The sequence below is a fragment of the Larus michahellis genome, chromosome 1 (assembly GCF_964199755.1).
Source record: "Larus michahellis chromosome 1, bLarMic1.1, whole genome shotgun sequence".
Lineage (NCBI taxonomy): Eukaryota > Metazoa > Chordata > Aves > Charadriiformes > Laridae > Larus > Larus michahellis.
The window spans coordinates 65,236,698-65,308,786 of NC_133896.1; the positions used below are offsets into that span (position 1 = coordinate 65,236,698).

The 72,089-nt window shown below is 39.9% G+C and overlaps 1 protein-coding gene across 1 annotated transcript; it reads left to right on the plus strand.

The window, feature by feature from the left end:
• The first annotated feature begins 6,328 nt into the window (after positions 1 to 6,328).
• Positions 6,329 to 45,489, plus strand: SYT10 (synaptotagmin 10). The gene is made up of 7 exons (XM_074582888.1): positions 6,329 to 6,763; positions 18,991 to 19,348; positions 27,398 to 27,962; positions 40,044 to 40,164; positions 40,514 to 40,685; positions 42,169 to 42,298; positions 43,402 to 45,489. Exons 1-7 carry the CDS (start codon positions 6,613 to 6,615, stop codon positions 43,471 to 43,473), a joined length of 1,569 nt encoding a protein of 522 aa, XP_074438989.1. The 5' UTR covers positions 6,329 to 6,612; the 3' UTR covers positions 43,474 to 45,489.
• Positions 45,490 to 72,089: the final 26,600 nt, after the last annotated feature.

Genomic DNA, 72,089 nt, shown 5'->3' on the forward strand with positions numbered 1-72,089 from the left:
ACTAGCCCTTCAACTGAGAAATGGCAGATATAAAAGGCTTATTAGCTTCAAAAATACTTTATCCGGTTAAAAAAAAAAAATCAGAGGAGGAAACTGGCTCCAGACTGCTCTTCTCACCTTTTCCAACATGTAATTAGCCATCATACAACAGGAGTTACTGCTACCTTGCTCCACTGCCCGTCGCCAGCCTGGAGCCACCTCCTCACAGAGTACCACGTCTTCAAGCACTTTTGCACCCCATTTAGGACTGAAGATGAGCCAAATGAGGTTTTCTAAGCACCCCTTACTTCCATCTAACAATAATTATGTATCAACAGCCAGGGCTTTGTTGGGCACTGCTAGGCCAGACAAACCCTGCCCATGCTCTGGAGCTCCCCTCACCCTGCCCATGGCCTAGGACTCCATTTCAGCCCCTGGGGCCACCAGCTTCTGCACCAGGGGCATTGCAGCAGAGCTGGCCTCCAGCTTCCCACAGCCCTGCCCTGCCCGGCCATGGGCCCCACCAAGCCAGGCCCGCGTCCTGGCCCAGCCTCAGCCCATCCCTCTCCACGAGGAGGTGCCATATGCATGGGGCTGGGGCTGCCTCCAAGTGCCCCCCTGGCTGCCCTGCTCCTGAGCCACCACCGCTCCCTGCTCCACGGCCCTCCGCGACCTGCCAGCCTTTCCTGCACCCTGGCAGCAACATACTTATTCATTTTGCGGTCATTAATCAATGAACGTTCACAGCTCCTTTGCATAGAACTGGTTAGGTAGGCCTTAAAATCTTCATAGGGGGCAAATGGTGTGCCACACAGCCATTCCCCCAGACAGCCAGGATGAGCTCTCAGGATCTAATGGCTTCCCAATCGATTGCTTCGCTACTCCCTCTGCTCAAATAGCCACAGAAAAGACCACATCACGTGTTTATAACTATGCAGTGAAAAAAAAAAACACCACCACCACTAAGTATTTAATTTAAGTACTAGCTAGTGGCTGAAAAGCAAACAATTCACTGTGGATTCAGGATTCTGAGACACTAAAAACTTCCCCATCCCATGTATCACTTACAAAGCACAATTTGAAATAAAATAGAATAGTAATCACTTTGCCCTCTGTCCCTAACCAATTATTCTCGAAGAATTATAACATCGTAAATCTCCATAAATTATTCCATGCCATACATCTTTTAAAAAACATTTATTTGCTAATTTGCTGCTGACTCTCAGAAGTTGCTTTAGCTCTCTGTGCAGGTCCTGTAGGACTCTCTTTGCTCAGACTTAGTCTTCAGTATCAACTACACCCAATTAAACAGAAAAAATAAACTAATGGTTGCTCAGCATTTCTGAAAATTGAGGAAGCGTCTATTTGGACCAAATGTGGGGGGCTGCCTTTATGATTATGGCTTTTATTCATAGTGAATTAGAAGCTGGAAAAAGCAACCCAGGTGAGGGCTGCATTGTACCAGGTACTATGAAAGTGTGGAAGTGAGAAGAGCAAATTCAGAAGAATGGTAGAAAAAAAGGAAATTTAAACTCTTTTGTATTACTGCTAAAGCTAAAATAGTGTTCCTGTTCCTAAGTGTTCAAACCTTATGTTGGCAAGAAAAATAAAGGATACTAGAAAGAGTTACTTTCCTCAAGTTATGGTTTGTAACTCAGAGAAATTAAGGGTCCCTCTCAAAGACACAGGGACATCCTGAAGACTGTTAGAAAACAGGAACGCCCATCACTGCTGTAGCCACGAGGCTTCAGTCCTCTTCCAAGGAGGCAGTTCTGAATACTCAAAAAGCTGGAAGCTCTCTCCCAACCCATTCAATATTTGCTCTGATGACAAAACAATGCCAAGCAGTTAACTTTTCGTGTCGCAAGGAGGAAGGGTGTAATTTCATGCGTTGGATTCCTCTGCTAGTATTTCACCTCATGAGCAGAGACCCAATTCTGACCAAAATGATCTCATCTTCATTCAATTAGAATGCAAAGAATGGCAGCATTCCCATATCCAGCTGACATAATGTTTCAGTCTGTTATTATGGGCACCTTTACATAGCTTATGGCACCCGTCCTCTCTAATTTGCAGGTTAGGAATGTTCCGCTTTGACTGTCTCCTGGATTGCTGTATAACTGTAATAATGCCTGTCAGATAGCTCTCTTTTTCTTTCTTTTTTTTTTTACATTAGGAGTGAAAGACACTTCTTACTGAAAATTAGAGGGTTAAAAATATGTAGCTAGAGTAAAACAATCTTTAATGTTTCAGGGTTTATTTTGCTGTTTAAAAGGGATTTAAAAGTTAAGGAGATACTATCACGAAAAAACTGTATCTGTAATTTTGTTACAAACAAAAACTGTATTTGTAACCTGTGTTTTCACTTTCTTCTTCTACTGATAGCTTCTTAAAAGATGAATGCTGAAGTGTTTCTTTTCCCCCAATTCTATTGCTTTTTTGGTATCCTAATTTATTTCTAAAACAAGAGACCACAGCCAAACTTTGAAAGATGTAGAAATACTTGAAGGTTCCAGCTGAGACCTGTGTGCCATCTTGTTAAGAATATTAGTTTTTAGGTAAGAAAGTAAGCAGGCACGATAGACAAGAAGCACAGAGGCGACCTGTTGAAGACTGGACAAGTCAAGGGCAAATCATGGTTCTCCCTGGGTATATCTACACAGCCTCCACTTGGCCGTGCGCAGTGGTACCCTCAGAGCCAGCCTCTCCTTGCAAGCACGGCTACAAATGCAGTTGGAGACTACTTTCTGTTGCAGATGTCTTTGGCATTGTACACTGCCACTCTGGCTGAATTTCAGACAGAAATTCACTTCAGAAAGTGGTCAAAAGCTATGAACTGTGGAGTATACCATTACTATGGCTATTCTTAAACCTGCTTATCATCACCTGCAGCAGAAAGAATACTTTTGACCCCATACTCACTAGACCAGACCATTCTTCCTTTGCAAATTACTAGGCCTTCACTCATTTACACCAGATAATTTGTGGCCTTACACTTAGTAATGCAGCTTAACTCTGAAAGACATCTTAAACCTATCTCCCTTTAGGCTACCCATATTGACTAAACTTCAAAAATCCTAACGCAGTGTTTGTTAAAGGATACATCTTACAAAACTGGGTATTTATCCCATGTTTTTCTAGTCTGAAGTCTAGTACCCTAGCCACTGCTTGGATATTGCATAGACAATATAAGGATGTGAATACATTCAATTAATGTGAAAAAAACCTGAAATTTTCTCCCTTAGTCAACATCAATCAACAGAAAGCAATCAAGCCAGTATGAACTTGGTAATGACCAGCAGTCAGGATAGCAGGAGTGGATAAGCTCTGGTGTGATCTCAGCAGCTGGAACCCATGCGGCATGAGTCCACTGTGTCCTAAAAAATCACATGTTGTGAGACAGCCTGAGACCACTTCCAAAAGGGAAATAAAATAAGTGATCTTTGTGGCAACAAAGGCACACCATGCAACTGCATATTCATTTAAAAACCACCGAGCCATGGAAAATCCAAGCAGTTGGAGCTGAAGCTAGAAAGAAAGCTTTTCTATCCTTTCATATGCAGAAAAAGTAGTTTTCCACTAGAAGAACACACTGGAGAAAAATGCCATGATTCCTAATCTCGATCCACACTTTGGACTAAAGTCCTCAATACAGAAGTGAAGAATTTCCTTCATCAATAACTTGACCCCAACAAAAAATGGTATGTCTGTATCTGGTTTAGGACAAGTGTCGTGGTTTGGGCCGAACTGAACACTGAAGCAAGCGACAGATGCTCTCCTCCACGACCCTGAGATAGAAAGTCTCATGCTCTACCAACTGAGCTAGCTAGGCAGGAGACTCTTAATTCGTATCTCACCAGCAGAATCATTTTATTTCCTAGTGAACCTCATCTCATAGTACTTAAGCTGAGAAAAACTATTTTGTTGATAAATTAAAGTTTACATCCATGCTACTTACTGAAGAACAGGATTTAGATGGTGATGCATTTGATAAAGATACAGTGATACTACTTACAGTGGCTGGTAGTTTCTGCATACCTAAAAGCATTTTAAAAGTACTTAGGACAGCTAAGAGAGGTACCAGTTGGGTACCTGTCTCCAGACATCTACCTGAAAATCTCAGTCTTCAATTTTTTTTTTCTTAATTGGTAATGTAGAATATACCTGTTTGTGCTTTTCTATATCTATGTACTTATCAATATTACCAATAGTAATGGCAAAAAGATAGTATGATCTTCACTGAAATTATGTTCTTGTGTGCAAAAGCGAACAATATAAGAATGTACCAAAGTCTCACTAAGTAAGTAAACACGCAGGGTGGCAAACCGATCTATGTGTGAAACTTTGACTCCATTATAATCAATGGCAAAACTGCCAGTAACTTCAGAGACAAAAAATTTCACTCACGGACTGCGTGATACGTCCATGGGCACAAAGACAGTCTGTAGAAAGGCTCAGGAATAGAACAAGTTGGGTCTCTGCCTTTTAATGCAATCCTTACTATCCTTAAATCCAGTTTCTGCTTAAGACCCTTCCTTCATCAGTCTGTATATGTATCTCCTGTTAGCTTCTGCTGGAGTTCTGAATATGTCTCAAAGATAAACAGACTGCTTCATTATTAGTTGGTGGTACGTGACAGAATTTTGGGAACAGGGCTGTAAATGTCACATGAACAGTAAATACGTTCATATTTTGAAGTTTGGAATTAGGGATCAGTTGCCTCCACTGCAATGAAAATATGTACATACCTTTTTATTGCTGGCAAGCCTATTTTAATGAGATAATTATACAGACTTAGATCCCTACGAGGGTTAAATGAGTCTTCAAATAATACTACACAGCTCTGTGCCCTGGACTAGTTATAGTCTAAAACATTCTAGGATTTGTCAGAACATTTTGCAGAAACAACACAAGAGTTTTGACAATGCTAGTCTCAGGAAATGCATTGAACAGGGAATGATTTCTTTAGTAGCATCTGATATTTCTGAAATACCTGATAAAACTGTGAAAAAGCTTTATGGAATAGACTTTCTGAGGGTATTACAGTTTGTATACAACAAAGTCTATTACTTTTCTAAGATTTTGAAAAATACATGTTCATGAATTCATATGCATAAGTGCATGAGGTTTCAAAACGCTAAGTGGCTGATTTTTGAAGTTTTTCACAAGTATCTTGTGTTTTTCACAAGTATCTATTATGTAAAGTATAGAATTTCAGAATTACAACTGGAATACCCATTTCTTTAATATTTCATAAATTACAGTTATTGATTGATGGTTATAAAGTTTTCAAATGTTAAACTTTGTTAGAAAGAAAGTTAGTTAGTTAGAAAGAGTTATTAATTTTCAGGTAACAGACAAAAAATTCAAAATCTGGAGGAAAAAAAGCAGAGCAGTACACAAGTTAACTTCTCATGCTTATGAAACCAAGACACCCTAGCAGCAGACTGCAGGCAGTGCTGTTAAGCAAACTGCAAGCAGACTTCCTTTCAACTATGCCTAATTAGAATTAAGTATTGAAAGACGTACATATGCCACCGAAGTAGAAGCATGTTTCTCCGCAAACATAAAAATGTATCAGAATTTCAGTATGTATACGCACAAATTAACAGCTTAAGTCTTGTTCAGCTATGCAGCCGATAACTGAAACAACCACTAGCAGTATACGCTGTACTGATTTTTAGAAGTATTTTCAAGCACATGCAGTGCCTGGAACTCCTAAATCTATAAAAAACACCCCAACCAACTACACAGAACTTGTTGAGGAAACAGACCGTGAATCATAACGTTACTCTAACTCCTTTACAAGTTAAAGAAATAGCCAAAGTCAACTGTTCGGTAACTCCGCTGCTGAAGAGTGTAGTGGAGATGGTGATTTGGTTAATGAAGTTATCTGACGTTGCTCGGTAAAACCGTATTGAAGATTAACTGCCCGGGTCACCTAAGAAATAACGTTTCGGGAAAAACGACAGGAACGGTGGGGAATAAGCTCTGCTTCATCCTGCCGGCGCGACGAGCCACCGCGGAGCTCCGCACCCCGGGTGCCTCTGCCGTCGGGGCTCCGCGGGGCTCGGGGGTCCCGCCGTGGGGAGTGGGGCACGACTCCACCCGCCGGCACCAGCGCAACCCCCGCACCGCTCCGCACGGCTCCGCTCCTCCCCGCGCAGCCCCTGACCGAGGCCGCCGCCCGCCCCGCCGCGCTCCCAGCGTGGCCGTCACCCCGGGAGCCGTCCCGGCCGCGGGGCGGGGGAAGGAAAAGTTTCCCCGGGGGGAGGCGAGGAGCCCCCCCCGCCGCCTGCGCCCCCCCGAGCCAGGCTGCCATTGGCCGAGCCGCCTACCGAAGCCCGCTAGGCACAAAAGGCGTTGCTAAGTGGATGCTTATTTTTTCCCCCTCTTTTTATTTTTTTTACCTCTCCCCCCCCCCCTTTTTTTTTTGTCTCTCCCTCCCCCCCTCCCTCCCTCTTCCCCCTTCACTACTTCTTCGGATGAGAGCGCGGGTTCACTCGCTCCGCGCCCGCCGCTCCGCTCCCGCCGCCGCCGCTGCTCCGCTCCCCGCGGGAGGTTGCGCGGGTCGGGCGCGGAGCCGTCCCGCGCCGGCCATGGCCTAGCGGGCGGCCGGGGCCGGGGCAGAAGATGAGTTTCCCCGCGGAGGACGGCGTGGGCAGCCTCTGCCACAAGGCGCTGCAGATCATCTCGGAGCTGTGCCTGGGCGGGCAGGTGGAGCGGGAGAAGTGCGCCGGCATCTTCCCCTTGGAGACCGCCCGTCAGGGCATCGGCGGCACAGGTACCGCTACCAGACCCGCCGCCCCGCCGCTGCGCCGACCCCCGTTCTGCCGCCGCCGCGGGGCGGGCAGCGCCGGCGTGGGCGGCCGGAGAGCGCAACTTTTTCCTTTGCCTTCTCTGCGTGTGGAGGGGGCGGAAGGGGGGGGGGCAGTCACACAGCCCGCTTTAAAATCGTCTCCCTCTCGCAGCCCGCGGAGGCTCCCGCGCCCGGGAAGCAGCGAGGGAAGCGCCGGGACTGCCGAGCCATCGCCGCGGGGTGACCACCACCACCACCACCACCCACCCCACCCCGCGCTTGGGGTGGGGGCCAGCGCCCCGAGAGAAACGCGGGGAGGGCGGGTGCAGGCGTGGGGACGGGGAGCGAGGAGAGGCGCCGAGGGGAGAGAAATCGCCGCCGACGTGCGAGCCCGGCCGTCGGCTGGAGCCGCGCCGGCGGAAACGGCCCCTGTCCCCGGCAGCTCGCTCGTTTGCCCCCCGCCGCTCCGCTTCGGCAAGGTTTTCCCCGCGGGTGGGAGTTTCTCTTTGTGGAAAGCCCGGAGCCGGGCTCTTGGTTGCGTCTGTGGGGCCGTGCGTGCCGGCAGCCGGGGAGAGGGCAGTGTTTGATGCTCTTGTCACGGGTGGGCAGCGGTTGCTGTGGTTTTCGCCCCGTCGCCCCTTCTCTCCACCCCAGCCGTCCTTCGGTGTTTGGCGGGCGGTGCCGCGGCCGCAGGTTGCGCGGGAGGGGGCGGCGGGGGTGGGGGGGAGGCGGTCGGGGCCGTGTGGCTCGGCGCTGGGCGGCGGGGCGGGAGATCGGGCAGCCGCCGGGCTCGGGGCACAGCTCGCCAAGCCGCGGCTCAGAGTAGCCCTGCGATGAAATTTGACGGAGCCCGCTGCGCTTTCTGAGCGGGGTTTGAGATGTTTGACATCCCCGCCGTTGGTCGCTGAGGGCGGCAGTGGAGCTCTCTGACAGCTAGTGGGAACCTGTAGAGTCAGGGCTGCCCTCCGGTGCGGTCCGGTGCAGGACTCGTCCGGGAAAATTTGGGGTGGGGTGGGAGGGGGCGGTGGGAATTCGGGCTAATTTAAATATTCCAAAGCCAGAAAAATCGTCAGGGCCGAAACCAAGATTTTGACTTCTAACGGTGGTGTCGTTTGGTCACTGATGTCTGGATTGTCTGGGTCTTTCGGAACCGGCTCTGCGCTTTTGCGTTATTCTGCACAGTACACTCTGGACCCCTTGCTTTCCATGGCACTTATTTTTGGGACGGGGCTTGAAAATTAGTCCAAGGTCTGCGCTTAATTCCTGCCAGAAGGGCATTCCATATGTGCAAATGGACAGCTTGCATTGTGGCCAACAAACAACAAGCGTACAGTGCAAATTAAATAAATTAACACCAAGTCATGAAAAGCAGCAGGTCCTCAGCATGTGCCCCAGCTGCGCTGTAGCTACAGCCGCAGCTGTTACTTTTTTATTATTTTTTTTTCTTTTCTTCTAATGCCCACAGATTTTACCGCGAATTCCGGGTTATTTGTAGTATCTAAGAACATAAAACCTGTTGTCTGAAAGAGAAGCGATTCTTCTTTCGGGCCCCGGTACCTGTAGCGCGCTTCTCCCAGGGCTTTGCGCTCAGTTTCCAGCCGGTGAAGGCGGGCGCGTCCCGCAGCTGCAGCGCAGGCGGCGGGGGGGGGAGGCGGGACGACCCTGTCCGGCTCGACCCGGCCGTCCCGGGGCTTATTCGATCCGCCGCGGGCGTTGCGGGGGTCGTAGCGTGTCCGTCGATTTGTTGTGCTTTAGTAAATGCTAACTACCGGGTGTGTTCCCGTCGCGCACCGTGTTTAGTTGTCTTGGCCCGAATCGTAGAAGGTTGCATGAAAATACGGAGCTTGGAAAATTGGGCTCTGAAAAGATTAGTTTCTCTGTCTGATTTTTAGAGAGTACTGCAGAGGGAGTCAGGTGTCATATAAAAGCAAAGTTGATGTGTAAACAGGTGGGCTGTGAAGGGTACAGAAATGTCCCAGGAGGTAAGCCAAGGTTTGCTGTGTAGAAAATTTGACTCTTCAACACTTGCCTTGGTATTGCCTTCTGTACAGTAACAGGAGCTTCTTTTAGGCGTTTCTTCAAAGTCAACCATCTTCCTTTTTTTTTTTTCATTTGTAAACCCTAACTTGCAACTGTTGGATTAAAAAAAAACCACTGATATTTAACAGATCAGAGGCTTAAAGCACTGGTTCACACATCTCAGCTAAGTTCCTAAATCTCACTTTTTCCTCCTTGAAAGAAAACCATTATTAGATGATGCGTGTCAACTTTATTGGCACAAATATTAAATTAAACATTAATAACACTGACAGTGAGCATATATTAATACTTTCTGGCTCCAGAGGAGGAACAGACACACTGTCGTTGTTGATAATTGACAATATTTTAATATGCAAACACTTGGATAGACAAGGCATAAATATCACTCACATTAATTTTATGAACTGCAAGATTTTAAATACAGTGTCTAGGCTGAGAGAAATGTGGTCATTGAAAAGCGAATCATGTAATCTGTCCTGCTTTTCAAATGTACATAGAGTTCCTTATCATCTCTATGGATAAAGTTAATGTTGTCCACAGTGCTGAATATCTGTAGTTCCTGTTCATTAAAGGTAGAAACGTTAAGTGTTCTCCATCATCATTCTGTGAATGAAGCCATAAATGTTTGTGTTTTCCTGAAATACCTGTGTCACATACATAGGGTGGTAGCATTTGACATGAGATTCCATCTCATGTAGCCATATCCTTCTGTGGCTGAGTAAATTCTGCACAGTTCTAGTGTCATGCAGCTGTAGCTGTATGGTAGAGGGGAGGAATGGCTAATTTAGCCCTCTCAGTTTTGCTGTATCTCCCAAATGATGATGCAGGAAGCACTTTCCCAATGTATGCCCACGCCAGGTGATACACATCATGGAACCAGTTCAGTTGTTTGCAGGCTGGGGCTCCAGCTATAGCAGTGTGATGGGAATTAGCTCCTGCAACAAGCACTGAAGTGTGTGGAGAAGAACCTACCATAGTAAGAGTAAGAAGATACATGAGTTGTGAGGAGGACTTCTGGAAGATGTGGAGGAGATAAAAGACTGTGAGAGGGTTCTTACAGAATAGTGGTTTATTATTGTATGTTGTTATGTTATAGAATAACAGTTAAGCTTTCAATGAAAATCCGAAAAGAAAATAGTCCAGGAGAAGATATGAAGAGGAGAGAAAGGAAAATAATAGTGGTCTATGTAGGGATAGTATGTTTTCTCTTTAAATGGTGGGTTCATTCATTTTTCCTAGTCTCAAAAAGAATACACCTTAAAGTGTAACAAAGATAGCATAAGTAAAAATCACTAATGAGATTTAATTGAAGGAAAGAAGGCTAAAAGATGAGGAGACCCATATTTGGAAAGGAAAGAATAGTGCAAGAAACATTTCAGAAAGTAGAAGAGTAGATGGAAAAAAGGAAAGCAGACCGTTTCTGTTTCGTACAAGAATAACATGCTCTGGAAGTCGAAAACGTTGAAAAAGGCAACTAGAATTGCTGTGATACAGTTACGTTGGCAGGTGTGATGGTTGCTTTCTGTTCAGCTAGACCGTGAAAAGCAGCCAAGCTTCTCAGAGGAATCAGCTACTTGAGACAGAAGATGTACCACCCAATCACAGCAAAATATGAGGCAATATTCACCTCGTGACCCAAGAAGTTTCACTGGCAAGCAGAGAGGGTGGGTACTGATTTTTTTGGTAGTGTAGGCGTTAGGTATGGGAAAGAAGCATAACGAGGATGACAGAATCAAACATGAAGAAGAGGGAGCCAGAGACACAGTCAGAACAAAAAATGGAGAGTATGGCTTTGGGAAGGCAAAGGACAATAAAATGAAGCAACAAAGCAGCAGGGAGAGTTATTCATGTTTGCTGCTAGCAAAAAAAAAATAACCTCCATATGTTTGTCTCTTCTTATTCTCGGAGAAATAAGAGTTTGGGTGTTCTTTGTAGGCAAACAGAAATGGCTGATTCTTGAATAGCTTTTTCCTCTCACTGACACCACCACCACCTTAGGACCCTCAATTACTGCTCACTGCTTGGGTCAAGAAGGGGCAATCATATTTAGTGTAACAGATAATTAATCTATGGAACTCATAGCAAGAATCTTAGTGAGATAAATAATTTTGTAAATTTCTAAGAGCTTTAGACAATTAGTGAAGATACGACATCTGCTGTTATATTTTCTGCCCTTGTAATTACAAGGACTATTAATTCTCTCATCTCAGGGGAATGCTCGAGTGAAAAGATTAGGAAGCTGTTTACATTTATGGTACCTTTATATAGTTGACTGTGTGAGCTTTCTTCTTAAGGGTATAACATTTTTGGCAAAATGATTAATTAGATGTGTGATTTTTCTGTTTGGTTTTTTTTACACCTCCTTTATTTCCAGTAGATTTGGGCAAAATGATTAAGATGTTTGTCAACTAATAGGAAGAGTTCATGTGGAAAATAAATGGGAGCTGGATGTGCGGGATTGCACCTAACAAAATTTATCTCTAGTCCAAATAAAGTATTTCCTAGAAGTATCCAAAATTCATATGTGCAGCTTGGTTACACCTGTATTTTTACTCAGGTTATCTGATTAATAAAGGGCTCTAATTCATTTTTGCCAGTTAAGCATCCCTCCTCATTTTCAAAGGAACCAAGCACATCAAAGTCCCAGTTGGGAGCATTTCTGAAGGTTAAGCCAATTGCTTTGGCATCCAGCTCTAGGGACACATGTTTAAAATTCATTGCATGTCCTCTGCAAATGGTGGGCACTTTTTGCTGTCTTTGCTTTTTTTTTAGGCCTGCTGGTCCTGCAGAACTTCACTATCTCATTATCAGTTCTCATGGGGAACTGATGTTTATAACAGAGCTGTGAACCCTGTTGCTTCCCTGCCAGGAGGGCATATTTTAGCCATGTAGAGAGTTCTAGAGAGTGGTATTCTCTCTTGCTCTTTTGCTTGTCAGACACTGAATTTTTGTAATTTGACCATGCAAAGAGCCTCAGCTTTGACAGGATTGGTTTTTATTCATCTAAATATTCTACTCACAATTATTCCATTACCTATCAAGTTTGTAACCCTACGCTTGATCAACAATTTACCGGAGAAGTATAGAGGGAGTAAGAAAACACTGGAGCATCCTGCACGCGGCCGTTCTGTAATATAGTCCCGCTCTTCCCTGAAGAGCAATGTCATGGGTCCTGCTACTGTAGTTGTCATGAGTCTCCCATTGGTGTGCACACACACACACACACTTAGAGGGGAGAAAGAACAGATTTACCCCATAGTGTGCTTGCAAGTTCTTCTCAACCATGCCAGAGAAAGAACCAAGGGGACCAAAATTGGCTTGAATTAATGTGAAGACTACTGTCATCAGTGTGGGACTGTCATACAAGAAAGGAACATTTTTCTTCATGAGAATCTAACTGTTGTGTGAAACAATTGAGCATTCTGTGACAGAGAAATGTGATAAAACTAAATAATAAACATTTGAACAGTTAACAGACCGATCAAATTATTTACAATACAGCTCGTCGCCTGGTCAGAACAAAGTTATTACCAGAGGGAAATAAGGGTTTGGGGGAAAAATGTGCAGGGTTACTGAAAAATATGCTTTCCAAAATAAGCGTTAACAAGTGGTGAAAACCAGAAATGCATCTAATTCAGCAGCATAAAGGTAGAACAGAGGGTAACCATACCACAGAGACCAGATTTATTTACAGTAAATGTGAAGGCAGTCACAACAATGCAGAAGTACTCAACATGCAGACAGCAGCGATACACAGCAAAAGCAAGAGTTTTACGAAATAATCATCCGCCATACATGTTTTGCAAAGAAATAAAGATGAAAAATACAGAAATGGTTGTAAACAGCCGGAGGACAAATCTGTAATGATGAAGATAAAGAGACACAGTGTTTTGCTGGGTCTCATCATCTGTGTGAGATGTTTGTTATATAATGCTGGGTAAGAATAAATATAACCATGACAATTCAAAAATTACACTTGAGCTGTGCAAACCTTGTTACAGCTATGGTATGCTTATGATTAATGGCAGTCCAGTGGGCTTAGGTTGTGTTTTCATTTCATTTTCTTGTCTGAAAGAGGATAATGAGGTGTTCTTGCAGATGCTTACAGAGACATCCTCACAAGTGTGAGAGCAGCATGAGACCAAGCCCAAAGCTGGTTTTTAGTTTGATGGAAGGCAAGGGGGGCAGACGTGGGTTGCGCAGAGATGGGAGTTGCCTCCTATTGAGATTAAGTGAGAGTTAACAAGTAGGAAAGTAAGTAGGCCGAAAAAAGCCTTGGAAGTGGAGACAAGTGATTCACATTTGGTGTGTTAGAGAGGAGAGGCTAGTGCAGTATCTCTTGCTTCCAACAATGCAGGCAAAACACCATGACCCTGTCAGGCAAAAGCGAGAACCATCTCCTCTAGTCACATACAGCACACCGATCATGTACCAGGGCTCATGAATACACAGCTGTTGTGGTAAATTCCTTCTGATTTCTTGAAAACAGAAGGTAATGTGGGCTAGGAGAAGGCTAATTAAGATTTTGGGAAATACCTTGTATCTGCTGTATGTCATGTAATGTAAAGTCCCGTACAAGGAGTTTGAAATGGCAAAAGAGGGTGTTCCACTTGTGGTTGGACGGGCATAGATTATGAGATGCATTAATAAATAATATAACTTAGATAAAAGATTTTGTCAAGACATTAAAAATTTTATGTGCTGTAAAGATGTAGTAAATCACGGTGATAACTGACTCCATTTTATTCCCTTACTGTCAAGAAACATGCTACCATAGAGCTTTGTTAGCATTAAGAAGTGATATAGCAGCCAGTAGGTGGTGATGGCTGTTTTGAACAAATTCAGGCATCAGACTGAGTTAACAGCATAGGAGGGAACACATTCTCAGTAGGGCCAGAGTCAAAAGATTTGAGGAAGATCTTCAAAGTATGTTTCTCCATGAGAATGGCAGAGAAGATCACACGTAGGCTTTTAAGTGAAAGGCTATTTTTGCAGTTTGAAATTTAAGTCGGGTGTTTTGACAGGTTCAGGTTATGAGAGAGAATACACGACTGTGCACCTGCCACTTTCTGAGGCACTCTAAAGCATTATATCCCCATCTGCAGGGATTTGGATGAAACAGAAGTAATTGTGGAAGATCTGCTAATGCTGAGTAAAAATGAACGCTAGCAACTTCTTATGTTCTTCAAATTTCCCCAAGGAAAACTGAACAGCAGAAATGTTGGGTTGGACCAACTAGTTCATATACATGGGGATAAGGGAGATTTGTTGGACCCAGACCTTTTATAATTGATAAAGCTCCTGCTTTCCTGCTTTATCTGATTGAGCTGACTCCTGATATTCCAGACACAAGAGTTCCCTTTGGAGTGGTCACTATGGAAAGAGTGAAGTTCCTTACAGCTGATGAACAAGAGAACAAATTAAAAGTTAATGAAAAATATATTTGAAAAAGGTTACATAGACATTGTACTTTAAATATTTAAGAGAACCAAGATCAGATATAGACCAAGAGGTGGGTCAGAAGAGAATATAACCCCCTTTTTCTCCAGGCATTCCTTTCCCCCTGTTCCTTTGATGGCAGGAGTACTTTCTCTTCAGCATGGTCCAGATCAGACACATGCCAGCCCCTTAGACACATGGGCAGCTACCTCATGGCACTGTCTGGCCTCTCTCCATTCAAGATCATGGATTTGTGGAGCATGTTTTTCCAAAGTTAAGCATCAAGGGGTATAGGCTCTCAGGGTACTGACTAAAATGTAGATGAGCTTAATTTGGTTTGGAAATGGAAAGTCTGTCAATGTGCATGTTTGCAAATGGATTCATGGGCAGAACTTTTTTCAGGCAAGTTTCAAACAACAAATTGTTGGAAGCCATAGTATGGAAATCATTGCTTAAAACACTCCCTAGCATCCAGAAAAAAGATGGGGATGTTTCTGAAGTGCTTGCCTAATATGAAAGACTGGCTATCAAGGAGGCTGTTATGGTGGAAATGTTTCTGAAGATATTTATAAAAAATGCAGAGAGATTTTGAGGTAGGTAGAATTCACGCACTTCCCAAATACACATGCCTTTCTAAAATAAGAAATATAAAATTTTCCAAAATTCCGTATCTTGAAAGAGTACTTTTAAATAGAAAACCATGAGAAAACAGGATACTTTCTTTCAGTTATGAAATTTTATCAAGACTATGAAGATGACGTTTAAGGACAGAGATCAGTAAAGGAAAATCATCAGGAGGGAAATGTTAACTCCATTGAAGTCAGTGCAAGATTTCCCACTGATCAGAAGTGGGTGTGTTGAGAAAGAAGATTTCCTTCACATTCCCAAGATTACCCAGCATGTGAACAGGAATGGCAAAACCATAATGCTGCATGATCAGATGAATATTCAGAAAGATGTCCTCTTCTGTGCAAATGTGTAGCACTGAAGACAAGCTGCAATTACCAGTTCAGAAAAAAAGTCGTCAAACAACTGCTTGTAGTTTGAGATAATTTTTCTCTTCCTTCGTACCAGAGACCAGCGAGAACGTTGTTTACAATGGTGGCAATTAACGTTTTCACAGCAGAGTGAGTGTATCTCCTTCTGCCTCTAAAAATTTAGGCTAAGTTTGAATTTGCCAGCAGTTCTAGGTCTTTAAATAATAATTACATATGTGAAGTGCAGCCCTGGTCTGATGATACATCCATCCTTCAGTACCCACCAGATTTCCTTGGCAGGGATATGAAGAAACTCCTAGTCTGCAGAGCTGTCTCTTAATTCTTAAACCAAACTTCCCATTAAAAAAGTAGTATAAGAGACATATCCAGTCTAACGCACAAAGGGTGTCTGCTCTTCTGCAGATGATTTCAGTCTTCACATAACAGCAAATCTCTCATAATTGCTCAATTGAGTGACTGTCAGAAGTGAGGAAATGAAAAATATGGTTTTTATGTCAATTTATATAGCATATTGATTGCTTTTTAGCAATTATGGCAGTACATGTAATTAAATTATGGTTTTTTTGTAACGAAGTATTTTTTGGTCAAATTCCTGGCAATTAAAATATCTCATGTTTATGTTTAAGTATTTGTTGTATTATGAAGTACAATATGTGAGATTTTTTAATTTATTAGTAAAATAGCGAAAGTGGAGACTGTAATTTGTACAACTGCTTGTAGAATCAGCTCCTACATCTTTTCTCTGCTCTTGAGACTTTGGGTGTTTTAGGGCTATAAAACATACATTTCCTGTAAAGATTTTGAGATTGACTTAGAATTTGAAATAGTTTAACGGAAAAATAGAGAAAAAGCTTAGAGAAAGTTGAAGTACGGGAGTAGGTGTTGGAAAGAGACACCAAGTTATTTGAAGGCTTGAAAAATGTCTTGCAGTGAAAAACTTAAAATAGGGTTGGCTAGAAGTGCTTTGATGGAATATTTTTCAGCTGATAGTATCTATTCATCAAATTGAAACTCTGCTGCAAGGGATCAGTTTTCATATTTCTGGTTTTGAAATGTTTCCAGCAGTTTCAAAGTTGTTAAAACATCCTGTTTCAACATTTTCTAAATGAAAAATAATAATATAGTTTTCAGTTCTAAAAGCCTTCCTCTCAAAATGTAACCTAATTATGGCAACCATCTCTAAACTGAGCTGGAAATATTGCAAATGACCCAAAACTGAGTTGCTTTTTAGTTTCTTTTTTTTTTAATTTCTGATACATCATCGACATTTTCAAGGGTTCTACTTTTTGTCAGGCTTGGAGAATGGAAAAATACTTTGCCCATCTTGATTGAAAATTCAGCTAGTTTGGTTTATCAAGAAAGTTCCCTCAGTGGGGCATACCTCTGTATCCATATATTAAATTCACTTAAGACCATTCTCTGGCACTGAGGCCAAGTCGCACATAAGAGCCTCTCTCCACGCTAGTAAAGCCTGTCATCTGCTGAAACAGAAGAGCCACATCCAAACCGCCTGTTAAGAATGATCATTGCCCTGCTCTAAGTCCTGGTCCATGCCCAGGAATTGGTTAGGAGGGTATGAACTGGCCCGGTTTAAAACCATTCCTGGGACTGGTATAGGCAATCGAGTTTCAAGTCCTGGGTTTCTTTCCTGGCACTGTTTAGTTTATTTGTGTTTTGCTTAGGCATGTCTTATGAAGCATATCGTATCTTTTAATCTCTTATACGAAGACATGAAAGAAGCAATGACAGTAAATTAGAACTACAGAAATACAAATCAGAAATAAAAATTTGCAACAAAGTCATTAACCATTGAAAAGTGCGGTAACTTTCAGCATCTCTTAATGTCTTCCCTTGTTGTCAAGATCGGACAGTCTGCTGCAGAACATGCACAAACCGAGTAAAAATTACTGGGCTCAGGAAGGATATCAGGGTAAACAGTAGATTAAATCCAATAGCCTAATAATCCCTACTGGGGATAAATTAACCTAGAAAAGTAGTATGCAAAAGTATCCTTTGCTTCTTGTGTTACACTACTGTTAGAAATAATTATGCATCCATTCATTTTATGGAAGAATCTTAAATCAGAATTTGCCGTATGAATTTCTCGTTAATCTGACATGCAATATTGTGAGGGCTACGTTTTGACATTTAACTACAGGCAGAAAAGGAGGACGCCTTTCTCAGGACTGTCAGGAAATGGTCAAGGCAGCATATTTCTGTTCAAGGCAGGGCAGCAGTTTGTGCCAAACTCTTTAAATCAAGAAGCACATCCTCTGCCAGTTCCCTCATGACACTGGCCAGGACGTATAAGATGTAAGGTTGACTGGGACCGTATCCAAATCCCCAGACTGCAAACATTCTCTATTTGCTTTTGCTGCTGTCACACATTTTCCTATTGAATGGGCTTTAAGCTCAGTGTTTGTTTCTGAGAGATGTATCTGGATATTATATATTAATAAAGAAAAAGTTCCCAAATTTTCTACTGGAATCTTGATCTCTCAAAGGGACCTGTGAGCTACATGCAGTTCTGCGGACTTAATACATACCTAGAGGACTCTTTTTCTTCCTGTGATCCTCTAGAAAAAATATGCTTAAACTCTCATTGCACTTTTCCACTGGTTCAGTTTAGTAGTCGGTAGCCTGGAGCTATGGATACAAAATATTAGCTGTTAAACTGTCAAAACTTGTTGTAACAAGCAGCCATTGCTTGAGGGACTTTTAAGCAGGGTTTACTGAATACTTTTAAAGCATACAAAAGGCTCTTTTCAAAAGGAAAGGGATTTTTTCAGTTATATTTTGTAATATGACATGATACTGGAAAAATCAAAGTGAAACATGTCACATGGAATTAAACTCCTAATTAGGGCTTAACTGGCATTTCTGGTGATCCACCATCTCCTAAAATACAAGTACGTTTACAGAATTTCCTTGGTATGAGATCTGTCCTCCTATCTTTGTCCGTGCTAGTGGATAACCTAACTGATTGTGGCAGAAAAAGTCAAATACAGGGCAGCAGGGGTAGCTAAGTGTCTCTTACTATGGTCTCCGTGCAAGTCAGGGCATTTTATGGTGAAAATGCCACTCAAGCTGCATTTTCAAAGCAGAATTTTAGATACTAACGTATATGTGCTGTCTTGGTCTAACACAGTCTTGGTCCAGAGCTTAAGATTTAACTCTAGAAATTTCTTATTTACGATAGACTATATCCTATCCCTATTTGTGCCGCTTAAATGTTAGGTTTTAACATGCTTCTGAAGCAGTTAGCACAGAGAGTCAAAAGTTTGGCAAGTCTTCAAGAAATTTGTGTTATCAGCCTGGAGGTTTAGAACTGGTCTATCTTCATGTGCACTTATGTTGACTGGGGTTTAACTTTTTGAGCAAGATGTGTTCCCGAGCAGACACTCGTTGACAGCAATGGCTAGATGTATTTGGGACCATTTGAGAAGTCTCTTACATCCTGAGAAGTCTGACTGAGTGCATGGCTAGTGATACAGATACTGGCGCCTGGCCTGAACAACAATTAATGGAGTATTTCTGAAATAGATATTAGAGAATGGTAACATTTTAAACATAGAGGCTTAGGTATCACAAAGGAAAAAGCATTAAATAGGACTTTAAAGCTCAATGCAAGTTAATGATCAAAATGCTTCTATCTCCTTACCTGTGTCATTTTTAATATTTTTTTTCTCTCCATGTTTGTCTGTCATGATGATCTTTGTTTCTAATTCTTTGCAGACATCTCAGTCAGTCTGTTAGCAGTAGTCGTCAGCTTCTGTGGGCTCGCCTTGCTGGTAGTCTCGCTTTTTGTCTTTTGGAAGTTGTGTTGGCCCTGCTGGAGAAGCAAACCTCTCACTTCCAATGCCAGTAATGTCCCTCAGAGCAACTCCAGTGTTCCTACGGAGGTTTTTGAGACCACTGAGAAAAAGGAAGTTAAAGAAAATGGGAAACCTACTACAAAGGTACTTGAAGCTGCATTGAAAATTAGCCACACTTCACCTGATATACCAGCAGAGGTCCAGAACGCACTGAAAGAGCATCTGATCAGACATGCACGCATGCAGAGGCAGATCACTGAGCCCACGTCCTCATCAAGGTAAGTCAGGGGCACTTGCGTCTGTGCACGTTTCCTGGGAGCAGGTAGAGCCAGAACACTCTGCTGAAAATTTCCAGGATCCTAGTTTATTCGCTGACTTCTTAGCAGTTAATGGTGAAACAGCGGTCACGTGAAGGCGAAGCCTCAGAGTCCTTTGAACAGAATATTCTGGAACATATGGTGTACCTTCAGTTACGTCTTTATTTTAACATAGGAAGATCAAATCTATGTCTTCTGCTACTTTGTAAATACGTATGTTACTACTTTAAGCATTTCCATTGTAGGTTTTGTGTATAGGAAAATCTATTTTGATGTTATTTTTTAAAGTACTGCAAGTCTGGCTTTTCACAGAGATATTTTTATAGATACAGCAGTTGCTTTTGCAGATTAAAGTTTCACTCTCCACTAAAGAAATGACAGGTTTGTTGTTGATGGCAAATTTCTTTAAGAGGTGTTTAGCCACTTATAAAGGAATTAAAATCCCAGTCTAAGAATGTAGATCCTTATGGACTGATCTTAAAGCAGCACAGATTTTATATAGATCCTTAAATAAATGACAAGTATATAGTATTGCTGAAGTGATTTCGTTTGTGTTAAAGTGGAGGACACAAACTTTTCTTTTGTCTCGGGTACTGCTTCATATTGAAAAGTAGTGAAGATGTGTGCAGTGACCTATTGTTTCAAAAGAGATTTTCTTCAAACACTACCAGCAGATTTAATGCATGGAGAACAAACAGTGAACTGCAAAGATCACTTTCTACATCAGAAAAAAAAAAGAAGGGATGTTTTATAAACAAAGAATGGGAAAATTAAGGTTAAAGGAGGCACCTGAAGTGTTACACAATGCCATAAATAAGAATACAAATACTGTATAGGAAGTAGCTTTCCCTCAATAAAACATTTGCTACATGAACACATGCTACCAAAGGAAAAAAAAAAAAAGGCGTAAAAAAAAAAAAGGCAAAAAAAAAGCTCACATTCACAGTAATTGTTGGAGGCACAAGGTTGGAAAAGACACATGCATTACATTTAGGGGGCATATACTTTGCTGGCCTTCTGTGAGTCCCTAAGACAATGTTTTGCCAGCTCAGTGCACTCGTGGTGGTGAGTGCTGAAATGCTTTTTCCCAGCTATTCCAACACTGTGGAACAGCCAGCAGGCAACCACAGGAGGTTCCCAAAAATGAGAGCACTGCAGCCAGGGGAGGTCTAACTGACTTTAACAGCTGAACCATCTCCTGAATTATGAGACTCTACATCTGGCTTTAAGCCATATTGCCCTGGCTATGCCTGGCTCCACTGTACCCGTCTGCTAGGAGAGGGAGCACAGTATCCAAGTCGCTCTGAGGAACATTTCCAAAATACTGGGAAGGCAACTTTGAAATTGTAACTGTTAGACTAAACACAGAGGGACCAAAACTGATGCAGCTTAGCATGACAAGGGTGTTACACAACTCGCTGTTACCTAATAGCAAGAGTTTTATCCATCAAGTAGCAACAGGTAAATCTGAAGGTAATCAGACTGTCTGACTTTCTGAACAGACAGAAGAAATATCTGGCTGGCAAATGGACTTGAATAGTCCCTGTGGTACTATAGCAGAAGACAGAAGTTCCAGGGACACAATCCAGAGTTACTTCAGGCTGTGAAAGTATTCCCACAGACCTCTAGAGTGATTTGGACTGGGATCTAAATGCATATAAAATATCTGCGAAGCCAAGAACAGTTTTACAAAATTAAAACCTGCCATCAATCCCACTCTTTCTGCACATGTTGGAAACTTTGTAAGGGTGCTTTTTCTTTTTATCGTCTCAAGATTAACAGGGTTAAATCTCTCCTGAGAGGACAGTTCCTTTGCTTTGAGTAACCTTGGTTATCCCACCTCAGCCAATTAATAGCAGGGTGTTTGAAGACATCACCGTCCTTTACACTTTGATGAAAAACTCTGCACCTTTGCTACAAAACATGTTTAGAATGAGATGTGTCTTTAAAATTACCCAGAAATGGTCCTTTCTGTGTTGGTAAATGCATTTTTTTCTATACCCCTGCCTGCCTTAAGTGACTTTAATCTTCCAACAGCCCCTATTAATTATTGCTGCCAAGAATATCATGTGTGAGATGAAGACTGGACATTTAAACCAGCTTTCTGGATTACTCTTTCATTGGGGATCTCTAAATAAAGGGGAGCCATTAGCAGGCCCCTTCAATGCAGCAGTGCTTCATTGTATTCAGGAGTCCTGAGTGGCCCAAATGCACCATCTCCTAACTGCATTCCATTGACAAAGGGCCTAATGGAAATGTCTGCTGTCTGGATTGTGTCCTCTACACTGATCGCACCTGAGCTGGGGCAAAGAAAAGGATTGTAACCAGTTCTATGATAGGTTCTTGCAGCCATCAGCTCTTAATAAAAGAAATAGAATCATATTAAGTCATTTTAATTGAAGCATAAGGATTTTAAGAAGCCATTCAGAGCAATAATAAAATGTGCCTAATCACTTTTTATAGACTGTACATTTAAGATGAAGACATGTCAGTGTAGGGAAATGATGAATTTCTGCTTAATCAGAACTATATAATTTTCATAGTTCCTGATAATATGAAAAGATCTGCTTGTTAAAAAAAAAAAAAAAAGCCCTTTAGTCCTTGATCCCAATTAAACTATGGTAGAAGTCCTGAATCACTGGTGTTCATTTACAAATATTTTTGCTCTGAGTTATTGAGGACCACTCTTCCAAGTACTTTGTGAAAATATTCTGTAATATAGTTTATTGCTTCTATGTTATTCCTTCCATCAAACTTTCACCTGTATTTTCAAAGGCCATGCTTTTTGCTCTTTAGCATTAGGTAGGAGAGGAGCTTATCATTCAGCTCTGCAAAGAGTAAGTTGGTTTCCAAGAGACATAAAGGCAAAAATGAGGTGCTTAGGAATCATAGAATAGTTTGGGTTGGAAGGGACCTTAAAGATCGTCTAGTTCCAGTCCCCCTGCCATGGGCAGGGACACCTCCCACTAGACCAGGCTGCTCAAAGCCCAATCCAACCCGGCCTTGAACACTTCCAGGGATGGGACATCCACGACTTCTCTGGGTAACCTGTTCCAGTGCCTCACCACCTTCAGAGTGAAGAATTTCTTCCTAATATCTAATCTAAATCTTCCCTCTTCCAATTTGAAGCCATTACCCCTCATCCTATCCAAAGAGTCCCTCCCCATCTTTCCTGTAGGTCCCCTTTAATTACTGGAAGGACACTATAAGGTCTCCCCAGAGCCTTTTCTTCTCCAGGCTGAACAACCCCAACTCTTTCAGCCTGTCTTCACAGGAGAGGGGCTCCACCCCTCTGATCATCTTCGTGGCCCTTCTCTGGACTTGCTCCAACAGGTCCGTGTTCTTCTTATGTTGGGGGCCCCAGAGCTGGATGCAGTACTCCAGGTGGGGTCTCACGAGAGTGGCGCAGAGGGGCAGAATCGCCTCCTTTGACCTGCTGGACACACTTATTTTGATGCAGCCCAGGATGCGGTGTCTTTCTGGGCTGCAAGCGCACATTGCCAGGTCATGTTGAGCTTCTCATCAGTCAGCACATCCAAGTACTTCTTCTCAGGGCTGTTCTCTATTCATTCTCCACCACCCAGCCTGTATTTGTGCTTGGGATTGCCCCGATCCATGTGCACTTGGCCTTGTTGATCTTCATGAAGTTTGCACAGGCCCACCTCTCAAGGCTGTCCAGGTCCCTCTGTATGGCATCCCTTCCCTCCAGCATGTCAACCACACCACACAGCTTGGTGTCGTTGGCAAACCTGCTGAGGGTGCACTCAACACCACTGTCCATGTTGCCAACAAAGATGTTAAACAGCACCTGTCCCGGTACTGACCCCTGAGGAACACCACTCATCACTGGTCTCTGCTTGGACATTGAGCTGTTCACCTCAACTCTTTGAGTGTGACCATCAAAGCCAATTCCTTATCCTCAGAGTGGTCCATCTATCAAATCTGTGTCTCTCCAATTTAGAGACGAGGATGTTGTGCGGGACAGTGTCAAATACTTTGCACAAGTCCAGGTAGATGATGTCAGTTGTTCTTCCCTTATCCACCAACGCTGTAACTCTGTTGTAGAAGGCTACACAATTTGTCAGACACAATTTGCGTTTAGTGAAACCATGTTGACTGTCACCAGTCACCTCCTTATTTTCCATGTGCCTTAGCAGAGATTTCACTAGGATCTGCTCCATGATCTGGCTGGGCACAGAGGTGAGACTGACTGGCCTGTAGTTCCCCAGGTCTTCCTTTCTTCCTTTTTTAAAAATGGGGGTTATATTTCCCCTTCTTCAGTCAGCGGGAACTTCACTGGACTGCCACGACTTCTCAAATATAATGGATAGTGGCTTAGCAACTTCATCCGCCAGTTCCCTCAGGACCCGCAGATGGATTTCATCAGGTCCTGTGGACTTGTGCATCTTCAGGTTCCTTAGCTGGTCTCGTACCTGATCTTCTATAGTAGGCAGTACTTCATTCTCTCAGTCCCTGCCTTTGCCTTCTGTGACTTGGACGGTGTGGCTAGAGCTCTTGCCAGTAATGACTAAGACTAAAAAGTCATCGAATACCTCAGCCTTCTCCACATCCCAGGTAACCAGGTCTCCCGTTTCCTTCTGGACTGTTGGAATGCAAGGATACATGCTCTTTATGAAGGACAGGCAGGGAAGACAAGGAGGGGGTGTTGCCCTCTGTGTCAGTGACCAGCTGGAGTGCATGGAGCTCTGCCTGGGGACAGACGAGGAGCCCACCAAGAGGTTATGGGTCAAGATTAAAGGGAGGGTGGGGACAGGTGATGTTACAGTGGGGGTCTGCTACAGACCACCCAACCAGGAAGATCGAGTGGATGAGTCCCTCTGTAGACAGATAGGAGCAGCCTCACGTTCGCAAGCCTTAGTCCTCTGGGGGGACTTCAACCATCCCAATATCTGTTGGAGGGCATAAGCAATCCAGGAGGTTCCTGGAATGCACTGATGATAACTTCCTTCTCCAAGTGATAGAGGAGCCAACAAGGAGAGGTGCTGTGCTGGACCTTGTTCTCATCAACAAGGAGGTGCTGGTAGGGAATATGAAGCTTGTTAAAGAAAAACAAGCAGGTCTGTTGACTTTAGTGATTGCAAGGGGGAGACAGCAGCCTCTGTTCTGTCTAAATACCACAAGTGCTGGTGTCCGTTCCTGGATTTGGTTCAAAAGTTTGGTGTAACGTCATCTAGGAAAGCTAGTCCAGAGCCATGCCTCATAAATCTCCAGTCATATCATAATTCAGCATCCTGTCCTTCTCTTCTGTCTTAGATAAGTCAATCGTACTGAGTTAGAAATCAGCTTCATACTATCATTATTCCTATTCAAGCACAATTTCATATCAGATATTCACATACAGATTTACTGTCACTCGAAATGTATTTGTTCTGAGTTAAGGAAGGCATGTCTGTTATAGGAGTGCTACATAAGAGCCGGTAGGGGTTGAATTATCTGGATTTGCACACGTTAGTAACTTCGCAGCATTTTCACAACCTGGTTGCCTGACATCCTTGTACTTCATTATCACAGTCATTAATTCCTTTGTTATTGCAGAACAAAGGAAGATAAATATGTTGCCATGACAACAATGAAGCATCTTAATAATTAACAGACCAATTAGCTATCTTGGTGAAATGCTGTGACTCAGAACAGATTCTAGGCACTATGTAATTAGAACTTTGGCTTACTAGAGCAAAAGTGCTGCTGGTTCCCGTTGGGAACAGCCATACAGCTGCACTGTTTTACTTAGTGACATCTTGCAACAATGACTGTGTTCACTAGAGGTTCTTACATGCCCGAAGTTTGAAAATTTGAAAGGTTAGAAGTCATAGATTTGGGGTTTTATATATTACTTTTACAAGTATTAACTCAGATCTTCATAAATGCAAGAGAAAGCGAGGAAAAGAGAATTTGTCATGTATCCACTCAAACTGGAAATGCAATACAGTCAGCTTCACTGTTTCCCTGCGTAGAGAGTTTTCTCAACTGCTTGTCTATGGCAGGGTTTGAACATGATTATCCAGATATCTCAGTACTACAGCTGCAGGCGTGAGGAGCACTCAGGAGAGCCTACCTGCACATGTTTCATTAGCACAGGTAGAAGTGGCAGTAACACAGTCTTCCTGCACTTCGTTATGAGTCAGAGATACTAGAGAGCTAGTGCCTAAATTGCTGCATACCCAAACATTTATTGCCACTACCTTTTGGATGGAGTTCAGTTACTTCCCTGTGTTTAGCATACCTTTGAGGCTGGACTTCTTGAAGGACAAAGGCACAAGGACAGCCCTAAAACTCCCTGAGGACAATATTGTACTTTTCTGACTAGTTAGGGCCTTTTGATCCCTCACTCCATTCCAATGTAGACATGGTATACTGTGAATTCAGTGAGTTTTAACATTTAAGAGAATAGAAAACCTTTCGATTTGTCTGCAAAAAAAAGAAAGGTAGAGCGTGTTATGAGAGGGGTGTATTGTTCATCTAAATTTGGCATCAAAACACCTGGATTTTTTGGAGCTACTTCAAATCTAGACTACAAAGTTCTCCCTCCCCTATTCTTGTGTTACGATAGGACTGCTCGATGCACCTACCAGTACTGAAACAGCCAAAAAGGGAAACGTTCTTGTCTATTATTTAATGGCTGCAAGTTACCCTCTTGTATCTCTGCTCGGCTGAACTGTGGTAGTTTTGTGCTTCAAGCCTTCTGCAACCACTTCACTTACAGCAAAAAATACAAATAATATCTATGAAATGAGTCCTGGTTGCTTTCAAATGGACAATTTGCATTTCTGATTTAAAGAAAGAAACACACAGCTGTGACACCTCTTGTTTTCAGAACACAACACCACAGGGAAACCAAGCAATAAGGCAAGGCTGCATCTGGCATTAATAAGCAATTGATTGCAAAAAGCAGAGGAAATTCTGACAATTAAATTGGTTTTTAATGGCAACTAAGTATGCTCACAGGAGGAGGTAGTGAGCTTTTCCAGTACAGATTGTTGGGGTGGTGAAGTACCAAGAAAATGTGAAAATGTCCAAAAAATAAACTGGACAGTGGGATCATCTGCTGATGCTTAATTCTATGAAGCTCTTTGACCGGTGTTTTTATGCTACCGTAAGGCTGTATGGCATACCAAGGGTTTGATTTCACTCTTAGTAGGAAAGGCACAAATTTCCATTGATTTTCATGATTCAAGATAAGCCCATAAATACATGTGCTTATGCAACAACGTATTCAGAATTACAAGGATTTAAACATATTGTTTCTTGCTAGGAGTACAGCTTTCTAATAAACTACACAGCAGAGTGTGAGAACAGAAGGAAAAAAAACCTGTAGCAGAAAATGTTGACCAAAACTCTGAAATGTGTTGCAGCCAGAACAAAATGTTCCAAATATGACTGGAGAAGGCAGCCTGTACCTCAGTTTAGCAAATGCCAAGCAGGTGTATATAAAATGTTGTAGGGTGGCAAAGCACTATGCTGAAAACCTCCAGACATAGCTCCGCGTGGCCTTTTCAGGTGGCCTTTTCAGGTGCCTTTCACAGCGATCAACATGAAGCTTGGTAAATATTTAATTGGAAACCCACCAAGGAATACCTCCAAAAATGAGGAAGTACTGATGACAATTCTGCAAGTGATTGCTTTTCTGCCTGACTATACTTTACTCAGGCCCTAGCGCAGTGGGATCAAGCAATGTTGGAGCTGTCAACTTGTTTTGCGAAAGAACCTGAATTCAGCTTCAGCTGCATAGCCTGAAAACAAGGTTATAAATATATGTATTGCCAGGACACGGGGTGTCTCTCGGGCCAAGTAGTTCATTCTGAATTACCATTTCTTCTTGAGGATGTTTTAACACTTGCAAAACAGTTGGGGTCGGGGGGCATTATTTTAATTATTTTAAAGAGAGAAACCCTTACTAATTTGGTCGTCTTGTATTTTCTGCTTAGTAGTAGCCAGGTCTTTTCCCGGAGGTAACCATGGCTCATTTTGTGTGTGTGTGTATGTGTGCAGGCACAATTCTTTCAGGAGGCACTTGCCAAGGCAGATGCAAGTGTCCAGTGTTGATTTTAACATGGGGACAGATCCGATTTTGCAAAGGGGAGAGACGACAACCAGCATTGGGAGAATAAAACCGGAACTCTACAAACAGAAGTCTGTGGATTCTGATGGGCAACAAGAAGATGTGAAAACATGTGGAAAACTTAACTTCACTCTCCGGTATGATTATGAGAATGAACTTCTGGCTGTCACAATTGTCAAAGCCTTAGATCTACCTGCTAAAGACTTCACAGGAACATCCGACCCCTACGTTAAGATTTATCTGCTTCCAGATAGGAAAAAGAAGTTTCAGACACGAGTTCACAGAAAGACATTAAATCCTGTCTTTGATGAAACCTTTCAGTTTCCTGTAGCCTATGATCAACTCAGCAACAGGAAATTGCATTTCAGTGTTTATGATTTTGACAGATTTTCTAGACATGACATGATTGGGGAAGTTATTCTTGATAACCTTTTTGAAGTCTCAGATCTCTCCAGGGAAGCCAATGTATGGAAAGACATCCACTGTGCCACCACAGTAAGTAATGTGTTCCAAAAGCATTAATGTGGTATTTTCATTTCTCTTTTGTAGTTTGTGGCAGAGCATCCTGTTTATCAGCAGAGTCTGGAAGGAAAAAAAAAAAAAAAAGTTGTCAATGCCTTTAAGCACAGAGAATATGACGCTTAGGAAGCTATAAAGTGTAATTACTGAAAAATCTTCTGGGAACATGCCATCACCCTTGTGGCTCACAGTGCAAATATAAATTAAGTTTATTAATTAAATAGTATATCACCAAAGTCACTGCTTAACAAGAACAATTAAAATTCTCCTGTTAGCAGAATACCCTGTCCTTCAAAATGACCATCTATTAAGGAACAGGCCCTGTCCTGCTCCTGTTTGCAGATTTTCACAGGTTGGGAATCTTGTGAAGGAAGAGAGGGGGGCTAAAAATGCTTGAAGTGTAAAATGTTCTTCACTGGCTGCCCCGTGCTTAGGGTCCCCAGTAGATGTATTGGTTTTGTTGCCTATTACTAGCAAGACTCAAGAAGCACAAGCAAGTAGAGTTAGGAAACAGATATTCTTTGTTTATTGTTGCAAGCAAGAAAAGGAGGCCCGTGCATAGAGGACAGGATGGATGACAGGCTACCAGCGGGAAAACCACCAGTCTCCAAACATTGTTTTTATTAACCTTGAAATCCAAACTCATCTTCCCTGGCTGGAATTTAAGGGGGGGAGGGTGGGGGGGAAAATTAAGTGGTGGAGTGTGGGGGGTTTTGTTGGTTTTGGTTTTTTTAACTACTATGCTATTTATACAGAATTTCTCCCATCTCTTGTTCTGTGGAGATATCCCAAACAGTCTGAGTCATCCCTTGCTTTGAGTATGGGCTGGACTTCCACAGCAGGGATGAACAGAGGACAGAGCAGTACTAGACACTGCTTCAGTGACAGAAGCTTCTTGTCATCCCTTCAATAGAGCCGGAGACTTCCCATGCCTCTTTTCCCAAATGTGTTTGTGCTGTTCATACCTGCTAGGCAGGGAAGTCTAAGGCTGCATGACAAGGAGGACAAAGAGGAGTGGTATTTCCTCACCGGTTTGAGCATAAGCAATGTGTTTCCTAAGGACTGAGAAATATTAGGGAGTGCAGCATAGTGAAGAGAGTTTTTGAATGTGAATTCACAAAAACAGCTATTTGTTTTAACTGCTGGGTCTACCAAACGGATCTGAGCAGCCTCCGGCCCACCTCCAGAAAACCGCATCTGTGTTTGCTTAGTTTGATCAACCTCAGGTTTCAGGTAAATTTAAGAACTGTGTTCTCAAGCTTAAAATTGAATCTGTGTTTAAGGTCTTAGAATAATAGCCCAGTAATAATTTTTTAAATTTCTTCTAGCTTTGATATTATCTTCAGTACTTTAGTAATCATTTAAATGCTCACCGGTCCTTTGCAACAGGCGCGTGTGTGAGATTTTTAGCTGATAACTAGAATGGCTTCAGCAAATTAGAATCCCTGAACTATTCATCATTTGTTTTGAGCAGATTGAAATGCCATACCAAATTATGCAGTTGAGAGACATATTAATATACATCTGGATGAAAATGGTTGCTAATCTTGGCACTGAATTCTAATTCAAATTTCTTCCTTACTAAAGGTTAGCACTTAGCACTTAGAGCGCTTAATTCACTCTGCTGGTGTTCTACAATGTCTGAAGTTTAAAAGAAAGCATGGAGTTTTTGGATTTCAGCCTTTCAGCCAGTATAGTTTGCAGTATTCTGTGTGCGTGAATAAGTTGTCTGCACTTAAACCATTAACAATAAACACATAAAATTGAGATATCCTCTATCATTGGGTGACTGCATCAGCTTTTACAAGCCTTACACAATCCTCAGAAAGGCAAGTAAGAAACTGATTAAATTTATTTTTCCTGGCAAAATGAAATCCTCTTATAAGATATCCTGATACTATATGTGCAATGTGCTGCCTTGTGTTTTACTTCAGCTGTTTCATGTAGATTAAAATTGGTTAGTAATAAAGGTTTCTAGTTCTGCCGTGTCAGAAACTGTAAGGTGAGGGAGCCAATCCTGCACAGGAATAAACAGTGTATAAGGTGTTAAGGAACGGAGAATTACAGCTTTAAGCACTAGATCTAAAGTTTACCAAAGTCACTAAATAGCAGTTAAATAACTAACACTTGCCAGACTCAATTGGACTTGGATTAAACTGTAAAAAAAAAAGATCTCTCTAGTTCTACAGTTAGTGAAAAATAACTTCACTCCAGGCAAGTGGTGCTTTGGTGCTCATAAAGAATCTTTAAAAAACAAACTGCCTGTCTCAGTGGGAAGGTCCTTACACAGTAGAGCATAGGAACCAAGATGCAATTCTGCAAATATATTTCTCATGCTTTTTCCTTCTTCACCTCTGCTCTGTTTTGTTGTATGTTCTGTGAAGTTTTTCAGCCTGTTGTTCAGACATGCTTCCTACACCCAGTGGTTTGCTCATGTTGTTGCTAAATGATAGATGGTAGAAAACGGCAGAAGTAATAGAACAAAAGATTGGTCCAAAACTGTAAAAACACAGCAGAAGGAGCCTCTCCTCAGCTTTGAGTCTCTTACACCTCTCCCATAGCCAAGAATTTTCTATTCAAAAGGTAGAGTGAGGGTATAAATAATTCCTATTACCTGCTTGGAAAGAAACTATTTTTATGACATAAGATTCTCGGAGTTGAACGCCTACTAGGCAGATTTACCAAGGAAATGAACTGCAACATTTTACCAGTGAAAGGATTTATCACAGGGGAACTGGAGATTCTCTGCTGTGCAAAGACTCTCTGCCAGTAGTTAACATCATTTTTAAAAGTTTTGCTTGCGCATCCGTAAAGGGTTTTTATTTGGTACAGGAAATACGCAGTCTGGGGAAAATCGGACTGGCTGGTTGCGCTGAGTCCTTTTGGCCATAAAACCAATGACTCTGTGGGAATCTACATTTGGATTATTATTTTTTTTTCTCATAATAGTAATTTGAAACTATTTTATGGAAGTGCAGGATTGGCCCCCCACATGCTCATTTTTATTCCTATGGTTTTCAACTGTTGATATTTATTCATCTTTTGTAGTTTGTATTTTGTTCCTTTATCTTTTCATTCATATCATTGTTTCTCTGTTATATGTTATGTAGAAAACCTACAGCTATTGTACGTGTATGTAGCATGTACCTGTTGTAAGTGCTAAAGCATTTTCATTTCTTAATGTTAAATTATCAAAGTAAATTTGGTGTAAAATTGGTTGTGGAAAAGAAGTATCCTAGATATCTGATGATATTAATATTCCCAAATTTTGCTTATAAATGGGTGATTGAATTTTCAATAAATAATCTATCATTTACTTCTGTTCGTTTGATTAATTAAAACCAAGAAAATCTTAAGAGGCAGCTTTGGACCACCTGTGAAGGTTGTTCAGTGTATTGGAATACTGTATTTCTTAATAAGCTTTAGGAAATCAATCCATAATATCAGAGGCAAACCAATAATATCAAATGGATTGTTTAGTCAATGTGTCTAGCTTCTGTTTTCGCAAGGTGCATGTCAGTTTTGCATACATTTCTGAGATTTTGTTACTAGCAAAATATACCGCATACTGTCAAAAAAGAAAACCCATTTATTGGAATTGCTAACAAGCACTTAAGTGCAAATATTCATTGTTGTAAAATTGTTTAGCCAAAAAGACCACCTCTTGTGATCTAACACTTTCTGGATGTAAAAGTTTATTAACTTCCTATTACACTTTTAAAAATGATTGATTGCTTTGGAAATCTCTGCCTCTAACGTCATTGCTTGAAAATATTGACAAGTGATTGTCAGAAACATTTTTTTTTCCAAAGGTACTGTGTGAACTCTCTTAGTATAATCAATTATAGGAAACTGTGCAATTGGCAAAAAAAAATAGCGCTCAGAATTTAGATGAAAGCCATTTCCAGCACAGTGGTAGTCTCTTGGGGATGTTAGTCATGGAGCTGTCATATACTTGTAGCCTCTTGAATTATCTCACGTAGACAGATGGAACTTGATTATTATTTAGTTTTCCGGCACCAGGCATTTAAGTGCTGCAGTTCTCTGATTTGTGAAGTGGGATATGAAAGAAGGTTTTGTAAGGACACAGACTTCATGTGATGCCCATGATGTGTGATTGCTGTTTCTAGACCACCTGGAATATAACTGAATAGCATTGCTGCAAAAAACAGAAGTGCTTAAACACCTTTTTTTTTTTTTTAATAAGCGGGACAGTAAGATTTTGTCTCAGTTCACTTAGCTCAAACACTTGCTAAAGTAGGATGTCAAAGAGGTAATGCTGATAGCTGTTGGCCTCTGTTATGGAAAAACATTCTTCTGACTTCCTGACCAAACAAGAATGAAGCCCAGCTCTGCAGTTCACCCAGAGAGATTGCAGACGTTATCTTTGCTTAGTTTTCTCCATAGTTCGCTATTTCATAAGTAGACAGAAAACAGCACACTAGGCCTTACTCTGAGTAAGGCAATAGTGGCATAGAGCTGACAAAGATATGTCTATGGCAGTCAAACTTTGAGGCTACATTGTGAGGATTGTCCTGTTTTTTAGTGTTGAAAGAGCAGCACTATCAGGAAATGTTTTATCACCAGCAGCGTAGTGGACTATGCCCTACGGTTAGCCACCCTCCTCAGAATAGACTTAGACTATTAGTGTTTCTGGAAATGTACATAAAAGCTTTAACACAATGTGAAAGAGTTGTGAAGGAGTATAGAAGCATTTATCATCTCTATAATAGGAACAGCCCCTTTAAAGCCAAGAATAGCTGGCGCTTGTCATTTCTACTCAGGACCAGCAACACAGAGGATTCAGGTAATCACCTGCTCCTGAGCAGATGAGAGAATACTCCGGGTCAGCCTTTACAGTAAATGTGTTGAGGTTTTTCATTTAGGTTTGGGACTGCTTTATGTCTGGGGGACAACTAGAAAAGGTGATGGAGAAAGGGTGGGTTTCTGTCCAGTTACTGAAAGTGGTGGAGGTATTATTGAATGTTTCTTTTCATTTGAAACAACAAATGATTTGAATATTCTGCTTCGATAAAGGCAAACTACTAGTTTCAGTCTACCTTAAAAGTAAGAAACATTAGATGAACTAAGTCCATGGTTTTCTCAAGGGAAATTAATATCTCTGAGTCCAGGCGGTACCGTGGTAGCTATGCTAAGGTGTACGGCTTGACTGACCTGCTGTGCCCTAAGTGCTCTCTGAGTTTCTTGCTGCAGATAGTCTCTTTGCAGTCAATGTATTGCTGCTTCGGAAGATCATTTTTATATGGGAAGCCACTTACATTTTGGTTCATTCATGTGCCAGTAGATGCCTCGGTTAGTTCACAGAAGTACCTCTGTTCTCAGCTGTTGTGAAGCAGAAATGGGCTTCCTTGCTGCCTGGCAAGATGAAACTACCCCCCTGGTGCATGAGGCAGATGGTTTTGTACAGAGGGAGTGACAAAAGAAGGACTCAGGAGGCTTTGCGGGGTGTTACTGAGAGCATCCAGCCTGCTGGACCCAGTGTGCTGTCTCAGGGAGTCCTCTCCAGGCCATCAGGACTGCAGTCAGCAGCTGCGCTTACCCAGAGCAATTAGGATGTCAGGTGAAAACAAGCACGAGGCCTCCCCAAGCAGGAGACGCAGTCATTATAGAGCAACGGGCCCCACTGCTTCCATACTGTCTTCCACAGAGGCAAGAACAAACACAAACCTCATTGATTCATTTCCCAGGACAACAGCTCGATCAATAAGTGGTGCTGGGAGGGAGAAAATGAGTTTGATTTGATATGCAAAGAATAACAGGAGAGGAAAATAAATATTAGCTGTGGGGACAAGGTTTCCAAGGTAAAATCCCCTTGAGAGGTGGTAGAATTAGCTCTCCACTTTGAGCGTCCTGTAACTTTTACAACTTCTGTGTTAGCATAAATACCATCAAAGTCTACATGCATAGATGAGAAAATAAACTGATAGTTTTCTGTACGGCTCCTTCCTGTCATTAACTCTTGATCTATACCTCAAAACCAGAGATGTCTTAACACATTCTTAGCTAACTGTCTGGGAGGACAGATATCCCTCCTCTTTTTTTTCCGTCCAACCCCCAACATTTATAGTTATGTTTTATTTTATCGCTGATTCTTGAAGCTTGAGGTCAGTAGTTCTTACTGGAAAGGAGGAATTTATGTAACGTGTTTCTAAACAGAACAAGAAAAAAAGAGAGAGAGAAAGAGAAATCTGTCCTTTGAGAGAATTATCTTCCTGCAGTATTCAAGTCTAGATCTGCCAATGCATTTTTCTTTAAATTTACACACTATACAGAAAAGCAATTTTCAGTGTGACCAAAGGAAGCAGCTAAAAGTCTAGGAATGTAAATGCCTGAATAACTTCTTTGGTATCTGAAAAATTGTTGTTACTTAGTATAGATGCTTACTCAAAATACAGCAGGAAAATGAAGAGAAAAAAATTTGCAAATCACTTTTTTAGGAATCAATACAAAACAAATTCATGCCATGCTTCGTATTTTTGCTATGCTACTCTTACATGCAATCTTTAAACCATAATTTAAATTACAATTAATAGGAAAGTAGTTCTGGATATTAAAATTGAGATTAAGAATTAAAATGATTACTTACTGTGTGTTATGATGATCTGAATTATAATGAAAGTAACAAGGAATTTTTTGAGGGAATTTCATTTCTAATGCAGTATTAATTGTGCAAATACTTGTTACCTTAACCATGGAAATTAATGACACACTGGTAACAATAAAAGTGTATAAAGCTTTTGGTTCCAGTAACATGTATATAGTTCTTTATAAGAATCTCTAGCAAGTTGCTCTTCTAAGACTTTATTTGAATAGCAAAACCTGAAAAACTAGAGAAAAAGAAGAAAAAACAAACATTGGTAAAAAAAAGGCATAGAGTTCATTTGTGATCCAAAAATGACACCTTATTTCACATACCAGCTCCCTATAAGCTTTTCACTTCTGCTAGCAGAGGAAAACGGTTAAGATCTTGGATTACAGGAGGGAGACTGTAGAAGTCCTTATGCTGTCAGTGTAGTCAGTTAATAGTTTTTCCTGTTCAGTTCAGACTTATGGGTGGTGATACTTGAGAAGAAACTACCCTGAATATGGAAGGACCTCTAACTTCCTCACTGAATCTGTGGAGGTACTTAGCTACAAGTTGCCGGTTCTGTTGAATTTAATGAAAACAACTGGGAAAATTAGTTGCAATAAGATACAGCAAAGCTTTCTCCAGCAACAGCTGTTCTAAAAACTCAATCAGGCTGATTAACACTCCTCTGCAAGGGCTTCAAACTTCTCCTCACATGCCTCCCGTTTATCCCTATTTTGAGTAGGGAGCACAGCCTCTGTAGAAATGCTGCTACATCTATAGGCATAAGTGTGAAAATGAGAGCACTGGTGTCCATTGGGGCTGATAACAAAAACAGAATAAGGACCTTTTTTCATCCAACTTTGCTAACCCCTGGACTGATTTCCCAGAAGCCCATAAAGCAGGGAATGCGTACAGAGCCTTGGTAACCTAATGGAAAAAATTATTAGCACATCCATTCAGGTGTGGTTGCTTGTGTCAGATAAGAATTACTCTATTTGAAGAATCTGTATTCTGTAGATAAAAAACCCCAAGTTCATCTGAATAGCTGACGTATGCATTTCAGATCAGTGTTTTTGTTTTATTTGTTCTAGCATTGCTATGCCAGAAAATGGATTGGATAGTGAGGTAAACCGGGAGCCATAAAAATAGCTGAAGCTGGTATAGCACTTACCACTGTTCCAGTTCCTTAGTTCTGTATGATGGCTTGTGCGCACAAAAGGGAAATAGATGAAGAAGAGATATGCAGTACCAACAAATGCTTCCTTTTGCATTAGTGCAGCTGTGCTAGATGCTGCGTTTTTTGTACCGGTTATTGGAAGTTGGGGGGGGGAATCATTATGAGCATCTGTAAAGCTAGCTGTTAATTGAAATCTAAGTTTCATTTAGTAAGAAAAAGGAAAACTCAAAATAGGCCTAAGAAAGAGATAAAATCTCATGGGAGTTACCCAAGTAATGTGCAATTATATGATACATGTAAGACAATTTGAAGCACAGTTAAAAATTTGCATAAAAGGCAACCACTGGGTCCAGGTTTGTGTCTTCTGAGTTGTGTTTTGTTTGAGGTGGACTGTAATGCAGACGTGATTTTTGAGGGCAGTCTCTGCCTTGGCTTCCTCAGATTGGCTTGTACTGAAGGGTTCCTGTCAGATGACTTGTATGAACTTAATTATCTAGTGATTATAAAGTGAGAAAAATATGAATTTTCTAGACCACCAGGATTCTGAAGTAATTTAAATCCTATTTTTAAATCTCAATTAAAATCAATAACACTTAAGGATCCAGGTCATTTAAATATGTTACTTGTGATAATCAATGTGGTAGACAAAGACTAAAGTTTAAATGCTGAGCCTTACTTTGCTCATCTAGGTCTGGACTTGTGTTTTTAGCTCCAAATTCAAGAACATTTAGTGCTTAAGTTAACAAAAAAGTGTGGAGGGGAAATGATGATATCCCAGGCATTTTACCTAATACTCAGTCTCTGATGCATCATATACATATGCATAATTTTAGTCTTAATCCTTCAAAAGAACATTTAAAAGTTCCTAAGTCTTTGGATTCACCCCGTTTGATTGATTTCCAAAGAATATTTATTTTAATGATGCATTTTAATGTCTTAATTCCCAGTTGCCCTATGACCTGTAGAGGTCCTAACAAAATATTGTCAGTTCACTCCAGTATGAAGAAAGACCACCAATCTCAGCAGATGTTTGGAGTAGAAACTGAGTAAAAGTACTAGGACTTTGTATTCCTTACTAACCAAAAAGACACTGTCTACAAAACTTTCAGAAAAAAATCAGCTGCCACAACTGATACCAAATTAAATTAAAAAGATAAAATCCTCAGAGTTGTTTAAAGGATTCTGAAAGAACTTGTCCTTTAACTCAATCAGAGGACCATGGGAACTCCTAGTCTGTGGTGGCAATCTGTAACAGCCAGTTCTGTCCACCAGGAGGTGAATTAAATGGTGTCTACAGAGTAGTGCTGGATCACTACTAATTTTATTTCTCTCCCTTTGATCTTACAATGAGTGACTCATAAATGTCTTTGATATAGATGACAGTGTTTACTTGAAATAGTATCTATTCTGGTCTACTGCAGAATTTATCTATTGAAATAGCATGTAAAGCAACATGAGTGTTGTTCCACAACAAGAAAATCAGATATTTCAGGGCAGCACAAGGCACGTTTTTTTCCAGGTATAGGTCATAGGTGTCAGAAAATGCCTGCATAAACAGTGTAGTGGTAGAGAGTCTTTTCCAAATCCTAAAACCATCCCTTACCACTTCACACTGAGTAGCCAGTAACACTGGTTACAGAGCTCTGATAACTTCAGTACATCTGCCTTTTGTACAGTCTGCTGTGCGGAGCAAATAGATTCACCTCATTTATTATCCAACCATTTCTTTTTGCATAAAGGCATCTTGCTCATTCATCGCATGGTCAAAACCACTGGATTTGATTGTAGGGGATTTTCCAAATTCTTTTTCAATATAACTTAAGTACACAGTGTTCAGAAAGGAAAGAAAAAAGACTGAGCATAAGCCTCAAATGGTTGCCATTTTATTAAGCCCGATGCTTTTCTCTGCTCTTCAAAAAAATATGGTAGAGTAACCACCATATGGAGTTTTGCAAGTATTTTGAGCAACGTTTTTTTTAAAGTATTTAAGTCATGGGAAATAGTCCTGTCTGTATTCTTGTTTATCATTTGAACTTACCCAATCTTTTAAGTGCCTATTCAGTTTCTCTTCAAAAAGCAATAATAGAATAGTCAAATTCATACTTCCATCTTCCAAAAATGACTTTTTCTCTATTCACCTACACAAGTCGTCTCTCTGAAGAAGGAAGAATTATTCCTTTTTATGAGCTGCCCACTGTGTTTAATGATCCAACTCATCTTCATCACCTCTCTCAACATAGACCTTAAACTTTGAAGCACTGGATGTGGGGGAACCATATTTACTTTTCAAACAAAAGAATGAGATCTTTTTGAGATATGGGTATGAGGAACAGCAATCAGACTCTGAATTCAGAATGTAATGCTAGTAACAGAAGCTGTGCTTAAAACAGATTTCAGGTATGACAAAAACTGTAAAATACAACAGAGCATTTGCCACTGTAACAAATGAGTGAAAAGAATTGCACTTAATTTCTTCAAGTTTTATTTATATTTTCTGTTACAGAAAAGTGACTTTATTAATGTACTCTGTGGTACAAAATTCTGCATGCTGTGTGGCAAAGGAAGGGGCTGGGCTAAGGAGTTGTCAAATAGCTGTATTATCCTATGTTGACTGAATGAGCTAAATCGTTTTGAAATCCTGAGAAATCTGAAACCCTGAAATCCCGAAAAGGATGAAATTTGCCCTCAGTGCATGTTCACGTGCTTATCAATCTATTAACTCTCAGAACAGAATCCCAGCAAAATGACTGAACATGTGAATTGACCAACCTACAAAAAAAGTGTCAATATTTTATTAACAGTGCAACAGAGAATTTAAAGCTATTCTAAAACTGCATTCTTCAATTTAAAGTCTGCAATACAGAGAGGAAAAAACAAAACAAAGCAAAACACTCTGGAGCATGTGATTAAGTCCATCTTTACTCAAGAAAGATCTGAAGTACCAATTTCAATTTAGACAGAGTATTAACCCAGAGAAAGTCAATAAAACTGTTCATATAAGCAGCTGAAAAATGTGAACAGGAAGCCCCAGTCTGTCTCATAACTATAAGCAATGTATTTGTCATCTACACATCAATCATTATTTTAGTATGTATCATTTAAAAATATATCATGCTTCCCTTCTGATGCGAAAACAGCTGTACCATAAATCCAGCAATTCTCAAACAAATTTGTACTCCTGGGATAGCTGTAGGTTTGACAGATAAAACATTGAAGCTAAGATATTAAAAATAAGCTTTTTAGTAGTACTCAAAAAAAAGTCCTTTGAGATTGCATGAGCATGCTTGAGAGTGGCTGCCTTACAGAAGTGACTTCCTTACGTGCTCCTTACAAACTCATATTTAAAAATCCTGAGTTTTTCTTAATACAGAGTTTTCTTTGGGCTTTTTGGGGGGATGTATTTAAAATCTTAGAAGAACAGAAACAATTTAGAACATAACTACCATCTCAACAACTGAACCTTTGCAGTATTAGGATAGTGCTGTGAGAAAAGAAAAAATAAGAACTGATGGAACCTCCCTTCCTTATATTACATTTCTCAAACGTTGTAGCATCTGAACTATACAGCAACATCATATTGCATAAATTCACAGCACATTTTCTCAACATAGAAACTATATCTTTGTGAAGGTTATTAAGATCCATATGGCCCTTGTCCATCTTTCCAAGTATATTATCCTCCAAAAAGTTGCTGTTGAGCCAGGAAAATTGTAGATGCTACTCCTTTACTTTGCTTTTCTTCTAGATCAGAACACAGTAAGAGTAATAAAGCAAGCATCTTTTACAAGCACATTTGTCTTTTTAAAGCACTTAGGATAAACTTTTCATATGCATACATGTGTGCAGAAATAAAGCTCCTACATAAATTCCAGTGGCTAAAAGTCATGTAAATGTATGCGATTAAAATATCCCACCAGATTTCTTTCTATTGGGGGTGGTGGAGTTTGAGTCTTTTCAAGAGCAGAACTTGATATTCTACATTCAGCATCTTTTCATTTGTGTGAATTCAACACAAACATATCAGGAATCCCGAAAGTTTTGACTCTGCTTTTGTTTTAATATCTCAGTTTAGTAACTCTAAATCCCATCACTGAAATATTATCCTGTTGATACTCTTTCTGTCCTTTATGGAAATAATTTCTGAAAATTATTTGTGACCTGTTCAAAAGCACATGAGGCTGCAAAAGAAGTCTCTTATGTTAAAAAAGGAAATTCTAAAATTTTGCATGGTCTGAACTGAATTGTTGGCAGTATGGTCAGATTTCTAATCATTGCTTTTCTTTTTCAGGAAAGCATAGATTTGGGTGAGATCATGTTTTCCCTTTGTTATTTGCCTACTGCTGGGAGAATGACGTTAACAGTCATCAAATGTAGGAATCTCAAAGCAATGGATATAACTGGCGCATCAGGTGAATGTACTTTTTTTTTAAATAAAAAGGCAGAGTCTCTTCAGGAAAGGGACCAATAGGAACTCCTTGGGTTTTGTGTGTTTAACATGGTTGTGAAATGGAAGTAGTGGGAGAATGAGTATAGGCCTTGTACAGATCTACTGGCTATCTTTGGTCTGGCAGTCAGTATGTCTGTTCAGAATGCCTGTACCTTGACAGCATATTGGAAGCAGTGTTTGCTAGCATCACTAAAATCGTTGTAATTTTTTGTCTTATCAATATGACATTCCAACAAAAAAATACTGCTCTTATGCTACACATCTGAATGCCTTTGAGTCCAAATGCACACGACTGATTATCTGTTACTCAGATCCATATGTCAAAGTGTCACTGATGTGTGAGGGTCGAAGACTGAAAAAGAGGAAAACGACCACGAAGAAGAACACGCTCAATCCTGTTTATAATGAGGCCATCATCTTTGATATCCCTCCAGAGAATGTGGACCAGGTCAGCCTCTCCATTGCAGTGATGGATTACGATCGGTAAGCACAGTTTGCTTTCTGACCATTAATCTTCGGTGAGAAGTTACCCGATCATTGCAAGCGACTGCTTTCTACCTCCTTGAACTTTCAAGTAGGTTCAGTGTCACAAAAGATAAAACCTTTGGGTCTTTTCATGAAGAGGTTTAAAGCTTCTACACCTTTTAGAGCTCAGGCCATTTTCTCTGTGTTATAAATAACTATGATGAGGAAGAAAAGTGGCTCAATCTTCTTACAGGCCACTAGCCTTGGCATACATTTCTGTCCCCCTCTGGTGGCTGGACTATGTAAAAACTTTGCAAATCGGGTATGTCTCCCAGTTTAAAAAAAGCTCTCATACCTCTAATCTCTATTTAAATGGCAGGTATTTGAAGTCAAATAAAATTTAGATGACTAAAAAGAATTAGATTCTAATTACCTTGTTGAATTAAGTCACAATTAATTCTTTGGTTGACTCAATAAAGAAGCTTTGTAACCTTTGGGTTCAGCCCTCGCTAATAACAAATCTGAGCCTCAATTATCTATGTCCTCACTGAGAACTGACAGGAAGAGACTCCTGCGTGGCACAAGGACTGTAGGTTAAACTAGACAGTGACTGACAGAATCGTGCCTGAGCCAAGTCTGCTTCATTCAAGTGCTATTAGTAATGAGCTCTTGAGATTGCAGAGCAAATAAACAGTGAAAGCCTACTTTAGTAATACGAACCTTCAGCTTGTTTTTCCTTGCCATCAGATTTCTGATTGTCCTCCAACTTCTGCCAGGAAGACTTTCTCAGTCAGATGTGAAAGGGACACGGTGGTGCTGTTAGAGGGAGAAGAGCACAGTAACTTGTACACTTTTCAGTCCTCTTCAGCTGCTCCTTTCAAAGCGTTTGCTAAGAGGAAGTTAGGAAACGTTAGTCTAAGGTACATATAGGCAAGGGACAGAAAATTACTTTCTGGAGTCCCTCAATAAGTCTATGGCACTGCCAGGAGTAAGAAGTATTAAAGGTATAGCCTGTTACGGCTATGTCTCTTGCCTTTCACATTTTTCACTGAAGTTCCAATGACCACAACAGTTAAATCTGGGAAATGTAGTGTGAAATGATGTCTGAAGGATTCATAGCAGGAAATATATTCCCTACCATTTTCCTTCACCTTACTCTCCCACAAAATTTAAGCATGCTTTCCTTCTAGATCATTTGGTGTATTACGGTCTTTTTCTGTCCTTGTGTCTTTCGGTTTGTAACGTTTTAATGACAAGGGTTAAGTGTTCATTGCTATTTTTATAGCTGCTGGAAGCACGCTGGTAGTGGCTGGACATTTTTGATGCTACCATTACAGAACTTAATATTACTATGGTACCACTAAAACTAATACCTGTAATATGTAAGGTGAAAGTTTTGGGCATGTATTCTGTGCTCCACTAAACCGTTAAACAGAATTATACAACAGATGTTATTAAAACTATTTTTATTAAAAAATTTCTGCCTCTCTGCAATTCTCAGAGTAGGGCACAATGAGGTCATTGGGGTATGTCGGACAGGAATTGATGCTGAAGGGCTTGGAAGAGATCATTGGAATGAAATGCTGGCTTACCCACGTAAACCAATAACTCACTGGCATCCACTAGTAGAGGTAAGAAGTAGGGAAATTTTCTTCTTCTCTGTATATTGAATGTTTTTGATTCTTTCGTACCTATGGGCTCCTGAGATCCTTAGCACAACCTAAATCGAGGTGCATGCATTTATTGATTACTTAAATGTGCCATTTCAAATCTTTCTGTGATGCGCTGATGGCATCGTAAGAGTAAATTAAGACATTTAAAATTTCCAGAGATTATGATAAGGAGCTTTACGACCACTTGGAAGAGATCATTTGCAAGTATTTCAAAAGCAACCATTTCCTATTCAAAAATCTTTAGCCTGAATGTTGCTAAAACATTAATCTGGAACTGGCCTGCTAATTAGGCTAAATTGAGGCAACATACCAGAAGCTACCAAAGGTATTATCAGAGTTACTCAAACAGACACTTATTGGAAGCTTGAATAAGCTTCCAATGCATGGGTGATTATACCTACAAGTCTCTGGGCTTGGTCTCCCTCTTCAGCCCTCTTCAACCCTCTTCAACCAATAATCACATTTTGTTGGCTTTCTGTATGCAAAATGCTCACACCTTTGGACTCAGAATGATTCATATTGAAGCCCCAAGATGCAGCAAGCCCCGGCTGGGGAAACAGAGGACACACTGTTTAGCCCTTCCCAAAAGCAATCTCTGCAGAAAAATGAGTTGCTGTCTGAGGCTTCACGGGCCACTTGGTTTCCCCACTGTGTAGCACGTGGCTGCACAGCATGTCCAGTGACAGGTAGGAAAAGCCCAACAGCAAGGTTTCCGTAAAACACCTGAAGAACAGTGTGAGGGCAAGGAGGCTGAGTCAATGCAGCAGGGAAGTCTCTTTTTAGAGGTTTGTGGCACTCTCTGGATAATGTAAGTTTGGAGACAGAGGTACCACCCCTGATTGATTGGTGAAATAAACCCACTCTGTGAAATGAGTCACAGGCATTTTTAGGCGGTCACTTTAGGGATTTTATTTCCATTATTAGTTCTGCTGGAAACTTTGATCCAGAAAGGTTCTAGGTGTGATTTGTGTTCTTTTTTGAGGGAGTCTCTTATCCTCTGAAATGAGTATGATGCACATCCAGATATGATGACATTTGTAAAACTAACACTTTTCTTGCAGTTACCTGGCCGAGCAACCAGTTTTGATAGCCAGGGATCTTGTTCATCACCAAAACCACCGCTTACGCCCTAGGGAACAGGAGTGGATTCATCATGTCCAGTGTTCAAAGCTCTCTTGTAGCTCACATCTACATAAAAAGAAGGTTTGGCTTCCGCAGATGAACTGTGTCCATATTTTTTTATTAAAACACATTTTTCCTATTCTAAGTCTTATATTACAGTTTATAATAATTTCTTAACTTATGAATGAAGTTGACTTGAGCCAAATATAAACCTTCCTCATACAAATTCATTCACCTGTTTTCTTGCTGGCATATAACCAGTGTTATATCCAAGCAGTGTTTTGATATGACCTATATCTTTGCTTAGACAAAGAAATCAGAAAAAAAACCCACAAACCCTTAAGCAATTCAAAATCACTGCAGGTTGTAACGCCTAATTCTTTTGAGAAAGAGCAAATAGTCATATATAGCTCATGTAGTAAATTTCTTCTAAATTGCACTAAATCCTGTATGACTTCTCAAGATAATACTTCAAACCGAATGTTGCATGATAAACCAACTGTTGTCATGTTTTGACTGTTTGGAAAATCAGTTCATTCCTTGGGCAGGGAGGAAGGGCTGATCAAAAGCCCACTGAAGCCAATGAGAAGGACCTTACTGGCTTCACTGGGTTTTAGTTCAGCCTCTATGGAACAGGTCTCACAACTGGATCTATGCAGGTATAATCTTCCAGCAACCAAGATGCCGGCTGTCCCTACGGGAACTCCTTAGCCTGTCCAGCAAAACAACCAGCCACGCACGCCCAGGAAGGTGGCTGTACTCTGTGGCTGCTTTGCTTCAGCTACCCACCAGCTGATGAAGAGCGAGTCTGGATGTCTCTGCATGGCACCGAGCAGTGCATGTACGGGTATCGTTGTGGGAAACTAATGTCTGCAATGAGTTGTGTGGAAGTCAATGCAGCTCCGCAGAGATGTAGGTGTCTCCTGATGAGGTGCATCCAGCCCCTTCAAAGCAGCCCATTTGCTGCTGGCATCATGCAGTCCTTACTTGATCTTTACGCAGGTCCAACTGTAGATGAGAGAATGCTCTGAAGTAAAGGAATTGATTAAGTGTATTTCAGCTGTTCGAAATAATGACCAAAAACTGCAGTTACGCACAATGGTTTTCTGATTCTTGATTTAATGTGACAGTTATTAGATTTCTTTGAAGTTATTTTGACTAAGTGCATAGCTCATGTGGAATAGTTTCTGGTCCCTGGCTGTACGCCTCTAGAATTATATGCTAAATATGAATTTGAGATATGTTTTGTGTCAATATATGGAGAGAGATAAATTGAAATGTCACAATTTTATAAACTAGTAAACTCATTTATTAGGATACATAGTGACAGCAAATGCAAAAAACCTATTGGCTGAAGTGAGCTGCTTTAGAAACTGTAAGAGAACTACACATTATTTTGTGGATTTAGCTCTTTTTAACACTGCAGTTTACCTCAATCAGATAGTTATTTTTGTTTGTTTGTTTGTTTTCTGGGTTTTTTTCTTTCTGTGAAGAACATGGCAAAGACTGCATGATTGGGGCTGAGATTTTGAAAGCTGAACTGCAAATAGAAAAAAGTTGAGGTGGTGGCTCTTTTTGTATCTTTGTAAAGTAAAAAGAAAACTGAGAAGGTAATATTTTCCAAAACAGCATTTTTACGGAAGAAAAGTGTCATACACGACAAAAACGCCAATGGAAGATTGGTTTATGATGATCGAAGAATTTGTGAGAATTAATCTAGTTATGAAGGGAAAAGGCAGTTTAGACAGACTTCTGAAGAACTGTTTTGTCTTGATTAGCTTGGCCTGGTTGACACAGAATATGTTTATAAAGGTCCGGTCCCTCCATTCTGCTAACTAATCTCTAAGACAGTCAAATACGCCTTGAAGTGTCTTAACGGCTCCAGGAAATTTAGGAAGGCTGGTCTTAACATTACAGGTGTTTCTAAGGCAAAAAAGGAGGCATGTTTTATACCTTGCCTTCTGTGCCTACAAACACAGCAAGCAAGCAAAGAAATAAATAAATCTTTCAGACATTCTTTTCAAATTAAAAAAGAAAAAAAAAAAGAAAAGGCTCCAACCCAAGTTTTTGAATGTCCATTCCAGATTGCTATTTATGGCCTCTAGACAGAAACAGTTTTTCCCAGAGAGGGTTGGTAATGCTGAACACTGATCCTCCCTGCTCAAGATTGTATTTTCATCACCATAAATACAGCTCAGCCTTGCAGAATTTCATTCCTGCATTTGCTCTGGGTGAGTAATTTTTTAAATTGTAGAACAAGCTCTCCTCTGTGGGGTTTTTTTCCTCCCATCATTGTTATCATCATGAGATTCTGTGGCCTAGATCATCTACATCATGATTTTGCAAGGTTGATATAGAAACAGATATATATATATATATATATATGTGGAGACTGAAAACCTATTTTGTGTATACATTTGTCTTAATAGAAATTATATCAGCAGTGGCCTTTGTGGCCTAGAAAATACTTTTTGTAATGTGGTACTGTAACAGTTAACTAAATATTCTTTGCACTTTTTTGCACCTAATATCCAAAAAGCTAAGAATTTCACGATCAAATGTAGCATAAGTGTTCAGCAATGAGCAACATATTTTTAACTATTTTGTTGTTCTCTATGAGTATCCTGTATGTTTCATCATATGTAGAAGGGTAGTTCGAGATTTGTTTTCTTCAATTTAAATTGTTGTCAAACACCAAAGGAATAATAGCTGAGTTTGTGCCCTCTTGTTGTGTTATTTTTGGTATTGTTAATAACAATAGTGAATGACTTCTGTGTCTAAACTTGATTTATGGGTGCTCTGCATCTAGCATAAAATCAGGCTGCAAAATTATCAGGACATCTAACTTCAAAAATTATTCCTTAATTAATTATTTTGAGTCCCTTATCAGTGATTAATAGAATTAATGCAAAAGATTATTTTTTTTCCACTGCTTGCTTAGCTATCTCACAAAATAGGGTATATATTTGGTATAGCCAACCCATTGGCTTTAGAGCCTGCTTCACAAGTTACTCTCTGAGCGTACTCACAGAAGCACCAAGTAAAAGCTTAGCACAGTTTTAATCATTGAATATATTGCTTTATTAATCTCTTAATGAAGAAATATAAAATATTTTAATTTGTAGAAGTTGTAAACTCCCTGCTTCCATCCTGAATGGTTTTTTTGTTGCTTATCCACATTTCTGCCATATCACAAACATTAGCCTAATTTGAGCAAAATCAAATCTGGCAAATGGTTTGTGTAAAATATATTGCAGTAATTTTACAACAGTTTTAAAAAATCACGTTCCTAAATGCCTGAGTTATTTTATTGAAATGATTTGCTGGAAACAGTAGCAGTACTTAATAAGAATTGTATTTTGCACTGCAGAGCTTTTTTATATTTTCACAACAGTAAACCATGGAACTGTACAGAGAAAGTACATGATGGATTAAGTGGTTCCAGGGGAGCTGTTAAATTTTTGTATTTATTTTCAATAATGCACTGTAAAGTGAAAAAGCCCACATACAAATGTATCTAATGAGCCATTCCAGTCTTTTGGGTAAATATTGTTTTCAAGCAACTGTTTCCCTTCCCCGCATTAAATAAGTTTTCAGGGACCATTAGATTTGCTCTAAGCAACCATAAAATTGTTATTAGGTCTATGCAAAATGTTAAGTAGGACCCTAAACCACAGGTAGATTTAGGATTCTAGTGGCACTGCAGACAGTAGTGTAGGTGAGCATATGCTCAATAAGATGTAGGTCACGTATTATAGTCCGTGATCTCAGCTTTAGATCACTCTATCGCATACTTCTGCCGATATGGCCTTTCCCCTCACGCTCCCAGCAAGTAACCATCTCTTTTCCCACCATCTTTTATCTATGTTGGGCTTCTGTTCAAGCAGTAGAGACTTGACCCTAACTTTTGTCTGCAGTGCTGAAAGCTGACTCCTGGCCTTAAAAAAGTAGTAAGATGAAACCTGTGTGGTCTTGACCAAAAGCTGTAGGATAGCTACATCGCTCATTTTCGTTCTACAAACTGCTGTGAAGGAAATAATTTCCCTTTTCCACAGTCCCTTATGATCATCAGACGTTCAGAAATCAGTAATCCTGGTTTTTTGCTTCTAGCAAGCATTAAAAGAGCAGTATACATATCTCCGGGGTGTGTATATTGGTCAGGGACAGAGAAAGTGGCCAGAACCAATTAGATAAAACAAAACTTAGTATATCAGGACAAAAGTTCCCCTGCAAAATTTCTTCTTCAATATACGGAATTGTTCTGACTTCTTATGTTTAAGTAACAAAACTATACATTTTTCTTGAAGAATCACAACTGCATTCGATATTTTTGAAGAAAATTTTGAGCAAACAAGAACTGGTTTGGTTGGATTGACTTTTTCCAAGGGAAAAGCAATTGCTTCCTCATTTCTTTCTATGGATGCATTTTTCAAGCAATACTAAGAAAACTTTAAGTTTCCAAAAAAGACTTATTTGTTCCATCCATTTCTCCGATTTCTCAGTTTTTTTAATTGGCTTCAATGTCATCCTTTTGAAAGTTTTTAACACAATGATGCACAACAAATACATGATAGTCTATTTCCAAGATTATTTTGCTATGTCTTTTTAATCAATTAACTGCTTGTATCCTATAAACTTTTGTATGTACTAACTTTTTATTACACTCCATTAATTTAACAAGCTTTATACACCTGAAATCATTTGACTGTATTTTTAAAGTGTGTAAACATTTAAAAGAAGAGTAACTATTTTAGAACTCAGTAGTAGAGTTCTCCTGCTGAAAATGTCAAATTTTTCAGAGATCCATAAATGTGCCTGCAAAATTTGAAAACCACCTTATTAGAGCATGCAAAAACCTAGATTTGCACATACAAGTATTTGCACTTGCGAAATGTATAATTATTATTTAGCACTTCTATTACAACAGAACACCCACACCTAATCAGAAATATGTTCCAATTTGTGATAAATACTGAACAAATCTGTACTGAATGACAGTTCCTTGACCTGAAAAGTACATATGACTTTATTTCTACAAATGAATATGCTTGAAAATTCAGTAGGTGTTAAAATATGACTTATATGTTAATTAGACAGTGAGGTGACTTTTGGACAAAGCTCATGTAATGTCTGTTAGACCATCCAAAATATGGATAAAATATAGTATATATGACAGGAATATTAATGTATGTTTTGATGGAAAATTTTCTCTCTCATTCACACCACAGCTGAGACTCGGTTTAACCCTTTGCTCAAGATTGACTTTCACTTAGCTTCTGAGGCTTGCCAGTCTAAACTGAGCTCTCTGGTGTCAGAAAATAGCTAAATCACGGCACGGAGCAGACTGCAGAGCTAAGAAAGACAAAGGAAAGCATGGCAGTAGGTGCACAGCTATTCAATGCAGGGGCAAACACTCTGAAATGAAAATCCTCCTTTCAAAATCGGTAATCATTACAATACTCACAGTCCTTGTCCTTTCTTTCTGTACTGTAATGCAGGAAGAAAGAAGGGTGTTCCTGAAGAAGAGTCAGCATTAGGTATAGGAGTTAATCGAGGTGCTGATCACAGCCATTTGCCATTTCTAAGGCAAATAATACCATAACTCCAAAAAATGTCTTTTGTTTACTCGTCCAAATTAATATATATCTCCTGCACAATTCCCCTTTTCCTTAGCCCCATCTGGAAACTGGTGGCTTTTTAAAAGCACGCAGGAAACCAAGAGCTGGAACTCCAAGGGAAAAGTGAAGCTGCAGGTGGGATTTAAATATCACAGGGGAATCTGGCCAGGAAAATGGAACTAACACCTTCAGCCTTGCACTGAGTGCTAGGGGATGCTTGATGATAGCAAGTGCTCAGGGCTGTGATTTTATGTTTTATCTGATAGTACCTCTACAATGTTGCTGTTGCTGGGAAACCTCTTCTTTACTGGCTCAGAGAGGAGAATGCCTCTGGTATTGCTATGTAAAATTTTTCCACCCAAGTATAGACTGCGACTCTTATGTTACATGGGACTCAGTCCTCTGGAAAGGCACAAAGCGTGTTAAATTTGCAGAACAGGAAAAATCAATTAAAGCTTTGCGCTGTACCATCATGAGGACTATTCACTTTGTTGATACTAAGGGCAAGCGTTGGTGCCTTATCCATCCAAGGGAGGACATTTCGTACAGTGCTCTGTATTGCAAAGCCCCTGTTGGTGAGCCATGTCAGCACTACTGAAGACCCTCTGTATCAACACTGTCAAAATATAACTAATAAATATAAATACAGGTTACATAAGTTATCAGAGTACCAAAGCTCTCTGCGGTGGGGAAGACATACCGGCTCCCTGATACATAATTCAAGACAGTGTGCTCTGAAAGCTGGATCTGCAGGAAGTCACATAGCTGCTGCAATGAAAGTGGAACTGCTCTGTAATAATTTATAAATACAATATGTTGACTTGGCTATTGGTCTTGAATTAGGTGAGTTCAATAAGTAGGCATTAGGGGAAAAAGAACAAGAGGCAGAAAATGTTTGACAAGGGAGCGCCTCTTAGAAGAAAGTGAGATTTACAGAACGTTAATGTCCATCCTGGTGGCCCGGGAAATTCTACTGATGCTACAGTCGTCTGAAAAATGCATCTCATCTAAAATGGTGAAAACCCAAGCAGGCATAGGAAAAGAAAGCATGGGAATGATCAAGAGATCTGTTTCAGGATAGACAAGATTTTTGTCTAAGCAGGCTGGGGTGCAAGCTGATGCTATAGTTTACAGAGAAATTAGGCTGGGTTACTTTCCCATTAATGGACGGGAAAGCTTGACGCGGGACACGTATGCATATAGACTGTTATTTAAAAATCCACTTATTTGAAATATTTAAGCTTACATATTTTAGCTTAAATATTTAAATAGCATTCTTTTTTTAATGAAGTAGAGTATTCATGGACTCCCTGAAAGAAAAGTTGCAAATCCATTCAGACTGTCTGGGCTAGCACAGTTACTACAGACACAGGCAGTGTCCCAGAGCCCAGCAATAATTACAGGAGAATTGTGAAATCCTGCCTCTCCGCTGGATAGGAGAAGTCAGGAAGCCTGACATGAAAAGAGAACTGAAGACAGACCTAGGAAAGGATGAAGGCATAGCTATTTCATGACAACTTCAGAGTTCACAGGGAGCTTTGCCACTCATTCGCTACCCAGGGCACAGCAGGAGTGCCAGCAACATGTTTTCATTGCAGCAACCTACCCTGTATACAGTTTTCCCCTCCCTCAAAATACAAGCATAGAAATGCTTTGGAAAGACCGATGTCTTAAATAGTTTGAGATCTTTTCTTACCTTAGACATTCAAACCCCTGAGGTAAGGCAAATCTATCTGTGCATCTACTCACGAGGGAAAAAAAAAAGGAGGAAAATCAAAACTTTCAGTAAAAATAAATAAAGCTTTAGAACATGCCTTAAAGTTGCTTTCTTGTGTAGAAGAGTGTATAGATTTAGTACTGGATATCTGGAGACCTCTTAGGGTTAAATAGAAAGGCTATTATATATTTCCTATTATAAAACAATATATTTCTGCAGGTACAGAATTCTTACTTGCCTAGTCCCTGTGTGATTCCTAATATCAGAGATGTTCTAACAAATGATTGTCAACATAACAGACAAGGCATTTTAGACACTTAAGATTAACATCACCATAAAGGAATCCATTTTTCAGGGTGGTTTCTAGGCAAATTTCAGGGGAGGGTTGTTAGTTGTTTTTGTGAACAGATACATTTCTATAAATATAGTCTACAAGAGGAGGGAGAAAAAGGGTGGAATTGTTTTTTTTTTTTTCAATATACTATGAGTTGAGACTGATAATTGCATCAGAAGTGAAGAGGACAGAACAAGAAGATATTTAAAAACTTTTGTGGCATCTGAGCCATGAACGTGAGAGAAGAGAGGAGGGGGAAAGCCTATTCATCATGTAAAGAGCTCTCCAGAAAAAACCTGTTAAAAAGAAAAGTGGAAAATATAAAAAGGGGGTGAATTGAGAGGGTGAATTGAGAGTATTTTCAGTAGTCAAAAATGTGTGTGTAGCAAACACTTCCAAAGAAAGAAAGAGATTTTTGATGTAATTCCCCTACCTCTTATCTTGTACAGCCATTTGCAAGCTCACAAGGGTAGTGGGAGCCATGTTGCAGAATTTGGGTCTGTTCTTAAAATAGAAACAGCCCTCTGCCCTACAGATCCTGATCCCAGAGGATTCACAGTGCAAAGAGCACTGGTAGCTGCTCATGGCTCCTCCTCCCCCTCCGATCTTTCTCATACAGCATACGAGGCAAAGGCATGTGCTCAGATGCGTTCCTCTCTAGATGCTCTAATGGTCTCCTATTTATTCACACTTGGCATAGGTTGGGAAATCTCCAATAGGTGAAAAATCATTTTTATATAATGTCATCTCTTCACATTTTCAAAGCTTCTGACAATCAGTACTTGAATTACCAATAGGAAACACCTCTAAAAATGCTGCTGGGATACACAAGGTATTGGTTTTGTTTTCATGTCAAGCCTAAACTAATGTCACACAACAGTGGAGGAGTCACTGGGCGGTTGCAGGTGCTAATTCTCCGATGACTCACAAAACTGAGGTCGTGATTATGGTGTATTTCTCACTTAATATCCCACAGGTCTTTGTGTATGAATAGGGTCCTGGAACTGATGTTCCAGACAAATCCCATCTCCTCCTGTTCTTACTATTCATGGAGGTTCGGCTGAATAATGAACTCTTATTCCTTTGTCCTAAATTGTCACATAGCACTGGGTGTACTCTGATTGTTTCACGCTGGGAGTAGATGCCTCTTACTGAAAATCACTGATCAATAGAGGACCATTGCTTCCCTCACCGCGTTTTTTTGAGGCTTAATTGCATAATAATAGTTATGAGGGAAATGAGTGCATAGTTGAACAAGACATAGCATTGCCATCTGTAGTTATTTCTGGCAAATGGGTATGTGTGGGTGGGTGTGTCTTTCTTCTTTATGTAAATGGAAATTTGGCTACCACAGGAAATGAAAAAGGAGATTTCATAGACTCTCCAAAGAGCACTTTACTCTCTTACATTTATTCCTTTCAAGCTTTATATAGTATAAGTGTTTAACGATCCTAATTATCCTTATAGCACAAGAACTTGATTCATCTATTTAAATCTACAACCTTTTCAGTTCTTAGTCCACCAAGGTAACTTTGGGCCAGAGAATCAAAATCACTAATGAAAAAGTATAGCTGTATCTTAGCCAGCAACTGGATCTGCATAGCTAGACTTTTTCTGCATTATTCGGAAAGGGAGCCTGGCACTATTGCACTTTAGCTACTTGCCAGTAGCAGACAGACAATTGTAGGTCATAGCCAGGTTTCAGAGAAGCTCTGAGGATTAACCTCTAAAATCTTGGGTCTAATTCTGCATGCCCTCCAGAAACAGGGCAGCCTATGAAGTCAAAGAGCAGTCCTACCTTAAGAGGGCTCGATAACGAGCAATCTGTGGTGAGAAAAGAGATTTCATTCAAATTATTCCAAGGCATCTTTTAGAATATTTTGCATCGTGTTCTGTACTGTTCTTAAAAATGAATTTTTTCTTAAGGCAAAACTTCATAATTGAATCTCTAGCAGGGCAAAAAGTGGTACTAAAGTACCAGTCTACTCATGCACTGAAAATAATATTGACGCAAAAAAATTAAAAAGCCTTTTAGCAAAAATATCTGTGGCAGCAAAATATAAAGATGCTGATGAAAAGACATTTTGCTTTTTCTGTGTTTTTTTTTCTTTTTTTGAAATAGAATTAGAATAATTCACCTATCTTTTTTGGGCTATCTCAAGAAAAACATAAAATGGTAAATGTACCTAATGTAGCTTTAATATTTATTGAAATAATATAGCACAAAAAAAGTTATTAAATTCAGCCTTTTAATCTGTAGTTTTAACAATACACATTTATACATTTTGCATTGCTACAAAAGCTTACCAAAATCTATTCATTACCTTATTTCCAATATATAAGAATTATAACATGCTTCCAAAAGGAACTTTGTTTTAGGTCTATCACTTGCTACTTTATATGACAATTGTTCTTGTGTTAATTAAAATAAAAATATTTTTTTATTATCATGGCAATAGTCCATTAAGTATATCCAGCAAAATTACTCTGTAGGTCTTTTTAATACGTCATTTCATTTCAAAGCACAGCATTACACACTTGACCAGCCCACCATTGAAATCGAGCAGAAGCACTGCTATTGATTTCATTGGCTTTGCTTCAGGTTGCATTTGATGATGCATCGCAGCATCTTATGAAATGAACCCGGAAAGGAGCCTCAAGGCAAGCAGAATGAATTCTCTTATATCCACCATGGATGTTTGTGGCTTGCTGACAATTCCGACTACGTTAAAAGTCTTCAGTGCATCTCTAGGGTATGAACTATTATTGCAAATGCTGATTTTACTAATACCGGTAAGAAATATGAGCCTCAGCTGCCTGATTTGTTAAATAAAAATGCCTGGTCTCTGTAGTCAGGCATGGAGGTCAGATGTATTTTTACTAGATTTTTCCTTTGTAATGGTGGCCTACAGTTTTCCACAAGATGCTGTCTTGTTATTGAAGCTCAGAGGGTGTCTGTATAGACTAAACCTTTAATACGTAACACTTAGATAGTCCTGTTGCACAACAGACATAAAGCACTTCTTTTCACTCTATATTTCTATGGAAAAATATTGAACAAAATTTACTTTTGTTAAATAAATAGAAAACTATTTCTCAAGGAAAGGAAAAAGTATAGATATATATTTCATATTGTTTCTTGTTTCTTTTTCTTCCGAGTGTGAGTCTACATTCTTTCTATTCTTCTCTATTTAGGTGAGTAGTCTCAGTAGGATACATTGGACTTACATGCATATGTCTAAGGATGGGATATGGCTAGTTCTCTACTCTACAAGTAGGCACTGTTGGCGTCCTGATCTGGAGACGCACTTCTGACTTGTGTTTTCTCCCCATTCTGGTGGAGATCATGAGGGCATTTGTCCAGCAAATCACATGAAATAGTTTTTAAATATGACCTGCTAGTCGAGTCCCTGTGAAGTCACAATGGCTTGGGCACGCACCCTGAGCAGAGCAGCCGCTCAGGTGCTTTGCTGGCTGGGAACGGGGTGGTGTGGGGAGTCTCACAGCTAGTCTATGCTAAAAGCACATCTCAGCACCCTCCAGGCTAGTGTAGCCATGCTAGCTGGGAAGAGAGTGGGCAAAGCCAAATTGCATTTCTTCATTGTCCTGCTCTGCCCAGTCCTCACCACCTCAGGCAGCAGGACTGCAGCGCCAGCTCCTCTGTGCGCCAGCCAGGTGCTCCTCTAGCCACTGCAAGGAGAGTCCCAAAAAGCTTCTCCTTTCTTCTCGTGAGCTTGTAGTCCGCACTGCGTTCAAGCCAGCTGGCTTCAGTGCGCTCCTCACAAGAACTGAAGCAGGGGGAGCACAATGCAGAAATTAGCCACATCTTTTCTTCAGCGCAGAACATTACGTTTTTCTAGTATATGCTTGTTTGCTGGGAAGGCATTCTCCAGAGTGTATGCTTCAAAAGGTAGGAAGTTAAATTGGAGTTCCTGGCCATAGGAAGCATTGACAAATAAAATAAAAAAAAATTTTAAAATCCTCCATATTTTGACACTTAATATTTTGAAATATTAAAAGAAAGCACCCAGTCCAATAAAAATGTCGGACTAAGCATCTTTGCTGTCACAACGTGGGGTTCTGGATTAGACCCTAACTGGCCCAAACTCTAATAGAACTCCCTACCTTTAAAATAATCTTTATGATTAGATCAGAAATGTTGCCAAGTCTATGTAGCTTACAAAGAACTGCAGAGTTCTTCTAAGATTTTGTCTCTTCTTGCTATGTGGTGTTGGCTGACCAAGATCTAATATTGAATACCTGACTGTTTTAGTACCCTTTATTCAGTGTTCATGATGTGACTTTTTAAATGAAGTCTGTGATTTGATACCTAGCCATTGTTCAAGTCAATATCCTTGGCTTCTGCGTTATAGAGACAAGAAAACAAAACTTTTTGAACTTGTGTTACTGGCTTTTTGTATGCGCTAAATGGCCATTTGTGAAACTTGACAGCATAAAATTGTACTACTGATAGTAAATGGGTTTTTTTTGCACTAGCCTTTGAGAACTGTAACACATTTCAGTATTTTTACAATGTATTCTCTAGAAAGTGTGAATCTATCTGTCAGTTCTGAAAAAAATATGTAACAATGAAACCTCAAAAGATGTTATGAAGTGTACAGTTTGTGATAATTTTATATTTAAAAAGACAAGAAAAAGAAAAGAACTCATTTGAAATAATTTTATTCTAATTGTTTCATATGTATTTTGAACCAGAAATAAAGTGATTAAAATTATTCATTTTTTGGTCTTTCTTACAAAAGCAAACTATTCAAAAGTAAATAGAGATCAGTGGATTATAATTGCAGAGTTCATCTTTTCCTATTTATCCTCTCCCTTTTCCATGTTGGAATTCCTTGTGCACCTACAGCGTATTCCCATTGAGTTGATGCCTTAAGATCAAGTCTAAAACAGAAATATCAGCTCATTTTCATTTCCATGGGTGGGAAGAGCAGCCTTCTTAACCTTTTGATCCCAGGCATCATTACAAAATCCCTTCTTCTCATGAATCTGTTACTTTAAAATCTTACACCATGAGGACATGTAGGACATTTTTGCCACCAGCTTTGCAGGGTTGATGACAGAATATCTTTAAATGGAAGCAATTAAATCAAGCAACTCCATTATTAACTAGTACTTTGTGTAATGCTTTTCACATTATGTTCCATTTTCTGCTACGGTATTGTTTACTGTAATCTTCAAAGTCAGTAGAACATATTTTAAATGATGGGTTAATTATTCAATTTAAGATTATTAAAGTATTTAAGATTATTGAAGTATTTCACTGAAGAGAACTAAGCCTAATTTCCAGCTTCCTTGTTCCTAGTTGCCTAATCACATAGATCAAACAGACAAGAATTTTACCACCATGCAAAGGAAAAAAAAAGCCAGATTTGGACACAGCTTAATTTATGTTTAAGTTGAATTGGTGCTAATGACAACACGTTATGAAGCAATGGTGATCCAGGGTAGACGGGATCAAGCATGTCAGACACTTTATATGCAATTATCAGGATAGCACTGTTTAAACAGGAAACCTAAACTGCAAGTGTTCAGTTTCAGCTGGATGTGATCTTTTCTCATTCTAGCAACTGCTTAATTGCATCTGATAAAAACTGGGAAAAAAACACCCCTGTAGCATATCTGCAGCCCTGGAAAATATTGTCTGGAGAAAAATAGTATCCAAGTTCAACCTACAAGCAATTGCCCCTTGGTAGGCTTTTGTAATTCTCCTGACGTGAAATTAGATATATAGTATTGAGGTTCCAATCCTGTTTCTGATCTCTGCTGGCTGGGCGTTAATCTATGCTAAGTCAAATTTCTGGTAAGATATTAAATGCAATTCTGTTCTCCGCTTCAATTCAGGGACTTGGTTTACATCTGTGATTGAAAGATTCAGTTTTCTTTGACAAAATGCTTGTCTTTATCTAGCAAGGGTAATGTCATTCCAGTTTGCCTTTGCCTTTAATCTTAATATTTCCTCTTTAATATATCAAATACTCATTTTTATTAGAGGGATGGGTTCTGATGGTTCTGACTAGTACAATTTATTTTGGAAAATTAGCTGTATTTCACACAGAAACAGTATCACCTTCTGTAGGATTTCATTGCAGTTTGTGCAGTATTATTTCCTCTTAAAGTCCTAATTCTTCTACTTCAATCATTCCTGAATGTTTCTGCATTCCTGACAATAATCAAATTTACTAGCCCACAGAGGAGCTGGAGAATGTGCAACTCAGAACAGTACAAGAACCTGAAGGGAAAACAGGAGCAGATTTGTCAGGAAAATAGGAGAAGAACGGAGGGCAAACAAGGCTCTGAGAGATTTTAGCCTTTCTATGAGTCCTGCTCCAATCAAGAAGCAAGATATGGGCATTCTCCAGGGCAGTGTGGTGGCTCCTCCTCAGCTCCCCAACGCATGAGGAGGGGTGTCAGGCTGGTCGTACAGATGTCTTCCTGCAGTATAGATGCCCCCAAACTGGCCCCAGCATGGGGCTCAGGTCGTGCTGCATGGTGGGAACCTTTGCCCGTACCCCTCTCCCACACCTGCTCCTGCAAGTGAAAGGGCTCATGATGCACCACAATATGTTGTTTCCAGACTACCGTCTGTTTTCAGGCAACCTTATGGTTTGGGGAAACTTGGTGGCTGTCACCTCCCTTTCCATCTTGCCTGAGAAATACATGAAAACAGTTACTGACTTCAGGAGAGGAGAATGGCTCCTGTAAAAAGCCATAGTGTTATACCCTTTAGCCCAGTGAAAAATAAACATGATATAATTTCACAAATTATTGATATTCTTACATGCAGAGAAGAGCTCTCTGTCTCAGTCAATGCACGCAATTACCACATGAAAAGTGATGCAGAGAAAATCAGGAATCAGAACCGAATCCATATTTCCTGTCTTCTAGGCCACAAAACTACCATTCCCCTAGATGGACTTGTACTTTGCACGGATTATATGAGAGTCTCCCAGAGGAAAAGTTGTTATGCATATGAAGGCAGAAAAAGAATTTTAACATATATATGTACTGCCCTCTTATCCTGTTAAAGCACATTGGTTCAGATAAGGAAACAGAATTATTATTTTCTCACAATACTGCCTACTATGTCATTCTGAAAGTTGAATAAAAGCCCTCCTGCTGTTACTGTTGTAGATAACATAATCTGTTTTTTAACTCAAATGACAGACACATGTATTTTTAGAACAAAAGGTCCTGCATGAACTCCATTCTCTGTGCTGCTTATATGCAGTTCAGTTGATCCCAATGCTAGTTATAATCATACAAAACAGATTATTTTTAAAAGCTTTAAGTCTATGGCAGTATAAAGACAGAAATCTTTATCACTTGTCACATTCTGAAGGTGATATTTTGGGAGCAGTGCGAGTGCTCTGATTTGCACACGCACTGATTTTGCTTAACATGCCCACCATGCTTAAATTGCTCAATTACTCTCCCCTTTGGAATTTTAAAATGCAGCAATCACAGCCTAAGCTCTTCTGCTGAAGTGGTAAGCATATTCACTCCCGCTCAGGTGGCTTTTTGCCTTCTCCAGCATCTATTTTTTATGTCTTCAGGCTTCACACTACACTTCTTCAAAAAACAGCACTTCCCTTTGTGTCAGTGTCATACATCCCATGGAGTAGTGCATTTCCAGTTAAGATGACCAGCCACAGTTTCCCATTTTAATTTCTTCTATAGCTGTTCAATATAAAGTCTCTTTGCTCTAATGCTGCTTCTCAAGGAAAATGGTGAAGAAAATTGCTTTGCTTCAAAAAGTAAGTGAGATCGACAAGACTTTGTTGCCTGTCCCAACTCTAACGGAATTTCAAACATAGAGGGAATGAGAACAAACAGGACGAGGGCTAATGGGCACAAGCTGGAACATAGGAAGTTCTAATCAAATATGAGAAAAAACTTCTTTACGGTGAAGGTGACAGAGCACTGGAAGAGGCTGCCCATGGAGGCTGTGGAGTCCCTTTCTCTGGAGATTTTCAAGACCCGCCTGGATGCAGTCCTGAGTAATGTGCTCTAGGCAATCCTGCTTTAGCAGGGAGTAGGACTAGATGATCTCTAGAGGTCCCTTCCAACTCTGAAAAATTCCGTGATTCTGTGATAGAGCCTTTGAGGATCAAAACTTTCTTTGGAGTGACCAAACAAAACTTTCCATAAGGTTATCTAATATGAAGGACTCACAGAGATGCAAGAATCAAGTCAAGACCTGAGACTTTACATATTAAATACCATATGTGATGTTATATAAAAAAAAATTATTTGTAAAATCTTTTAAATAGTAGGATTGGATAGACATGTTTTATGCAAAGCTGATTGTGTTTTACTCATTGAATACCAATTTTGTCGATAATACAAAAAATCCTGAAAATATTAAAATATGATAATAGTGTTGCACTTAAATATAGACGAAACTAACAAAATAGAAGTATGGCTCACTTAGATTTTATTTAATTTAGAATTTACATTTGGGAATTCTTGACATTTGAGCTCTTAATTTCTGAGCTCTTTGTCCATTGAGTCCACAAACAAACCTGCCTAATAAGCTTCTCTGCCCTTTGGACTTGTTTGTGAAAGCCAACTTGTTAAAAACGGTCATAACTATCAGTTTCAGACATCCTTGAATTAAAAATCATGAAATACTTTTTGTTAAGGAAACGTCCTGCTAAAATCCCTCTGATACCAAGTCAGCCTGAAACAAGTCAGCTAGCCATCTTAGATAGTCATCCACCACCTTCCTTACCATTAACAAATTACAACCAAGCAGAAAAGTACCCATGCCTAGGTCCTTAAGGCCAGAGCCCTGACCAGCACAGCAGCCAACCTCCCAAACCTGGAAGGTATCCAGAGACACAGCATCAAGAGACTCCTCGCTGATTTTCCTTTGTGGGTTGTGCTTCCGACTTCAACGTGCTGGGATTTAGACAAATAACGTCAGGCCTTCTGACTGGTGAGGTGGGCAAGGGAAACACCTGGCTGGAGAGCCATCGCCTCCACACAACTCACTAGCACCAAGAATTGGCAGCTTAGCTTTTTCTGTGCATACGATCAGAAGCAGAAATGTTTCACAGGAGGAAGCTGTAGAAAAACTTTGGTTTAGAGTTGTGGCTGCTGGCTAAAAAGTGGTGTAGGCGATCTAGGAAATGCATGTCTGTGCTTTATTCCTAAACTCTTGATCAGTTCTTTATTCCTAAAACCTGATAAACTCAATCCACTAAGCTTAAAGGTTGGGAATTGAACTTGTCACACAAGTGTAGAAAAGTGGAAAGTATAAAAAAAAATATTCCCTCCTCTTCTTCCCAAGCTCCGTGAGATCACGTATGCATTCAAAATGACCATCCACTGCAATAACACAGCGGATAATTCTTGTTGTCTCACAAACATTTTCATTGGCAGCAGAAACTGGTTCACATGGTTTAGCTGTGTCACAAATGCTCTTTAATGAGATCAGCATAACCATAAATTCAGCCACCATTCAGGATATTTCAGAGAAGCAGCCTTTGGGGTGAGACAGAAGGAAGAAATCCAGGATAGATAAGAAGAAGAAAACAAAACGTATTGTCAAACTACACAATGTTGTGTTGCTCTCATCTGACTCCCATTAGTTCCCTTGGCCTGATTTTAAAGTCACTTTACATAAATATCTCTAGCAGAAAAACAAGTGGCAGTCAAGCAGATAGATCCATTTATCTGAATAGCAGTAGAGCCTGGTTCCTAATTGTTTTAAATGAGAGAAGTAAAGCTGTCTGATACTTCCCATCCATGGGCCCACATGACGTCTTAGTTGATTGCGATAACCTGCCTACAGTGTGGTAATACGAGGTAATTTCGATACCCATTTTATTGCATAAAGAACTCACAAGCTCATATAAACTCTGATTGTCCTCCAAGTGCAGTGAATTATGCGTAATTTTGACTGACATTGTTGTCTGGTAATATTTATCTGTGTGCTTGTCTGCTAGTAATAATTGGATTTAAATATTTACATTGAGTTCTAATTGAATTTGGATATTTAAGTTATATTATGCAGACAAATACAGGCTGCATACTCAAGTAAAATGATATCAAGCATAGCTTTCAGAAATCTAATTGAAAATCCATAAGTAATGTTTTAAAAGTGCTCGCTGTATGAATGACTGTGTAAACATATTATGAAATTAAATTCTTTTAAAGTGTTTATTTTTTTCTCTTACCTCAGGAATAGTACATGTGGATAGAAAACTCACATCTATATTCTTTTCTGCTTATCAGTGAATATAAACTCCTGGTTTGTTTCCACTAGAGACCATACCACAGCAAGCTGTGGGATTGTACCGAAAGGAACTATTGTATTGTTCCCTTTCAAGCATGTCACCCAAAAGCCTCCTGCACTGTTCAATTGGCTCCTTTCCTTCACCCTTCATGGTTGGTATTTAAGTGACTGGACTGATCCTCACTTCTCTCCCCAGGGGAAGAACTTACAAAATTCAGGATCAGCCTGGGGAAGTAAGTGTAATCTGTGACATTTCACTGTCTTCATGGCTTCTGTTTTTGCTTCAGGAAGGAAAGCACATGTGACGACTCTCCTCATGACAAGTTATTCTTTCCTCAAAATCCAGGTCATTTCCATTTGAAATGATACTTTGAAAGAAGGCAAAGCTTAGCCCTTTTCCTCTCTATCTTCTCTACCCCCCTACCTGCATCAAGAGGAAGAACATAACAGGAAACGCCCACTTTCCTCCAAATGACTGCAGCTCTGGCATACCACAGTTGTAGAAGATAGTGAGGGATGCTGGTCTATCTTCCTCCACTGTGTAAGAAAGACCATGTCCTATCCTTAAAGCAACTGCTTACACCCAACTCCAGTATTCCATGCAGAAGCAGAATCCCGCCATCACAACCCAGAAACATGCTGTTTCCCATCAACGTCATTTTCAGTTGCAAGGGTGACTATCTGCCTTGCCCATCAGTATCTGCTCTTGTTCAACAACACTTCCAACCTAACTAGAATGACGAGGAGTGAGCAAAAAAAGGGGAAGGGGAAGGGAAAGGGAGGGAAATGGAACATACCTAATTCTAGTGAAAGTCACGCAATTTTGATTTTGTAAGTGTTCCACAGCTGCCGTTGCTTGGTTTTGTTCATACAACTTTGTGGGCTTAACACTACAGACTGGCAGATATGTCTAAATAATTGGTTTGTCCAAAGAAGTTGAATTAAAAAATGGAGCTACCTTTAAAACTGATTGTGCAAGGTGAGATGCTGAAGAGTAAGGATATATTGTTTCATACTTTCAAAAGCTTTCAGAGTTACAGCTGATTGTCTGGTGAATGATGACTCTTGCCAAGTGCTGGCTTCAGTCCACTAAAAATATTTTTCTGTGTTGAATTCAGGCTGCCTGCTGCTGTCAGTATTGGATTAGTCACCAGAATACGTTATTCTTCTCTTGGTCCATTGGCACAGGGCTTGATGATGTCAATATTAATCAAAATGCCCTAGGGCAAGAATAGAGGAACACAGACACATTTCCTTCAGCTGTTTACCTAGGAAACAGAAAATCTCAGTGACTTTTATCATCCATCTTCAGTAGCAATGCTTGGTGACAGCAGTCAGACAAATTACTTTGAGTGTTTAGTGTCACTTTGTATTATTTAGATTTAATAAACCAATGAAGCTTCTTATTTTGGAACATACAGTCAAATTGCAAGCATTTTGATTCAAATAAAACTATGCCTTCCAGAGGAACAAATGACATGTACAAAAAGATATAATATCCCTCTACATAGAAAGTTGTATTTTCCCCTGGAAGAAGAGTGTCCTTTCTCCCTACATCCACAAGAAATTTTCTGAATATGCATGTGGATTCATTACAGTTCACAGTCCTGACTGTTTCTGAAACAATCGGTTTTAGCCCTCTGTGATAAGTAAGGCCAAGATAACGTTGTTCCATTCTTGTTTCTAAGGTGCACTGGTGCACTGGAATACAGCACTGTCTGCTCCATACAATCTGTAAAGCGTTTTCAAACTGATAGATTTATTTATTGTCTACCAAGATTACTACAGCCTTTTTTTTAACCTTGGTATAGGGCTTTTGCCTGTACAAGATGCAAATAAAAACACAGACCTGGTCCTTTTGAACTGGCAGTTGCCAGGTATCTCAAATTTCTTAGGAATCCTACCGTATTTGTTCTGGGGGTTTGGGGTTGTTTTGTTTTGTTTCCTAAAACCTCTGTATTTGGGACTGAGGCACCCACAAGAAGGTGCTAGCTTTTAAGCTTTTATTAAAGCAAATGTTACGATTATTATTGTGCTATAAATTTGAACGCGCAACCAAAGCGTACCTGGAAGACTATGAATTCAGATACATGTAAATGCTGGCATTGTTTACGTTCACCACACACAAGTACATACCACATAGCTTTTTAGTAGTCCTGTGAATTTGTGACTACTGGGGTTGAGAGTATTGCATTTACGCTCCTGAAAAGTCTGTAGTTTCCTTCACTTTTGAAGTAACATAGCAACTAAAGCTCAGGATTTGTTGAGTGGATTACTAGAGAGATCATGTGTAAGAATTTGCAGGATAGTTCCTTCTTTATGAAAGGCAGAATTAAGCTTCCTGAGCTGTAGAGAGTTTGAGGAGAGCCAAGGTTATCTTATTCATTCCCTGTCCTGCCCACCTGCATGGACAAATAGTTCCTGTTCTCCTTAGCCCTGAGAGTCTGAAACCATTTCTCATAGTTCTCAGAAGGCCCTCAGTCCCCCTCTGCTTCCCTCAGCGGCATCATCTTCATATTGCTCAACCCAATGAGCACTTATTCAACAAATATAGAAGTAACATCTTCCCCTCTTGTCACAGAAAAAGAAAAATTTTCCCTTCGCTACATCTTCCCTTATATGCAAACCTCTGAACACTACAAGGACAAGACTGGATGTCCTGAACGTTTCCTCACATGCTACAGTCACCTGAACAGGCATATGTAGATTAAGGTAACTTGTGTCATGCTGTAAATAAGATGAAGAAATCACTCCTTCATTTTCTGAGAATATTTGTGTAAAATCAAACCATCACCATACCTAGTGGCTGGGTTTTCCCTTACTTATCCCCACACTCCGACAACATTGAGCATTACGTGTTGATTTCTAAATGTGTGATACTTATATCCCATGCTCTTTGTGACCTTTTGCTGTTTAAGAGGTTGTTTACTCTGTCAAATCTGAACAAATAGCACAGCTGAACAAACTCTTTCAAACTACTTTCTTCTGTCTCATTTAACATAATGACAAACTTCTTGTTACTAATAAATAACTGTGCTTTCTTCAGTTCACACATACATGCTTAGAACAATCTGTTTGTTTCCATTAAAATGATTCTGAAGCTTCCTATACAGTAAATCTCAGAAGATTGGATGTGAAAATTGTAGACATGACTGTTGCAGACATGGCCTTTCTTCTGCCTTCCTTTCTACTAGTCTCTTCCCCAGTGACTCCAGGCATTGAGTGTTACAGGCCGGGGTAGGGAACAGCTCATTCTTAGTTGACTCATTCTTACACTTGGCACCCCACAACTGGCTGCCGCCACTGGTGATGCTCATGATCTTCTTGTCTCAGAGAGTCTCAACACCTTTGCAGCATTCGCAGTGAATGACAGCTTGTTTATGCTTAAGTTACTCCTTTATTCTTATGACTAAGCTACTCTGTGATTCTAAGCGGCTAACTGAACTTCATCAACTTATGCTGACACTGTGTCAACTAGGCTTAACTTATGCTGAGTCCTACACTCACATGCATGCTTCAGCTATTCAACACATTTTGAATACTTTTTATTATTGCTTTTCTTCTTATACTTTTTTACTTTTCACTACATTTTTCCCTGTAAAAGTATCCTGCAAAATGATTGAATTCAAGTTCAGCTTAAAAATAAGCTCCTGTGGACAACACATAGCATGGAACTAGTTGCCAGCTAGTATACCTGGTGATGCCACCACCAACTCAAACAGCAGTAACCAATTTCACCTGATAAGTTGCACCAAAACAACTGTATGTGGAAGTAGTGTAGATTACAAATTATAAGATGATCATTTCAGGCAGCTCAACCAGAAAAACAAAAACAACAACAAAAAAAAACCCAAACAAAGCAAAAAATCCCACAACAAACCCCAAAACCTTAAACCAACACAATTTAATACTAGCCACAGGCAACTAGACACGGGCAACATATAATTTGTTAATATGGCATCATAAGAACAAATAACTATTTGAGATTTACCCACGTATTACTTGAAAAAGTTCAAAAGTAATTCTATAGGCTCAAAAAAAACCTCCTTCGGCTTGCCTCTCTCTTGTATTACGGTTTGTACAGATGTTTATATCTGTACAAAATGCCCACTCTTCTCTGACTATAGTAGAAAGGATTTTGTCTCATCCCGGAGAGGATGTCCCTGGGACAAAGCAGTGGGGCAATCAACTTGAATATGAACAGACCCCAGTGACAGCACCCAAATCAATTATTTCAGAAGAGCACCCCTCATCTTTCAGTAATGTCATGCTCTTCTAGGACAGACCCCAGACACAAGGACTGTGTATGGTTGAATATGTCCTAATATTCAGAGAAAGTCATAATCTTACTTTTGTACATGTCAGTAGTGAAAAGCTGAATATTTCAGTTCAGCGTGGCTTCCTGGGCTAGGAATAGAAGTATAACTGTATTCCAGATGCAGGATTAATTCTTGAATGAACAATGAGAACATTTGCAGTAGTGAGAATTTGGAAGCATGCAGTACTCCCACTGCCAATTTTTAAAGCATAAACTGTAGCAGAGAGCCAAAAAAGAATCAAAATAAAAACAGCAGGAGGAGAAAAGTTCTTGAGAAATAAAAAAGAATGCAATCCTTTCTGAAGAGAATTTTTCCCCTGAAGAGGATTAAATTTCCCTGGTGGTTCCTCCTTACATATAAACTGTAATTCCACCTGCAAGTCTTCAGTTCTATGTCTGTGTTTCTCCACAAGAGATACTACCACTTGTGCCAGAAAGTACCAGTTAATGATACAGAGAGATTCCCAATAGACGGCTAGTCCAAGAACACTATATCTAAGACTACTGAAGTTCAATTTGATCTAGTCTGATTTGGTCAATAATATGAAAAGGAGCCCTCTGACAAACAGCTAAGCTGATTTGTTGCCTTTTGAGGGACTTAGGAAAAGTAAACACAACCTCCTTGGCTGCCTTCTTCAGACCCCCATGTATACTCAGAGTTCCTTTATGTAATCAATAACAGATGCGAGTAATATGCTCCTTTAGCCATTTTCTACAATTAGCCTTTGGATACCTGCTTTCAGTAGTAATCTTGATAATCACAGCTGACATTTCACTGTGTGCCTAAAATCAGATTATTTTTTTTTTGCTGAAAAAAAGTAATCTCATCTCTGCATTCCTGTATGTAGAAGTGTTTGATGGGTCTTTTCTTTCACTGAGTCTATGGTGAGTTTTATCTAAGATTAGCATCTCGTAAAAGGTGATATGCAGGTTTTACAGCTGTGGACAAACATCAAGGCCTCTATATCAACAGTGCTGTTATAGCAATGAACTTTTTTACCTTCCCCAATGCACAATGGTCTGCTATGCAGTTGTGACCTTACTTTTACAGAGACTCATCTAGTGAGTGACAATGAATAATTTAATTCTGAACTTGCTGTCACCTCTGAGCTGACACCTACCTAGTGCTATGTATCAGATCTGCCATTCATATTGTGTTAGCTGAGCATGTGCTATCCTTGAGTACACAGGGACACATAGATTTTTTTGAAGACTCAAATAATTACCCCCAGTGGAAATTTTATGAAGGCAATACTTGGAAAGAAGACTGGACCCGGGCAAGATTTTTGTTGGGTTTGGTTTTGTTTTGTTTTGTTTTGTTTTGTTTTGTTTTGTTTTGTTTTGTTTTGTTTTGTTTCTACTAGACAAAAATAATGTGGTTGTCCTTGATCTCAGGCTGTCCAGTGTGAGTACAGAAGCTGACTTGCCTCCTGGCTGCCACTGAGTTTTGGGACTTAAGTGTAGTTCCTTGCAACAGTTTCCTTACCATGTCATTACTCCACACTGGGTCTTGTATTACACCTGTATTTTCACAATTAACAGGTTTAGATGAATTGTTTCTTAACTCATCTGAGGAACGTGGGGTCCTGCACAATCAAAATGATACAAGGTATTACTGGATTTGTCTATATCATCACTGCAAAACATGGACTCAGATACAGTAATATCTATCTCTGCTTCTCCTAGAGAGGATGGGCTAATACACAGGCTAGGACATCTGTGATTACCTACTGTCCTCGGCCCGTTTATTCTTAAAAAATACACAAGGCAATGTGAGGCATTGTAAAAATTATTTCAATAAATTTAATCCTGTTTTCAAAAAGAAGGGAGAAATGTAATTTTGCATTCTAATTTATTTAGATGCATTTACGTGTTCTTTCTCCTCAAATAAATGGTGTCAAACAACCATCCGTGTAATGTACTTTAGTCCCATACTGCAGCTATTTGCAGTGACTAATATCTTGTTGCCCATCACCTAAGCTATTACAATGCCAGATATGCTAATTACTTCCTTGAATGTGCAGTACAAAATGTGCTTGGCTTGAAACCATTCTTTAGACAAGTAAAGCACGTATTTTTTTTCCTGGCAGTTTAATTGCACGACTGTCAGCTAGATCACAGCAAACAACTTTTCCTTCCCCATCTTTCATGCCCTAGTCTGTCTTCTTGCAGTGTGCTTGAAATTGCTAAGTAAGGGGAAAAAAAAAAATAGAAGGAAAGAAAACACATTTACAGCCTACATAGCTACATATGTGGTCTTCTAAATACATATATAAATATAGGTGAGTAACAGTCTTCAGGAAAAGGAAAGAAATTAAAATTTGAAACGAAATAAGCCAAACTTCCATGAGCACCGCTGATATGTCCATCCTATGGAGTTGTACAAAGGCCATTGACACGAAATGGAATATTTACACTGACAGAGGTAGTACTTGATCTGCCTACATAAAGATAACATATGTCACATCAACCTGTGTAAAGGCTTTCCATAGCATTTAAGAATTACTTGGCAAGCAGGTAGTGATGGAGGTCAACTGAATGGCTGGCTGCTCAAGTGTCATCAAGAAACACCACAGAGGCTAGACCAGGAAGGTGCATCATGGAAGGACAAGTGCAAATGTCAAATAGCAGCAGGGTGCTGTCATCCAAAAAGTTCCTATTTTTATTAGTTTTTATAAATATTAAAAAATATAGACTCACTAGTTAGAAATATCTAGTTGTAATTTTACATGGTCAGAATAATAGTTTTAACTCCAAACAATGCACTTCTGCTAATTTAAAATTAGTTTTGCTCTAAGAGAAATCCAACTTTATCTTTGAAAAACAGCCTTTCCTTTATTCTCTCCCTCTCTTACTCCTCCAGATAAAAATAGGAAGTCCTTAGTGTTCAACCTCAGCATAAGGTAAGAATCATCACTTACTTCTATGCTCTGTGTTATAAAATTACCAAGATCAAGACCAAGTCCTTCATCCACTTTATCTACCTCCAGGAGCACCCTCAGTCCACATGAAAACACTCTCCATGTGCAAAATACCCAAACTGGTTTTTACTCTTTGTCTGGCCCAACAGCCTCCATGTAAACTCTCTGTCTCTGTGCTGCTGCCCTAAGTGGACAAGACAGTCTGGCACGCCTTCCTACTGGAAGAGACTGATGGTGAGGGCTGAAAAGATAGCTGGGATCTGTAATCTTCTGAAATTCAACCTGGGTATCAGTTGTCAATAAAGTCAATATGGACATGAGATGACAGCCCTCCAGACTATGTGTTCAAATTGCTTTGGAGGTCAACTGTCTCAGATGTAACGTGAACATAGACTTGACATCTTCTCTGTCTTGTGCATGCATACAGAGGCCAAGAAAGCCCTTAGTATTTCTCCATAAGAAAAATACTATTTTAAATTACATAATTTTTTCATTTCACTCTGCTTCTATGTTGAGATAGGAATGATCTTTCGTCCTTGTTTCTTAAGAGTGTATCTTTGCAGCCAGACTGAATCCTCTCAGCTGTTGCTCATATCCTCTGACCTTGAAAGATCATCTGGTCCAGCCATTCATGGTAAAGGGAGCCTGGATGAAACTCAGTGTCCAATTGCATCTTGAAAGCCTCCAGTGGATCCCTGAGGAGGTTGTTCCAGTGTATGGTTGTTCTTACTGTAAAAAAAAGTCTTTCTTATATCGAGATGAAACCTCTCCCAGTGCAACTTGTACCCATTGCCCCTTGTCTTCTCCTTGTGTCTCCTTGTGAAGAGAGAGCCTCCATCCTCTTCGTAGCCACTCTTTTAAGTATTGGAATACTGTGATTGGTGGTGTTATTAACACTGTTCTTTTTGAGAATTTGTTATATGTACCGTATCTTTATGACATTTGAAAAACTATCACCCTTTCAATGTCACCAAAGGTTTCATTGGTGACATTAAATAAAATTTAAGACAGATTACAAATCGTTTATTAGAACTCAACAGCAAGACAAAAATCACTTGAACCTTGAAACTGTGTATTGTGAGGAGTGTTACAGTTTTGTGTGCATATAAAATTTAAAAAAACCATTGGTTTGCTGTGATGTTTCACTGCTGGTACAATTGATACCTGCAATTTCTTAAACTTTCTTCTCAAAACAGGTCAAGATCATTCTGTAGCTTTTATTTAATCATGTTGCTATAATGATAAGATTCTAGTCTGCTCATAATACCGAAATAGAGACTTCAGCCTTGGATATTTAACATGGAAAAACACAGACTGAAGTTAGACCCGTGGTCTTAATCACAACTAAATGAAAGGTCTTGGGAAAGGGTTATAAAAATCGTATAAAAATCATTATAGACACAGCCTCTTCATGCCTTCAAAAGCATCTGGGAATAACAGTAATGTAAAAAAGCAACAAGAAATGGAGAAGAGGAAAGAGTATGACTTGCCACCAAGCCTGTAAACTCACTAGTAAACTCCATAAGGAGTGCATGGAACTGTATTCTAGCTGACTTCAGATGAGCAACGCTGTGATTTTCCTGCAATAACCTCTGAAAAACAATCCTTTCCCTAACACCAGACCCACCCAAACAAAACCGGCTATTTTAAAAATTTGACAGCACCTTAAATATCTTGGTTTTTAGAGGAGATAAAAGAGATAATATATTTTATTAGGCCAGCACATTTACATGACGTTGTTGTCATCTGTGTTTGTGACTTTTTTTTTGCCTATGGTTTTGAGCCTTCAAAGCCTATATTCTATATTTTTTCTGCATTCACAAATGTTTGGGCTTTTTTAATGAAATAAAGATTCCTATGTATTTTTCTTATGGATTTTACAGAAAATCAGAATAACACTATCTTTCATATAGTTCACTGAAAGAGACTATAGCAAGGCAATTAGCATACCTGAAAGCACACACAAAATGGAAACCTGTGTTTCCTATTAAAAATGCATCTGTACCTGTAAACTGGTGTGCAACGTGCAAGGACCTAGATGGATTTTTCACAGCAATCTGAAATGAAATACGACAATCTAAAGGTTTCTATTATTTTAAATGTAATTCCAACAGTATTCTACAGTTGAAGGGTTACTTTTCAGTGCACCTTTTTACATATGGTGTCTGACGTTCATTACACTGAAATACAAAAGCAGTGGTTTTGAATTACCTTGCTAGTCCAAGGATATCTATATCCTTTGTTTATCTGTATGGAAAGGACAAAGTGACTTGCCGTACAAAAGCCTACCCTTCCCCAGTTTATGTGCCACCCCCACCACACACTCGCAGAGTGTCATCACTGTCTGACAGCTGCTTTACTCTGGATCATTGCAAATTCCACCTGTAATTTTACTGAAGGGCTCATAGATATCTTCTAAAGTGTTTCTTTCTTTGAAGTCTGTGTGTCTTTTTCACACGCTTCGTGCTGATAGATTGATAGTGCACATCTTGCCTCGGGTACTTCTTGCGTTGCCTTCAGCTAGCCAACAGCTTAGCCGTACGCTAGCAGTTCTCTCAACCCGACAAAATCCACAAAAGCAAAGGAACTACACAATGCTATGTGGCAGGGGGGAAGAAGGGAAGCACAGAGGGAAATGGTTCTTGTCGCCACTTACCCTGTCAGTAGCCATCCCCTGCAAACCACATGAGCAGTGGCCAGCGAGGCTGGCACGTTCCTGTCCTTCAAAACAACTGTGACCATACAGCTGCACAGCAAAGCTAGACAGGTAAGGCCTGCACCCACCCCAGAAGTGTCACGTGTTAAACACTTCCAGTTTCACAAAGAATCTTTCTTTTTAATGCAAAATAGCAAAAGATCTACAAATAAAAATAAAAAATGCCTCAAAAAGGAGGATATAAGATACGTTTCTTATTCACTTGTAATCAGTTAGATTTTGTATTTCTGTTGAGTCTCTCTTGTGCTCCTGAATTCCAAAGATAAAATGCTGGAGTAATAGGGACCAAAAAAAACACGCCAAAGGCTAAAATCAAGGAATAAAGAGAGAAAAGGCATTGCAGTGTGGTTGCCCTGATGCATTTTGTGTTGAAAATCAACACGTGTCAATCAGAATAAGAGAAGATTGTTATTTATGTTTCTGCCACTGTTAAATTGTGCTAAGAAAACTCAAAGTATGAGCCCCATGCATTCAGCACTGGAGGTGTGACTCATTTGGCACTTTTGTTTGTTACAGTGTCATCCTGGGAAGTTTCCCATTGTGTACTTTCAAAAAGCTGATTGTCAGACGTAGAAGAGCAAAGAATAAGCTTCAGCTAACGACTGTTTACAGAGCCAAACAATAGGCTTGACTATAATCCAAGGGAAGAGGTAAGAAGAAACGAGCTTGCATTAATATAATTTCTTTTAACATTCTGCAGAAGGCTGATCCATGTAGAATTGAAGTTTTCTGTTTACAT

Excerpts from the sequence above, each read along its gene's own strand:
- SYT10 (XM_074582888.1), top strand. The coding sequence starts at position 6,613 with ATGAGTTTCCCCGCGGAGGACGGCGTGGGCAGCCTCTGCCACAAGGCG. Across the intron at positions 40,165-40,513 it reads GGATATAACTGGCGCATCAG|ATCCATATGTCAAAGTGTCA; the intron begins GTGAATGTACTT and ends TCTGTTACTCAG. Across the intron at positions 40,686-42,168 it reads GCAGTGATGGATTACGATCG|AGTAGGGCACAATGAGGTCA; the intron begins GTAAGCACAGTT and ends TGCAATTCTCAG.